Here is a 61,289-nt window from a genome sequence, read left to right as displayed (position 1 = left end):
AACTGATTCCCAAGGATTTTTCTTGCCACTGCATTTCTATTCTACCTTTTTTTTTTTCCCCCTGCCAGAAAATTAATTTAGTTTCTCACTTTTCTGTTTCCTATTCCCAATCTCTCTGTTCCCACCCCCCCCACCCCGCCCCTTTTTCCCTGCAATTTACACAATGCCTGTTAATTTTCCCACCCAATTAAAGGAAATTTTGCATGGAGTTCATCCCAAACTCTGGCCATGCTGCCAGAACCCTCCTGGCTCACAGATCCAGCAGCCTTGCCAGCTTCCCCTCTCCTGTTTCTCCTTCCTCCATCCCTCCTGTTTTCCCAGAGGCCTTTCCCTGGGCTGGAATTGGGCAAAGATTCCCTGTGATCCATCCCAATGTGACAGTGACAATCCAAGGGGAGCCATTCCCTGTAATTACTGCAATTAAAATCACCATTGCTTTTAGGGGGATGAGCAGATTCCCAGCATGTTCTGCCAGCTGGGGTGGGATGAGGGAACAGTGGGAGTGGGAAAGGAATGGTGAGCATGGAACAATGTCACCCAAAGGGCCCTGGTGACAGGAAGCTGCTCCAGGAAGCCCTGGCAGAGCTCTTTCCCTGGAATGATGGAGTTCCCAGCTGATCCTGCTGTGCAGGGACAAATCCCACTGTCCCAGGGAGGTCCAGCCTGGCCTTGGGCACTGCCAGGGATCCAGGGCAGCCCCAGCTGCTCTGGGAATTCCAGCCCAGCCAGGAATTCCCAGTTCCCAATCTCCCATCCATCCCTGCCCTCTGGCAGTGGGAGCCATTCCCTGGCTCCTGTCCCTCCATGCCTTGTCCCCAGTCCCTCTGCAGCTCTCCTGGAGCCCCTTCAGGCCCTGCCAGGGGCTCTGAGCTCTGCCTGGAGCCTTCCCTTCTCCAGGGGAACATTCCCAGCTCTCCCAGCCTGGCTCCATGGCTCCTCTGGGCTCTCCAGCAGCTCCACATCCTCCTGTGGTGACCATCCCACAAACCCCACCTTCCCCTGCTGCCATCCCAGCTGAACGTTCCAGGTGAGGTTTCCCATTCCAGGTCCGAGGTTTGTGTTTAGATCCATCTAAACTCACCTGGGCAGGGGCTCCCCCTGGAGCTCCTTTCCCTGCAATTCCCTGATTTCAGCACCTGGAGGCTTTCCCAGGCTTTAGCTGATGTGGGGACCATGACAAATGAAATGATGAAATTAATTATGTATTCCCTGAATTAGCAGAGACATTCCCAAACCTGTCTCTTCCAGTCCCACTGCCTGGATATGGATTTGAGGGCAGATCCTGCTCTTTTCTCTTGGAAAAACCATTTCCAGTTTGAAATGGGAGTTGGAGCAGGCAGTCATGGCACCAGTACCAGGATATTCCTGACCTCAAAAATATCCTAAGATTCATCCCCTCTGGACAAATCCCTAAATCCCTCAAATAAATCCCAAAAAAAGGGATAAATCAAATTTCCAGGGAAATGAGATGGAGGTTGGTTCCCTCACTGCAATTTTTCAGTCAATCCTAATTATTAACATTTCTGAGAAATTCCAAAAAAAAGGGGAAATACCTCCATGCCTGCATTCATCCCTCCCAAAGGGATTATTGGGTGATTCATTCCCAGGCTCCGCAGCCCATCATTAACAGGAGCAGTTAATTACCTCTGAAGGCTTTAATTACCAGCAGGGGAGGCTGAGCCTCACCAGGGTTTGGTGTCACCTGCAGCTCCAACCCCCCACACACCTGCAGGGACAACCTGGAACAGGGAATTACTGAGAAGAGGGATTTTAGGTGGGGTTTTTCCATGTTTTTTGGACAAGGGAGCAACTCTGGATGTGGGGCATCTCATTAAACGAGTTAATAATTAGTCCTTTTGTGACTTGATTGATTGAAGGGCACTGCAGCAGTGTAGGACGAATTACAGAATTATATATTAATATAGAAATTCTATTTATAAAATCCTCATTTTGTAAATAGCTCCGGCTCTGATGTCAAGGAACCTTGGGATGGGACAGGGCAGCGTTGGGAATGTGGAGCTGTCCCCCTTTGGAGCCAGGGGTGCTCCACAGGGAGGTGACACCGCCCTCTCCCACTGTCCCCAGGACATTCCCCACCTCCTCCTTCCCAACCCAACCCCAATTCCCGGCCACGGGACCCACCCAGGGCTGTGGTGTGAACAAAACCCTCGGGAAGGAGATGAAATAAATAACTGATTCCTCTTTTCCTGCATGGAAATGCCTGTTTCAATTTCATCCTGATGTTTTCCTGCTCTTTTTACGAAGCAGAACAAAACCTCCCCCTTTTCTGCGGGATCTTTTAAACCACATTTTGTATTTTTAGAGTGACTGGAGGATGAGGAGCAGGAATATTTGGGCAGGAGGCTGGAGATGAGCCCCAATCCGAGTTAATCCAGGATATTCCAGCTCCATGCATGCCCAGCAACCCCCTTCCCAGCTGAACTCCCTCCTGCTTCCCATGTAATGCTCTGGATCCAGCAGATATCCTCTGTCATTTACACACCCATAAACCCCGGCATGAATCCAGAACCACCAGAGCAGATACAGAAAATACCAGCATTTTTAATGACCCAGTGCATTTTACAGAGATTGCTGGGAATTGTGAGGGAAATCCTGGGAAATATTTCCCCACTTACCCGTGCTGGGATCCCGCTGCCCTGGGATTTCAGTCTCCTGAATCCTCTGGGCAGTGAGAATTCCCAAAATCCCAGCCCAGAGGGCCACAGCTGCATTAGGGGTGGCTCCCAAAGGAATGTCCCCAGCACGTTCTGGGAATGTCCCCGTCCCCACATCCCAGGGGGAGCAGCTCCCGAGTGCCAGCAGCACTTTGGGAACAGCCACACCCACAAAAGGATCGAGCCCCCGAATTCCTGAAACCAGAAAGGAGCCTCTGGGATTCCAGGGAACACCTGGAGGCAGAGCTGGGAGTGGATCCAGGGACAGAGCTGGGATGCAGGGATTCATGGATGCGTTGGGATGGAGGGATGGAGACCCTCCAAGCTCCAGAGGTCTCAGTTTTGGTCGTTCCAGGTCCGGCCCCAGCCCCATCCCCATGGAAGGAGAGGACAGCTTCCTCCGAGGTCCCATGAGTGTCACTCCTTCCCCTCAGCATTCCCGTGTCTCCTGTGGCCTCATCTGTTGGAATTCGTGCTGAAGTGCAGTCCTGGCCTGGTTTCCCCAACACTGGATCCCGTTTTTTCTCAGCACAACCCAGGAAGCTTTGGTGCTGTCAAATCCCACTGGGCACGAGAGACCACTCCAAGATTCCCCAGGATATTCTCCAGGATCTCCTCCAGGAGAGCCCGGCACATCCCATCAGCTCAGACCACACCTCCCAGGATGGCTCCCAGTGCCAGCTGGTGCCACAGGGCCTTTGGACTGGGCCACCTCTCTGTGGGGACGTGTGACAGCGACGCCTCCATATCCCAACTTCTCCAAGGTCAGCTGGTACCTCTGGAGTGACAACAATGCCTCCATATCCCACCTTTTCCAAGGTCAGCTGGTACCTCTGGAGTGGCAGCAATGCCTCCATATCCCAACTTCTCCAAGGTCAGCTGCTGCCTCGGGAATCTGGAGTGGCAGCAACGCCTCCATATTCCAACTTCTCCAAGGCCAGCTGGCACCTCTGGAGTGACAACAATGCCTCCATATCCCACCTTTTCCAAGGTCAGCTGGCACCTCTGGAGTGACAACAATGCCTCCATATCCCACCTTCTCCAAGGTCAGCTGCTGCCTCTGGAATCTGGAGCCCGCTGGCGTCGGTACCAGCACGTCTTGGATCACCCGGAGGCCCGGAGGAGTCCAAGGGCACCGCGGCACCAGGAACCCCCCCGGCGACTCTGCTGGGCCCGGGAGAGGGCCGGGCACCGCCGGGCGCAGCAGGAGAAGCGGGAACAAGCGGGATGAGAGGCGGGAATCAGGCCCCCAGGGTCATGTTGCGCAGCAGCCACTGCTGGGCGCGGCCGCCGCCGCAGTCGCGCATGGTGGGCACCAGCCGGTCCTCCTCCGACGGCTCCGCCAGGCACTGGTTGCTGTTCAGGTGCCTCAGGGTGAGCTTCTGCAAGGGGAAGGGGACAGAGAATTCCTGCTGAAACGCAGCATTCCGATGGAATTCCAACCGGGGAATGCGATTTGCTGGCCTGGTTTGGTGGAGCAGGCTGCCGGAGCTCCGGGACGTCGCCACCGCGTCCCACCGGAGCCGCCCGCTCCTCCCTCTGCCGAACCAACAAAGGGAAAATAACTCCAAGGAAATCTTGTATCTCCAAGGCACAGCTGTTGGATGGAGGAGTTTGGTCTCCACGGCCATGGACACGTGGAAAGTTTGGGACCGGAGCAGGAATTGATGCTGATGGGGATGTATTTGCTCAGTATTCCATGGAAACGCTCTTGTTCCCAGGGCATCTCTCCTTGGGACACCCCCTCTGATCCCACCACGTTTCTTTGGGATGGGAGAATCAGGAGGACACAAAACAAATTGGAAGGAATAAAACACCACCTGTATCGCACCCTCTGATCCCACCACGTTTCTTTGGGATGGGAGAATCAGGACACAAAACGTATTGAAAGGAATAAAACACCACTTGTTCCACGGGGAGAACAAATTCCCAGAGAAATCCCAGGAAGTTAAACAGGAAATTCTGTCCTTAAGCAACACCAGAGAGGTTCAGTCCCAGCTGAGCCAGGAGCATTCCCACCACCATTCCCTGGGATTGTGCCAGGGCCTGCCCACCCTCCCAGCCAGGAATTCCCAGTTCCCAATCTCCCTCTGGCAGTGGGAGCCATTCCCTGGCTCCTGTCCCTCCATCCTTGTCCCCAGTCCCTCTCCCGCTCTCCTGGAGCCCTTTCAGGCCCTGCCAGGGGCTCTGAGCTCTGCCTGGAGCCTTCCCTTCTCCAGGGGAACATTCCCAGCTCTCCCAAGAACCCTGGGAATGGGGAATTTCAGGGTGGAAATCCCATCTGCAGATCATCCACTGGAGCAGAGCCCAATTTTATGGCAAGGGAACAATCAGGGAAAACCAGGATGGGCAGGAAAATTCTGGAGCCCTCAGGAGAGGGTAGAAAGGAGGAACGAATCCCAGAATTCATCCCAAACAGCCCAGGCTGATGTCAAACCTTGGGATTTCCTCAGGGATAGAGGGGCTGGAATGGTGGGAGCTGCTTGAGGTCTTGGGCTCACCCAGGAAGATAAATATTAATATAAATTAATTAATTAATTAATTATACAAACCAATTAATATAGATAAAAATAAAATATTAAATTATAGATAATATCAAATTAATATATTAAATAATATAATATAGATTACTATATGTGCAATATAAATAAATATAAAAAATAATATAGAATACAAAATGTAAGGGACTAAAAATAGATTAAATAATATAATCTAGAAATATATAAAATAATAAAAAATCATATAGCAAAGAATAATATCAAATATAAATGAAAATAAAAAATATAATAATATCCTTAACTGAAGGAAAATCAGAAATCATTTTTGCAAGAGGCTGATGCTCTCATGGCTCAGAAACACCATTTATCTTCATTATTTATAATATTTCTGTGTAATATTATATTTACTGAAAAATACAGCAGTATGTTTATATATTACTTAATAAACACATAGGTGTTTATTAGTGTAAATTTATATCAATTATATTCCTATATATTTTGTTTTTATATAGAAATAAAAAATATAAAATATATACATATATATATATATAAATTTAAATATATGTATATAAATAAGACTTTTTTCTGGTGTTCCAACTAAACTGGTGGGAAATTCCAACAAGGAATTTGGTTTTCTTACCACCCATCTCCTTATGCTACTCCAATGAATAGGAAAAATTCCATGAAAATGATAGGAAAAAAAATCTATTTAAAAAATCAAATTCTAGGAAAATTCTAGGGAAAATCCTAGGAAAAACGGAACCTTTTTGAGAAAATATTTTGCAATTGGAATTATTTTTCTGTCTTGGAACAGGAACCAAATCTTCAGCTCCTGCAGCTTGGAATAATCATGGTGATAGCAAGAGATCAAGGGAGTTTAATTCATCCAAAATTAATTAAAACTAGCAATAATTAACACCAATAATTACTAGTAACTAATAATTACTAAGAACTAACATTAAACATCTGTTCTATCCTACAGCTATAAAATAATCTTCTGTCTTGTTTTATAGAAAAAAATTGATATGAAAGGTTCTATTAAATTATACGAAAATCCTATTAAAAATCATATTAAATTTTATAAAAATATGTTAAAAATATATTAAAAATCCTATTATAATTCTACAAAAAAAATCTGTGAACATTCTGTGAAAAATCCATGAAAAATTATATACAATAATTGTATGAAAATTATATGAAAAATTGTAATAAAATTCTCTGAAAACTCTACAAAAGATCCATGAAAATTCGATGAAAATTTTATGAATTTTTATGAACAATTTTATGCAAATTGTATGAAAAATGACACGAAACAATGAAAACTGCGTGAAAAAGTGTTTCAAACATTCTTTTAAAATTCCCTGAAGTATTCCATGAAGATCCACCAATTCCACGAAATACGAACATTTCCAAAACCGCCAAAAAAACGTTTCAAAACCACAAAAATTCCGCCCAAAACTAAAACAAGACAGAAACTCCGCCGAGCTCCTCCAGCAGAGCCCAGAGCAGGAAGATTTCCTGGCAATTCCTTACCACATCCTAGATTTCCTCCCAGTCCCGACGCCCCTACAGGAAATAATCCGTGGGGCTGGAGTAAACCTTCCTAAAGACTTCCAGGCGGGAGTAATTCCTGAGGATCCAGCTCTGCAGGGGGCTCCCGTCGCAGGCCTCCACCGTGGGGCCCTGGGAGCCGTCCTCCACCCTGCCCAGCGTCAGGCACGACTGCGTGATGATGTGCAGGAACGTGCGCCTCTGGAAAAGCGGGAACGCTCAGCGGGAACGGCGGGGAGAACCGGGAATTGCTCGTGGAGAACGGGCCGGGAATGAGCCGGGGATCAGCGGGGAGGTCCGGAGGGGAATTCGTGGGATGGGATTGAATGGCACACAAAATCTCCTCCCTGCTCTTGAGAGCGTTCCCATGATCCTGAGTGGATTGTGGCTCCCAATCCTGTGCTCTCCTGCAATTCCCTGCTGGGAAGGTCCAAGCAGAGATGGGGTTTTCCTAGAAATATCCTAAAACTTCCACCTTGCTCTTGAGAGCACTCCCATGATCCAGAGTGGATTGTGGCTCGTTCTCCCTACCTTTGGATTACTGCTATTCCCTGCTGGGAAGATCCAGGCAGAGATGGGGTTTTCCTAGAAATATCCTAAAACTTCCACCTTGCTCTTGAGGGCATTCCCATGATCCAGACTCTGGCTCCCAATCCTGTTCCCCCTGCCCTTGGATTGCTGCAATTCCCTGCTGGGAAGATCCAGGCAGAGATGGGGTTTTCCTAGCAGAAATATCCCAAAACTTCCACCTTGATCTTAAGAGCACTCCCATGATCCAGACTGTGGCTCCCAGTCCCATTCTCCCTACCCTTGGATTGCTGCAATTCCATGCTGGGAAGATCCAAAGATATTTCCTAGAAATATCCCAAAATTTCCCACCTTGATCTTAAGAGCACTCCCATGATCCAGACTGTGGCTCCCAGTCCCATTCTCCCTACCCTTGGATTGCTGCAATTCCCTGATGGAAAGATCCCTGATGGGAAGATCCAGGCAGAGATGGGGTTTTCCTAGAAATATCCCAAAATTTCCTCCCTGCTCTTGAGAGCACTCCCATGATCCAGACTGTGGCTCCCAGTCCCATTCTCCCTACCCTTGGATTGCTGCAATTCCCTGATGGAAAGATCCCTGATGGGAAGATCCAGGCAGAGTTGGGTTTTCCTAGCAGAAATATCCCAAAACTTCCACCTTGTTCTTGAGGGCATTCCCATGACCCAGTGCAGATTGTGGCTCCCAGTCCTGCTCCTCCAACTCCTTGGATTGCTGCAATTCCCCATCGGGAAGATCCAGGCAGAAATGGGTTTTGTTCTGCACAAATATCCCAAAATTTCCTCCCTGCTCTTGAGCCCATTCCCATGATCCATCATTGGGCATGGCTCGAAATACTGCCTCTCCAAGCCCTTGGATGGCTGTGATTCCCCATGGAAAGGTCTGGGCACAGCTGGGGTTTTTCCTGCACAAACCACCCTGAACCCCATTTGGGAATTACCCAGTTAAAACCAGAATTCATTAAACATTTATGAGAGGTTTTGTTTGTTTTGGGGTTTTTTTTTTTTTTGTTTGTTTTGTTTTGTTTTTTTGTTTTTCACAATTCCAGCTTTTCCATTCCGGTGCCAATTCCAGGTGGGGTGAGATGAAGGGGAGCTTCCACTTCCCTAAATTCTTCCCACTGTCGCCCCATCACTCTGGAGCAGCTGGAATGCTTCTCCCACATCCCTCACCGGCTCCTTTTCCATGTTTTTGGCTTAGGAATGGAAAAAGTGATGTGAGGATAAAGGAGCCACTAAAAATACCAGAGCCAAGTGTCCCCAAAATGTCACTTGGAGTCACGGGCAGGGACAGCAGTGCTGGATCCCTCCGGATCAGCACTCCCTGTTCCCTCCTGTCCATCAATCCTTCCAGGAAAAGCAGAGCTCCACCAGTACAGGACTTGGAATTCTCTCTCTGGTGTTCACAGGATATGAAATACCCAAAGGTAGGGGATTCCTCGCACGGGGATAAACACAAATGTGGCAATCTGAGCAGGCTTTTCCTGGTACACGGATTCATGGAATGCTTCGGGGTGGAAAGACCTTAAACCCCATCCAATCCACCCCTGCCATGGCAGGGACACGTCCCAGGCTGCTCCCAGCCCTGTCCAGCCTGGCCTGGGAACACTCCAGGGATCCAGGGGCAGCCCCAGCTGCTCTGGGAATTCCAGCCCAGCCAGGAATTCCCAGTTCCCAATCTCCCATCCATCCCTGCCCTCTGGCAGTGGGAGCCATTCCCTGGCTCCTGTCCCTCCATGCCTTGTCCCCAGTCCCTCTCCAGCTCTCCTGGAGCCCCTTCAGGCCCTGCCAGGGGCTCTGAGCTCTCCCTGGATCCTTCCCTTCTCCAGGGGAACATTCCCAGCTCTCCCAGCCTGGCTCAGGGAGCAGGAAGCTCTGGAATGTTGGAGCAGCAGCTATGGAGAAGCACTGAGTGAGGGCACTGCTACAGGAGCTACTCCAGGGATTGGGATTTGGCACAGGGATTGCACCAGACTTACCTCAAAGCTATACTCCCATTTCCCAAAATACTGGGGGAAGGGAAGACAGAAGGAAAGCGGAGTCAGTGATCCAAGGAACATTTTTTGTGCAACCCCCTCAGCTCTCCCAGGATGGAAATTCCCCAGCTTTGCAGGGACGCAGCGATTGGGGACAAAAAGTGGCAATTATCCAGGAAAAAAATCATGGAATTCTGAGCAGGAAGGGATTCACAGGGATCACTGATCCAACCCCTGGCCCTGCGGGGGGTAAATTCTTCCTGGCAAGGGTGCTCAGGGATTGGAGCTGCCCAGGGAGGTTTGCAGAGCCCATCCCTGGAGGTGTCCCAGGAATTCCTGGAGGTGGCACTTGGGGCTGGGGACAGGGTGGGGATGGGCACAGCTGGGACTCCATGGGCTGGGAGAGCTTCTCCAGCCTCAGGGATCCTGGGATAGTGGCAGAACCGCCCCCCGGGCCCGGGATACCTCAGCATCGTACTCCCAGAGCTGGTTGCCCCTCAGGTGGTGGCACTTGAGCATGAGCACGGGGCCGTTGAGCCGCGACACGTCCAGGCACAGGTCGTCCGTGCGGATCTCCTTGTCCGCCGTGTAGGAAAACACCTGGAACACACAGGGGGCTGCAAAAGGGCTGGGAACCCCAAGCCCAGCCCTGGCAGGGACCCCGGGCTGGAGAGCTGGAGCCCTGCCTCAGAGAAATCCATGGGAATTCAGGGGAAGGGAAAGGTTTTCATTGGAGAAATCCATGAAAAGGAAAAGGTTTTCCCCAAGAGAAATCCATGGGAATTCAGGGCACGGGAAACGTTTTCATTGGAGAAACCCATGGGAATTCAGGGGAAGGGAAAAGTTTTCCACTGGAGAAATCCATGGGAAGGGAAATGTTTTCCACTGGAGAAATCCATGGGAATTCAGGGAAAGGGAAAGGTTTTCCACTGGAGAAATCCATGGGAAGGGAAAGGTTTTCCACTGGAGAAATCCATGGGAATTCATGGGAAGGGAAAGGTTTTCCACTGGAGAAATCCATGGGAATTCAGGGAAGGGAAAGGTTTTCCACTGGAGAAATCCATGGGAATTCATGGGAAGGGAAAGGTTTTCCTCTGGAGAAATCCATGGGAATTCAGGGAAAGGGAAAGGTTTTCCACTGGAGAAATCCATGGGAAGGGAAAGGTTTTCCACTGGAGAAATCCATGGGAATTCATGGGAAGGGAAAGGTTTTCCACTGGAGAAATCCATGGGAATTCAGGGAAGGGAAAGGTTTTCCACTGGAGAAATCCATGGGAAGGGAAAGGTTTTCCCCTGGAGAAATCCACAGGAATTCAGGGGAAGGGAAAGGTTTCCCCCTGGAGAAATCCACAGGAATTCAGGGGAAGGGTTTAAGGTTTTCCCCTGGAGAAATCCATGGGAATTCAGGGGAATGGAAAGGTTTCCCCCTGGAGAAATCCACGGGAATTCAGGGAAAGGGAAAGGTTTTCCTCTGGAGAAATCCATGGGAAGGGAAAGGTTTCACCCTGGAGAAGTCCACAGGAATTCAGGGGAAGGGAAAGGTTCTCCAAGCCAAGAAGCAGGGAAACGAGGCCAAGCTCCAGTGAGGATGGAAGAAGGAACAGGAGGAGATGGCAGGAGCTGGGATGAAGCTCCAGGACAAACCAGGGATGGGAACACGGAGCATCCCAGCCTTTCCCACCAGGAATGTGGCCAGGAGCAGGTGCCTGGAACACCAGAGCTACCGGGGAATTGTGACCGTGCCAGGCTGGCACCACCCCTGGAAAATTCTACACATAAATAATAAATTCTAATTTATTAAAATAGTTAATTTCAAATATGCTTAAAAGTCCCTTAATTATAATTTACATCCCAAACCCCATCTGGAGCAGCCATGCTAATTTGAATATCCACTGGAATATGCAAATTCTGTTCTAATTAACCCAGAGCTGGTCACAAGACCAAGAATTCCATCTACTTTTCTACTCCCTTTCCAGCCCCTCCAAATGAAACACCCCAGGTCCCCACTACTGGAATTGCACTAAAGAACTTCCATGAATATCCTGGATATTTTTTTTTTCCCTACACACATTCAGAACAGATGGATCCAGCTACGTTTATGGATTGTGCCCGTTTCATTTTAATGAAAATAAACTCAAATTCCTGATCAGATTTCCTAAAGTTTGTGTCTGGAATGTTAAATTTATTACTAAATGACAGCAGGATTCTATTCAATATATTCACTGGGATACTTCCCATGGATGTGCACCAATATTCCCCCAAAATCTGGAAAGAATTGAAAAAAAATGGCTGAGCCCTCTTAAAATCCTTCAGCTCAAAATGGAATGTAATTTGGAATTTTCATTGATTTTTTTTGCTAATGCTTTCAAACAAAATCTAAAATGGAATTGAAATAGATACTTAAAATATTCCAAAGGAATTCTTGGGCAAATAAGCCACTTTTCCCTGCTTTTCTTTACCTGGTTCCCTCCCATGCCATGGCAGTTGAAAAATCCCACTTTTTCGTTCTCCTTGCGGCCCATGTTGTCCAAGCACTGGTTGGTTTCAACATTCCTGATCTGGAGAAAGGAAAGAGGTGAAATAGTCCTTAAAAGTATTTCCTGGACCTGCCAGATTTGTGCAGAAAACTGCAATTTGCAAACAGATCACATTCCCAAATAGTCAGGGAACGGCCCCAAAGCTCATCCATGGCCAGGGACACCTCTCACTATTCCATGTCAAGCCATGAATTCAGGATGATTATCCCAAATCTGTTGAAATCTCCCTTCTTTTTCTCCCTGTCTGTCCCAGAAAACAACAAAACATCCACTTGGGAAATGCACTTTGAGGCCTGGTGCTGCTCACCTTTGATTTACACCATTTTTCCTTGGATGTGAGCCCAGGAGGAGCCATCCAGGGCAGGACATGGATCATTTATGGCCTAATCATGCTGCTCCAGCTTGGATGGATCAAATCCTGCCCAAATCTCTTCTGAAAGGCAGGAAGATGTCCAAAAAATGCACTTCCAATGCCTTAAAAATTGCCCATTTCTCTGCTGCTCCCTGAGTTTTGAGGCTGCAATTCCCTTTCCCTGCTCCACTGGAACAGCCAAGCAGGGCTTTAATTCCCAGCTCCTGCCTGAGCTGCTGTTTCCATGGGAACTGAGGCCACTCTGCACAGATCAGGTGTTTTAATCACTTTTTTCTGCCTTTCTCATCCCATTTTCCAGCCTGACAACGTGGCACAATCCCACATTATTTGACATTCCCTAGACAAGTCCTTTCCTTGCTGGAAACCCCCATTTCCCTTTATTTTGGCAGGATTAAATCTGGAATCCTCCAGTGCCTTTTATTCCTGCCTACAATGGCAAATTTCAGTGGGAAATCACTTTCCAGGATGTCAAAAAAAGCCATTTGTTCCTCAGAGTGTTATTTCAGGATTGCTATTCCATCATCAAATCCTTTGATTGTTATTCCATCATCATCAAATCAACCCATTCCAGAGCTTTTAAAAGGCAGCAGAGGAATGACTCAATATAATATTTTTAGCTGTGAATTTGCTGAATTTCAAAGGAATTCCAGCTCCTGGTGGTCCCAGAACCTTGTGATCACCAGGAATGTCCTTGACCCTCAGCCCCAGGCTGGGAAACACTCAGTCAACAAACATTTCTTTAAAAAAATCCCAAAAATGCCATTTCTAAGCCATTAACGATGATGGAAGGTTCCCCTCAAGAGCTGCACATTCATTGTGTCAAAATATTAATCCCAAACTTCACTTTTCCAATCTCCTGCTCCACTTGGGAGACAGATTTGCCTGGTGAACATTTGGAATAGACACTTGATTTAAAGAGAGATTTTTAAAGAGAGGGAATATGTTTGGAACAGCAACTTCTCCTCAAAAAGGACTTGAAAATAAAGAGAAAAAAGAAATCAAGAGGAATAAGAGAAAAGAAAGGAACTTCAGCACCTGAGTCTTGGCTCCAAAGCCACCTCATCCCCTTGGGAGTGGATCCATTGGCTCTGGACACCTCCAGGTTCCCTGTACTTACTGGTTTCTTTCCTTACTGGTTTGTTGTACTTGCTGGTTTTTGGTACCTACTGGTTTTCCTTATTAACAGGTTTCCAGTTCTTACTGGTTTCCAGTACTACTGGTTTGCTGTAGTTACTGGTTTCCTTTCCTTGCTGCTTTCCTGTCCTACTGCCTCCCTTTATTTACTGGTTTCCTGCCTTGCTGGTTTATCTTACTGGTTTCCATCAGTTAGTGGTTTCCTGTACTTACTGGTTTGCTGCACTTCTTGGTGTCCTGGATTTATTTGTTTGCTTTACGTTGTAATTACTGTTTACCCTCAAGGCTGCTTTCCTTTCCTTACTGGTTTCCACTTCTTACTGGATTATTTCTTGGTTTTCCTGCTTTCCTTGCTGTAGTTACCAGTTTCCTTCCCTTACTGGTTTCCATTCTTGCTTTCCTTACTGGTTTGTACTACTGGTTTCCTGCCCGGATTGATTTCCTTTAATTCCTGCTTTCCTCTACTCCTGCTTTCCTGCGATTCCTGGTTTCTTTTCTTTACTGCTTTCCTTTTTTTCCTGCACTCCTGGATCGCTGCCCTTCCCGTTGTCCCGCCATTCCCGGCTCATCCCTCCAGGCCAGCCCGTACCTCTCCCAGGGAGTAGTAGCGCCGCGGGATCTGCGAGTCAGGGTAGACGTTCTCCAGGTACCAGGAGAAGGGTTTGCACCCGAGCCTCTCCCGCAGGGCTTTCCTTACGGAAACATCTCCGTAATCCACCTTCACCACCCCTGGAATGGTGACACAAGAGCCCATCAGACATTTGGGGAAAATCCCAGAGCTGCCCAAACTCCCCTGCAGGGCTTTCCTGATGGAAACATCTCCATAATCCACCTTCACCACCCCTGGAATGGTGACACAAGAGCCCATCAGACATTTGGGGAAAATCTCTGTAATCCACCTTCACTACCCCTGGAATGGTGAGAGAAGAGCCCATCAAACATTTGGGGAAAATCCCAGAGCTGCCCCAGCTCCCCTGCAGGGTTTTCCTGATGGAAATGTCTCTGTAATCGACCTTCACCACCCCTGGAATGGCGAGAGAAGAGCCCATCAGACATTTGGGGAAAATCCCAGAGCTGCCCCAGCTCCTCTTGATTCCAATCCATGTGCTGGGATTGGGAGCAGCAGGCTGTGAGGGCTGAGTGGCTGCCTCTCCGTGGAGGTGTGCAAGGGGTAATTATAATTAATTCACTCATTAATGGAGCCAAGTGAAATGCTTGGCAAGTGATCCTTTTTCCTTCCTTTGTCAATCTGGAAAGGCAGGACTGCAGAATTCCCTGATTTCTTCATATTCCAAAATAACAAAGGAATCCGGTCACATTTTCACAAACCGTGTTTCCCTGAACTCTCCTGACAGGAATAACTCAGACCAGGTGGGGAGGGCCTGGCAAGGATTCCCAGAGAAGCTGTGGCTGCCCCTGGATCCCTGGAAGTGTCCAAGGCCAGCACCTGAGCTGGATTTCCTTGGAGCATCCCATGGCTCTTCCCACTCTTTGTGCCCATCTCCTGCCACCACAACAGGTCCCAAAGGAGCAGACATGGAGCCAGACCTGGCTGCACATCAGCAGGACCTGGACACAGGTTTTCATGGAATCATGGAGGCTGGAAAAGCATTCCAAGGTCATGGAGTCCCAGCTAAGGAAGGAAGGAAGGAAGGAAGGAAGGAAGGAAGGAAGGAACTGTTGGAAACCAGTGGCTGTGGAGGGAATATTTTGGGCACAGTTTGTGTTTCAGGAGAGGATCCCAATCCCACTTTTTGCCCTCCCACACAGACAGGGAAGAACCTTTTTTGCAGCCAGACAATTGCCAAGATTTGCTGTGATTTAGGAGGAAAATCCCTCTCAGCTTCCTCTCCCAGGATTTTTTGAACCTCATCTGACCCAAGCTGGGACAGTCCCACACGTGGCAGCTCCTGGATTCCAGATTTATCCATTCCCTTTCTTTCCTAAGAAATCCCATTTGAAGCATGTCCAGGATTTCTGAAGCTCTCCTGATTTATTTGGCTCATGAGCTGCAGGCCTTGAGCCAGGCTCCTCCCAAGGAAAACTCCAATTCCTTGGCAATGCAGGGTTACACCAAACCCAAAAGGGGAGTTTTCCTCACTGCTTTGGGATTTTTTTCCTGGTTTTCTTAAATCCAGCTTGGATTTATTAAAAACTCTGGCTCCTGACTCATCTCAGCACAAATAAAGATTTTCCTGTTATCCACACAAAAACAGGAGAAGGCACCAATTAAAAATATGCTCAAGATCCCAAAAATTAGAGCTGAGCTCTCCTCCAGCAGAATTCTGTTTTCCCAGGGAACCAGCTCTCTCCAGACTTTTAATTTAGGATGTAATTATGAGGTGTGCCCCTAATTATGCTGAGAAGTCTACTTCCCACTGGGAGCTGCCCCTGGCTCCTCTCTCCCGGGATCTTGACTCAGGAATGGGATGAATCAGCTCCCAGAGGAGCTGGGGATGAGGCTGTGCCAGACAACAGAGCCCTCATTACCAACAGGCAAATTCCTTTGTTCTCCCAGAGAATTATCCAGAGATCTCCATTTTCCTCATTAATAGGAAGGGAAAATGATCAAAAAGCAGATTAAAAATACTTAGGAATACTTTTTATATTTAGGAACGCCCTATTTTAAAAAGATCTATTATTTCCTACTTATTTTTATGGAGAATTTCCATGAAAATCTTCATTTTATTTCCCTTTCTCCTCCACTTGCTTCTCAATGCTGAGGAACAACCTCATTATATTTTATCTATTAATTAATACAGGTATTAATAAATAACATGGGAGGAGATCAGGGAATACAAAGACCACCTATTCCCAAATTCTTCCACATGGCTGAAATTTTGGATTACAAACCCTTGCCACTGGTAGTGACCTAATTCCACCCTTTCCCTGAAATCCAATTTTCACCAAGGGTTCTCTGCTGGCATTTTGTATCAAATCCTGGGAAGAGGAGAGGGCACTTCTAGGAGCACTGAAATCCAGCTGATCTGGGCTCGTTCCAGAAGGGAAAAACAAGGAATAACCTCACAATAAATATAAAAAGCAGGTTGGCATGTCATCTTAATTTTTCTGTTTTAAAGGAACAGTTTCCTTAAAAATTGATGGGATAAAAGCCACAAGGAAGAGATCCATATATATACATATATATATTTACACCATTGTTAGGTGCTTAAAATGAGCAAAGACTTTTTTTAAATTTAAATTTCCCAGCTTTTTAAGGGATTTCCAGGACGGATTGGGAATATTCTGTGAGCATCCACAGGAGAAATGGGATTCCACAAGCAGAATCCCAGAGATTCTTTCCAGCTGGGATTAAGTGCTGATTCCTGATATCTTGAACCCCTGGAAAAACCAAATTCCTGGAGCAGCCCATGGAAAACAGCAGGAATTCAGCTGGAACAGGTGAGGGATAACAGCAGGAAATGGTGCAGGAGAAGAAGCACAAAACTCACAGGGATATTACTGACTTGCCAGGGAAAATTGAAACTGACTCTGCTGCCACAGAATTTCAGTGGGAAGGAAGGTGGAAGGTGGGAAAATGGGAAAATGATCCCACAATAAAATAGCAGTGACACTTCCCTGGTCCATGGGTGCTCCCTGCTACACATGGGGGAGAAAATCCCAGTGCCGAGCTCCAAAGGGTTCCAACTCTCCATGCTGGGACCTCTGCTGCCCTTCCCACAGACCCCTGAGGATTCTAGGGACCACCTGGGCCCCTCCTGACAAGGGAGACCCTCCCCATCCCTGCAGGGATTCCAGGGCCCTGTGGATGTGGCACTGGGGACATGGCACTGCTGGCAATGTTGGACTCCAAGATCTCCACGAACTTCTCCAACCCAAACAGCTCCATGCCACCTCCCACTCCCAGCTCCCTTTTTCAGGACGCGCTCCGGACCCCGCGCGGATCCCAAGGGCGGCCGTACCCGGGGAGATGATGTAGAAGAAATCCTTGAACTCGTCCATCCAGACCTCGGCCAGCCTGCGGTTGTTCTTGTTGATGACGTGGCCGGTGCCCCCCGGGAAGGTGTAGGGGGTGGCCTTGCGGAACACGTGTCCCACGTGGGAGCAGGTGACAATCTCCAGGGAGCCTCCACACTGCCAGATCTGCAACGGGAACGTGCAGGGACCGGGCCCCAAACGTGTAACTGTGTGCTGCTGTGGGATCAACAGGTGAGCTGGGATTGGGACAGGTTGGTTGTTTCTAATTAATGCCCAACCACAGATGCAGCTGGCTCGGACTCTCTGGGAGTCAGGAGTCTTTGTTATGCATCCCATTCCTGTCCTTTCCAGCCTTCGGATGAATCCTTTTCTCTCTGTTCTTTTAGGATAGTTTTAATGCAGTATTTTAATATAATATGTATCATAAGATAATAAACCAAGCCTTCTGAAACATGGAGTTGAGACTCTCGTCTCTCCACTCGTCCTTGGAGCCCCCCACACGGCATCCACAGCACCATGGAGTTGAGACTCTCGTCTCTCCACTCGTCCCGGGAGCACCTCACACGGCATCCACAGCATCCCAAACACGGCAGGGCAGGATTCCTGTCTGTGCCCCCCGCCACCCCTCCCAGCAGGGCTTTCAAGGCAAAATTCAGGGATCTGGTCCTGGCTGGCAACAAATGTCAGGGGAAACTGGGTGGGATTTGGGCCTCCTGAGCGAGCAGCAGCTCAAATCCAACCGGGAATGCTCGGGAGGAGTTGAATGGGGGAAAAAACCCGGCTTTTTAAAGGACACTGTGGAATTTGCAGCACATTTCACCACACAGGAATTCCGTGGGAAACAAATAGGAGCTATGAAAAGAGAATTTTGATTGGATTTCCCTGCTTTTCCCCAAAATCCATGGAGTAAAGACAATTTTACCTGGATTTCCCTGCTCTTCCCCAAAATCCACGGAGCTTGGACCCAGCCACACTCCAGGGTTGCTCCCATTCCCATGGATTATTTCAGGGGAATTGTCAGGGTCAATTGGGTGGGATTTGGGCCTCCTGGGCAAGCAGCAGCTCAAATCCAACCGGGAATGGATTTGGGAGGAGTTTTATGGAAAGAAAAAAGACTTTTTAAAGGACACTGTGGAATTTGTTGCCACCTCACACATTGCACCACACAGGAATTCTATGGAAAACAACTCGAAAAGGAGAATTTTAACTGGATTTCCCTGCTCTTCCCCAAAATCCATGGAGCTCAGGCCCAGCCCCACTCCAAGGAGCAATAAAGACAATTTTGATTGGATTTTTCCTGCTCTTCCCCAGAGCTCCCAGTGCTGGGAATGGCTCACTTGGATTGATGTCCCTGGAGCACAAACAGGGTTCCATCCTGCTGGGAAAGGTGCCATTCCCTAATGGATTCATGGAGGGAATGCATCTTCCAGGATCCCATACGATCCAAAGGAACAGAGCAGAACTTCTACCCACACACTCAAATATGCACATATAATTTTTCATATAAACATAGAATATATATATTTCTATTTTTTATATATTTACATTTTATATATATGTATATAAATTTTTCCAAGCAGAATCCCATCCATGGCCATCCCGAGGAAAGCCCCAGCATTCCCAGGATATTGCCACACCCAGGGACACAAGGCAGCACATGCCAGACCCTCAGAGGTGAAACCCAGGAATTCAGGGTGTGTTCTCCACCTCATGTGCTGGTGAAATCCCAAAAATTCCATACTAAATGAAGAAGCCAATGTGGGGAACTTTTCCCAGATGGAAATTTTCCCTTTCCAGTGCTGGAGCCAAAATCTGTGCTCGGGATAATCTAAAACATGATGGAATGCTGGAATTGAGAACTTTGGGGTTAAATAACAAATTTTGCTGCTGGATCACTATGGAGTGAGAAAGGCTGGGAATCCTGGAATTATTTAGTTTGGAAAAAACTTCCAAGATCATTGAGTCCAACGTTAACCTCGTTCACCACTGATCCATGTCCTCATTCCACAGCTTTTAAATCCTTGGGGATGGGACTCAACCTCTGGTCAGGGCTTTAGTCCCTACTAAGGAGCCAGAAGGATCCAAATTATTTAATTCTTTATTTTAATTAAATATTTTATTTATCTTAATTATTTCAATTATTTTAGTTCCAGTTTTTATTTCAATTCTTTATTTCAATTCTTTATTTCAAATATTTCTTTCCATTATTTCTTTCCATTTTTTAAATTTCAATTATTTATTTCAATTGTTTTAATTATTGCAACTTTTCATTTCAATTATTTTATTACAATTCTTTTACCTCCAGGCTCCTCCTGGTGTTAAATCCATGAGTTTTTGAGGAGTTTTAAGCAGGAGCTCTGGTGGAATCTTGGAATTAAAGCTCCTTGACACAGACCTGAGTTCCCATGGCAACCAAGGCAGATTTAGTTAATTAGGGCTCCCTCCATTCCCAGAATTCCATGAGAATGAGGAGGGATGGGTTCTGTGGGATCAGCAGTGACACATCCCTGTGTTAACTGCTCAGGGACTCGGGGGAACTCCGGGATCAGGGGTGCCAAGGAATTCCAGAGGGAACACGGAAAAATCCCAAATATACACCAGGGATGTGCCCATGGAGCAACCTGGGAGCATGGAATAACCCCAAAAACTGCATGGAATAATCCCAAAAAACTGCATGGAATAACCCCAAAAAAATGCATGGAGTAACCCCAAAAAACTCTATGGAATAAACCCCAAATAACTGCATGGAGTAACCCCAACTAACTCCATGGAATAGCCCCAAATATCCACCATGGAATAACCCCAATTAACTCCATGGAATAACCCCAAATAACTGCATGGAGTAACCCCAACTAACTCCATGGAATAGCCCCAAATATCCACCATGGAATAACCCCAAATAACTCCATGGAGTAACCCCAAATATGCACCAGGGAATAAATCCCAAATATTCACCTAGGATATGCTCATGGAGCAACCTGGGAGCATGGAATAACGTCACATAAACTCCAGGGATGTGCTCATGGAAAAACCCCCAATAATTCCATGGAATAACCATAAATAATTACATGGAATAACCCCAAATAATTCCACGGAATAACCCCAAATACTCCAGGGATGTATTCCCAGAACAAACAGGGAGTGTGGAATAAATCCCAAATATACACCAAGGATGTGTTCATGGAGAAATCTGGGAATAACCCCAAACATACACCAGGGAGTAAATCCCAAATATTCACCATGGATGTGCTCCTGGAGCAGTCTGGAATAACTGGACACGCCAGGAAGGAGGACACACATTTTGAGGCACCCTCCATCCCAAATCCCAGCATTCCCCTGCTGGTTTCCCATCCCAGCTGGCAGGGAATTCCTCCCACACCACCATTTCTAAAAACCTCTGCTCCTGGACACTTTTCCAGCCCATTTTTGGCTCTCCTTGGAGCAATCTGCTCCCTGTGCCAGCTGGGATGGGATGTGGGGGAACTTGCACCCTCTTCTTAGCAAAAGGAAGTTTTCGATATTTGTTTAAAATCCCAACGAATCAACCTTCTGGGACACTCCCTGGGAATGTGACTGCTTCCCAAAAGTTCCCGTCCTGGCTGAGAATTGTGGGGTCCCAGGGATCTGCTCCCCTCACAGACTGTGGAATGCATTCATCCCTCGCTGTTGGGATGCCAGGGAGTCAGGGAATTCTGGAATGCTTTGGGTTGGAAGGGCATTAAATCCCATCCCAATCCATACTGGGACACCTCCCACCATCCCAGTTGTCCAGCCTGGCCTGGGACATTCCAGGGATCCAGGGCAGCCCCAGCTGCTCTGGGAATTCCAGCCCAGCCAGGAATTCCCAGTTCCCAATCTCCCACCCATCCCTGCCCTCTGGCACTGGGAGCCATTCCCTGGCTCCTGTCCCTCCATGCCTTGTCCCCAGTCCCTCTCCAGCTCTCCTGGAGCCTTCCCTTCTCCAGGGGAACATTCCCAGCTCTCCCAGCCCGGCTCCAGAGCCAGGATTCTGACTGGCTTCTAAAGGAATTAACCCTTCCTGCTCCTCACCCTTTCCTGTCACAATTCCCACAACAGCCAAGCAGGAATTCCAGAGATCAGAACAACTCCACTGCCACATCCCTGAAGAAATCCCCTTTTCCCTGTCCTTTCTGCACTTCCAGCAGATCCAGAAATCCCAAATAAACCCCGTCCTACCCTGCTCAGAGCTCACATTCCCAGTCCCAGCCCTGCCTGGGTTATCCTAAGGAATAATCTCATAGGATTTTTTTTTTTTTCTGATAGACAGATAATTTTAAATTCCCTTTCCAAAGCCATAGGAAATCCTTTCAGAGCATCAAGTTTTCAGGGCATTCTCCAAGTGGGATAAAACCACTCGGAGGATTTAACACAAAGCTAAAAATTTCAGTAATTTCATAAATAAAAATAAAGTTTATGAATACATCAGGTTTTCCTTGACTGAAGCAAACCCTTGGAGCTGTAATAATTCCTGCCAGGAGTTATCATTATTTTTCCCTAATTGAAAGACATTCCTAAAAGGAGTCATTAAAGACCCACCAGCAACAAGAAGCAGCTAAAAGAAAAAACATGGATTTTCCCAAAATAATCAAATGATGCCCCATGGATGCTCCTCCTGGAAATGCCCTTGAGAGCAAAAAAGCTGGAAATCCTTTTAATTATTCTTTGGGATAATGTTGGAGCTGGATGTAGATGAGACAGAGATGATCCAGGGAAAGCAAAGGCACTGGATAACATTTCTGAGGATTCAGGAATTCACAAAATATGCGGAGAAGGGCTGGGTTCGTTTTATTTTTTGGGATTGATTACTCTGAACCAGTCCCAAATCTCCTCCCTCCCTTTGGTGATCCAGTCCTGGGTGTAAGAACAGCTCCAGGAAGACCCCTGTGCCTCACTCCAATCCCACAGCAGGAATTTCTCCCAGAGTTTTCCTGACAGGAGATATTCCCAAATCCCACTGGATAGGGCAGCTTTGGAGCAGGAGGAACCTCCCTGATCCTCCAGCTCTCCTGGCCCTCATTTTCCCATGGATTTGTTCCCTCAGCTGGGGTTTGAACCCTTTGATGTCCCTGATAAAGTCACAGAAAATATCCCTGGATTTTCAGTTGTTTTCCTTCCAGAGGCTCTAATCAATCCCAATAAACAGCACCAGGTGATTCCCTGGCCTTCCCATGGAAATATCTCCATTTATTCCTATCCCTGACCCCATCAGTTCACTGGTTTAGGGTAGGAAAGGCACATTTGGAATGCTTTAACAGTGCCTGGCACTCCCTGTTCCAGGGATCTCCTGTACAACATGGAAAAACATGGAAAATAATTCCTGCACAGGGGGCTTGGCACACCCCGGGAGGAATTTTAGGGGTTAACACAACAAAAAACATGGGAATCTCCCCACTGGAAGCACCCAGGCTCAGGAGGGGAACTGAACCTTTTGATTTTCCTGCAAAGGGAACAATTAAAGTTCAGAGGAAGGGCCTGGGAAAGCTTTCAAATTCCCAGCTGCTCTTCCTTGGAAAATCTGTTCCCTAAAAAACTTCAGAGGGGTCCCTGGCAAGGAAAACAGTCCTGGCTGAATGGAAAAGACAGGAAAAGGGGGAAAGGGCATTGCCAGGATGCACTGTGGGAATCCTGGGGGTTATTCCCATCACTAAATCCAGAAAGTGGGACACATCAGGGGAGTCCAAAGCCATTCCCAACATCCCTTCCAACCATTCCCCAGCCAAGCCTCAATTTCCCACTTTTCCATCCGAAGGGCAGTGACTGGATGCATTTCCCTGAGGTGTGGCTCACCCCTACCCCAGCAGGAACATCAGCATTTTCTGCAGGATAGGAATTTCCCTGGCACAGACCCAGAATTCCAGCCGGAACTTGCAAGTCCATGATGTCACCATTCCCAAAACGTCTTAAAACGTATTTATAATTTTATTTTTTAACATAAATTCATAGCAAATTTCCACTGGGCACCTCGTTTTTTCCATGAAGGAATGCCTAAAATATATAGAATTTTAGAGGGATAAAACCCTCGATACTAAAACATTCCATGCAGCAAAAAAATCCCCAAAACACCCCACGAGGTTTCCCCAAATTTTAAAAATTCCATTTAACTCATGACTTGCAGGCCAGCTAAAGCAGGAGCTCCCTGAAGGAATGACAGCACAAATGGGGGGATATTTTTTGTGGGGGGAAAAGAAAAGGAAGGAAAACAGGAATTACCCTAAAGGACATTTCAAGATTCTCGCCACCCCAGATATCCATTCCTGCATCGTAAGTTCCTATCTCTTCAAAGTAGTTCCTGTCAATAGAAAACAGGCCACCAGCCATAGTTGGGGTCCTGGGTGGGAAACAAACAGGGAAAAAAACAAAACAAAACAAAAAAAAAACAAAAACAAAGGAAAACAGAAAAGAAAAAAACAGGGGAGAAAGGAAAGAGAAAAGAAAAAAGAAAAAAGACCTTTTAAAGGACACTCTGGAATTCACAGCACATTTCACCACACAGGAATTCTATGGAAAACAAGTAGAAAAGGAGAATTTTAACTGGATTTTCCCTGCTCTTCCCCAAAATCTATGGATCTCAGGCCCAGCCTCACCCCAAGGAGCAATAAAGACAATTTTATCTGGATGTCCCTGCTCTTCCCCAAAATCCACGGAGCTTGGACCCAGCCACACTCCAGGGTTGCTCCCATTCCCATGGATTATTTCAGGGGAATTGTCAGGGTCAATTGGGTGGGATTTGGGCCTCCTGGGCAAGCAGCAGCTCAAATCCAACCGGGAATGGATTGGGAGGAGTTTCATGGCTGGGCTTTGCCCCCGAGGGAGCCCAAAACGGCATCAAAGGAGCAGGAAAATCTCAGCTAAGAGGATGAGAACTCCTCCCAACAGGCAGCCCAGGGCTTTGTGTAGGGATGGCTGGTTTCCCTGGAAATGGAAATGCCACAGGGATGCCCAGCCCAGCTGCTGGGAGCACAGGGATCGATTTGGGAGGGAACAGCTCCATCCCAAATCCCAGCTCTCCTCCGAGATGTCCCAGCACAGCCAAAACTGGGAATGCTTGGGAGGAGTTTCATGGCTGGGCTTTGCCCCCGAGGGAGCCCAAATTTGGGAAGGAACAACTCCATCCCAAATCCCAGCTCTCCTCTGAGATGTCCCAGCACAGCCAAAGCTGTGGGATTTGGGGGAGTGAGCCTTGGGATGAGACTCTGGAGCTGCTGCAGGGCTGGAGCCCCTCTGGAGCCAGGCTGGGAGAGCTGGGAATGTTCCCCTGGAGAAGGGAAGGCTCCAGGCAGAGCTCAGAGCCCCTGGCAGGGCCTGAAGGGGCTCCAGGAGAGCTGGAGAGGGACTGGGGACAAGGATGGAGGGACAGGAGCCAGGGAATGGCTCCCACTGCCAGAGGGCAGGGATGGATGGGAGATTGGGAACTGGGAATTCCTGGCTGGGCTGGAATTCCCAGAGCAGCTGGGGCTGCCCTGGATCCCTGGAATGTTCAAGGCCAGGCTGGAGGGGCTTGGAGCAGCCAGGGACAGTGGGAGTGTCCCGGGGTGAAATGGGATGGGATTTAAGGTCTTTCCCAATCCAAACATTCTCATTCCTCCTTCTTCCTCCCCCCTGAGTGGAGACACTCTTTGCTTGATACAAAATTCCCCATTTTTTCCACGACAGAGCCTTAAGCAAGTTGTGAAGGATGAAACTGAACTGGACACACAGAGCTGGATTCTTGCTAAGCACCCCAAGTGTCCTTTGCCTTCTGAAACCAAACACTTCCCAAATCCCTGCCTGACCAACCTGGGAGTGCTGAGTTCCACCCTGGAAAATTCAGTACCTCATGTCCCAATCCCCAACCCAGCCCCTGGGATAAGGGGAGTGCAGCAGGCAGGACTGCTCCCTGGGATGAGAATTTAATGGGACACAACCAGAGCTGCAGGGCTGTCCTTGGAAAACCCCCTCCACCAAAATATTGGGAAGATCAAAGGACTTGAAGTGAATTTTAAACTGTAAAAATTAATTTTTTTCCTCAGTTCTGCATCTTTTCCCTGTGGAATCACCTGACAGCTCCTGGGAATTTCTGGGATTGATTCTCATCATCACCTGATCCTGTTTTATTTGGGAAGCAACACCTGCTTCCCATCCCTGCAGCTCTCATAGCAGCAGGACTCCCATTCCTGCACGGAAAACATGGGAGCAATCCCAGGTTTGCTGCATCCCAGCAAAGCCACAACCCAGCCCAGGATTTCATGATGGGAGAGGAAGAGGGCTGGCAAAGGGATTCCAGCCCTGGAGCTGCCCCATGGCATCACCTCATCCTGCTTTTCCCAGGGAATGCTATCCTGGGCAGGGCTCCAGCAGCACACAATCCCACTAAACCTGACCACTGTGGGAAAAAAGACTGGCACCAGGATCAACATCAATCCCTGCTGCACACAATCCCACTAAACCTGACCACTGTGGGAATAAAGACTGGCACCAGGATCAACACCAATCCCAGCTGCACACAATCCCACTAAACCTGACCACTGTGGGAGTATCTGGGAATAAAGATTGGCCCCAGGATCAACATCAATCCCTGCTGCACACAATCCCACTAAACCTGACCACTGTGGGAATAAAGACTGGCACCAGGATCAACACCAATCCCAGCAGCACAAAATCCCACTAAACCTGACCACTGTGGGAGTATCTGGGAATAAAGATTGGCACCAGGATCAACATCAATCCCTGCTGCTCATCACCCAGGCAGGGTTAATTAACTGCAATCAACTCTAAGGTTAATTACTCATAATCAAGATATTAATATAATATCAAGATAATAAGTAATATATTAATAATAGTCAGAGTTCCAGGAGCATTTGGAAAATGTTCCCAGGCACAGGGGGGGATTTTTGGGATGGATTGATGGTCCCTGTGGGTCCCTTCCAGCTCAGCAAACTCCATGATCCTAACACACTCCTGATATTTAATCTTGTCTTTTTTTTCTATTTTTTGATCTTGCCTTTTCCCTGGGATTTGATCCTCTATTTTCCCTCTCAATCCCTAATTTATACAAAACATTTCCTGGGCCACAATCCATATTTTTAGTATTTCAAATCCCAGCCTGGAGTGCCTTCAGCTCCAAAAACTGAGGGAAAAGCATGGAAATATCCACAAAAATGGGCTGTGCCGAGCCTGGAAATGCCCAAGATTTTGGGATTCTCTGTCACCAAAGACTGAAATTCCTGGACTAAAACCTGAGATTTTGGACTTGATCCAGCCTAAAGCACAACCCTTCACTCTCAGCTCTTTGTGACAGCCGTGGCACAGGTGACATTTGTCCCTCTGCCCCCCTTGCTTCCCAACTCCCATTTTATCCAGAGAATCCCCCAAAATTCCAGCCAAAAACTGATGGGAAAAATACAGGAATTCAACAACTTTTTTTTTTTTTTCTTGCTTCATCAATTTTAAGAGTCCATTCAGTGTGTGAGCTGGGATTAGTTTTGAGCCCTGCTCCATTTCAGGGTAAGGAAATAAGGATGGATGGATGGCTGGAGCTCAGCAAGGCCCTGCAGCTCGTTAGGATAATTCATTTTCCCAATTTCCATGCACACCTGAGCTTTAATCAAGAGCTGCTGGCCCAGAGAGGAGATTTTGGATCAGGAGGAAAACAATTCCCTTGGCTCTGACAGCTTGCTTTTCCTGGAAATAAACCCCAAATCCTGGGAATAAACCCCAAATCCTGGGAATAAACCCCAAATCTGTCCTTCCCCGATTCCAGCCTTGCCAGGACAATCAGGGACAGACGTGGGAATTTTAAAAGCAATTTTGGAAGGTTTTTCCTGCCCTTCCATCCCTTCCTTGCCTGCACTATCCCTGAACTGCCTCTCCCTCCACCTGCAGGCTTGGAATCCTTCACCCTTCCCAGATTTAAATCCATTCCATCCACTCGGGAACCCTTTTTTTGGTCTCTTTTGGAATTTTGCAGGAAGCCCCAGCAGCCAGTGCAGCTGAGCAAACATCCCATGGCCAGGAATTTATTCCATTTGTTCCCTTTTCAGCTCCATTTGCAATTTTGGAAGAGGTTTTGTTCCACTCTGTGACTCCAGCAATTAAATGGAAGAGGTCAGGACATGCTCTTGGATCATTTTTCCCTCAGGGTGCTCCATTATCAATCCCATTTTCCAAGCAATAAGCCAGGAATTTAAGTGCAAATCACTGGGGTTCAAAGCTCAAAAATGCTCAGAAACCCTTTGGAATATCTGCCTTAAATTCTGAAAAAATGAGACTAAAAATCCATTTCCAACGAATTAACAGAGGGAGCTGAACAGGCAGGAATCTTTGGAAATTCTGAACATTGGGAAGAGGACAGGATTGGGTTAAGCGCAAATCACTGGGGTTCAAAGCTCAAAAATGTTCAGAAATCCTTTGGAATATTTGCCTTAAATCCCAAAAAAAACCCAGGAATAAAAATCCATTAACAGGAAATTAACAGAGGGAGATCAACAGGCAAAAATCTTTGGAATTCCTGAACATTTGGGAGAGGATGGGATAGGGTTAAGTGCAAATCAAAGCTCAAAAATGCTCAGAAAATCCTCTGGAATATCTGCCTTAAATCCTGAAAAACCAGGAATAAAAATCTCTTTGCAGCGAATTAACAGAGGGAGCTGAACAGGCAGAAACCTTTGGAATTCCTGAACATCTGGAAGAGGATGGGATGGGGTTAAGTGCAAATCACTGAGGTTCAAAGCTCAGAAGTGCTCAGCAATCCTTTGGAATATCTACCTTAAATTAAAAAAAAAAAAAAAAGGGAATAAAAATCTGCTTGCAGCAAATTAACATAGGGAGATCAACAGGCAGAAATCCGGAATTCCTGAACACTGGAGCTGAAGAAGCAGAAATCTTTGGAGTTCCTGAACATTTGGAAGAGGACGGGATGGGGTTGAGGGCAAATCAGTGAGGTTCAAAAATGCTCAGAAATCCTCTGGAATATCTGCCTTAAATCCCAAAAAAATGTGACTAAAATCTGTTTGCAGTAAATTAACAGAGGGAGCTGAACAGGCAGAAACCTTTGGAATTCCTGAACATTTGGAAGAGGATGGGATGGGGTTGAGGGCAAATCAGTGAGGTTCAAAAATGCTCAGAAATCCTCTGGAATATCTGCCTTAAATTCCCAAAAAAAAGGGACTAAAATCTGTTTGCAGCAAATTAACAGAGGGAGCCAAACAGGCAGAAACCTTTGGAATTCCTGAACATTTGGAAGAGGACGGGATGGGGTTGAGGGCAAATCACTGAGGTTCAAAAATGCTCAGAAATCCTCTGGAATATCTGCCTTAAATTCCCAAAAAAATGGGACTAAAATCTGTTTGCAGCGAATTAACAGAGGGAGCCAAACAGGCAGAAACCTTTGGAATTCCTGAACATTTGGAAGAGGACGGGATGGGGTTGAGTGCAAATCACTGAGATTCAAAAGTGCTCAGAAATCCTCTGGAATATCTGCCTTAAATTCCCAAAAAAAAGGGACTAAAATCTGTTTGCAGCAAATTAACAGAGGGAGCCAAACAGGCAGAAACCTTTGGAATTCCGGAACATTTGGAATCCCTTTGGAATTCACTGGGAGGAGGATGGTGTTGGCCCAAGGTTGCAGCAGCCAGGACGTGCCAGGATTTGGGCTTTCCCCGCGATTCCGCCTCCGACCCTGCAGCGGAATGTTGGGATCTGGGGGGGATTTTTGGGAGAAGAGGGGCGCTGACCTGACGGGCAGGGTCCTGTCCCCTTTCCTGCGGTCCATCTCCCGCTGGGGCACGGGATACCAGCGGAAATTCAGCTTCCAGTTGAAGCCCCCGTAGGTCATGTCCGAGCCCGCCATGTACTCGAAGGTGTCGTCGCTGATCACGTCGATGATGGGACACACCACGGTTTTCCTGGGGGAAAAACGGGAATTTGGGGGGTTGTGGGGGGGTTTGGGGACAGTGGGAGACACAGGGGAGGGAGGGAAGGGGGAGAGGGGAAATAAAATGAGGGAGAAGGGGGAAAGCAGGAGGGAAGAGGGGGAAGAAAGAGAGGAAAAAGGGAAAAGGTGGGGAAGGGTGAGGAATGGAGGAAAAGAGGGGGGAAAAGGGAAGAAAAGGGGGGAAAGGAGGAGAAGAGGGGGAATAAAATGAGGGAGGAGGAAAGGGGAAGAAAAGAAGGAAAAGAGGGGGGAAAGGAGGAGAATAGAGGGAATAAAATGAGGGAGGAGGAAAGGGGAAGAAAAGAAGGAAAAGAGGAGGGAAGGAGGAGAATGGGGGGAATAAAATGAGGGAGAAGGGGGAAAGCAGGAGGGAAGAGGGGGAAGAAAGAGAGGAAAAAGGGAAAAGGTGGGGAAGGGTGAGGAATGGAGGAAAAGAGGGGGGAAAAGGGAAGAAAAGGGGGGAAAGGAGGAGAAGAGGGGGAATAAAATGAGGGAGGAGGAAAGGGGAAGAAAAGAAGGAAAAGAGGAGGGAAAGGAGGAGAATGGGGGGAATAAAATGAGGGAGAAAGAGAAAAGAGGGAAGGAAGGGGGAAAATAGTTGGGGAAAAAGAAAAGGAAAAAGGTGGGAAAGGGTGAGGAATGCAAGGAAAAGAGGAGGGAAAAGTGGGGAGAAAAAGGGGGGAATAAAATGAGGGAGAAGGGGAAAAGAGGGAAAAAAGGGGGGAAAATAGGAGGGGGAAAAGAGAAGGAAAAAGGCAAGGAATGGGAGTAAAAGAGTGGGGAAAAGGGGAAGAAAAAGAAAAGGGGGACAAAAAGGGGGAATAAACTGAGGAAGAAGGGGAAAAGAGGGGGAAGGGTGGAAAGGAAGAGAAGGAGGGAGAAGAAAGAGGGAAAATAGGAGGGAAAAAAAGAAAAGGGAAAGAAAAGGGAAAACAGAGTAAAGGAGAGAAAAAAGGGGGGAAAGGGAGGAAAAGGAAGAAAAAGGGAGAAGGGGGAAAGGCAGCGAAGGGGAGGAAGAAGGAAAAGAAGGGAAAGGGAGGAAGGGGAAAAAGGAAAAGTAGAATAATGGAGAAAATCACGGGGAAGAGGGAAATGGAGGGAAAGAAGGAAGGGGAAAAAGGGAAGGGAAGCAGGGGAAGAAGGAAAAAAGGAGGGAAAAGGGGAGGAAAAGAGGGAAAAAAAAAGATGGGAAAAAGAGTGAAAAAAGGGAAAACAAGAAAGGAGAAGGAATAAAAAGGGTGCAAATCTCCATGAGTTCAGGGGGTCAGGGAGAGAAGTTGTTCCTGGTAAAAAACAGGGAGAAACCTTCCTTTGAATGGGAGAGATCATTTTCCTTGGGAAAGCTGCTCCCACATTTATTCAGGAATGAGATTTTGACACAAACAGCAGCGAACTCAAAACACATTCAATGTTCTCTTCATTGCAGCTCGGCGAATCCTTTTCATTCCCATTTTTCAGCAGCCAGGGAAGGGCCTGGGGCAGATCCCTGCCTCTGGAGGCAGGAATTCCTCACCTGTCCTCCTTGATCCTGGCCAGCAGCGGCTCCAGCCAGCCCAGGGTGCACTCGCAGTGGGCATCCAGGAACGTGATCACCTGGCCCTTGGCGGCTGCCGCCCCTCGGAGCCGGGCCCGGATCAGCCCCGACCGCTGCTCCATCCGCAGGATCCGGACGGGCACCTCCAGCTTCTTCACGTAGTTCTCCAGGGAGGCCTTCAAAAACTCTGCCAGAATTGGGGGGGGGAACAGAAGGGAAATGGGATTTTTTAGGGAGGTTTTATTGCAGGGTAGTCACAGAACCTCCCTGCTTGGAGCATCTCATGGCGGTGGGCTTTAAGGTCCCTTCCAAGCCAAACCATTCCCTGATTCCAGGATAATATCTCAGGAATTTTAAATAAAGCACAAGCAGCTCCTTGGAATGAACCAGCAAGCACAAGACAAAGTCACTTTGGGCAATTTGCTGCTGTTCAATTAAAAAAAAAAAGGGTTTTTTTGATGGATTTCCCCATTGGAGCTTTTTGCATGCTCTTAGGAAAAATGGGAATTACTTGGCTCAAATCCTCCTCCACCTTCTGGCATAGGGAATCATTAAGCCACTTAATGAGCAGGGAAATCCAGGGAGTAATTAGGGTTCAATTAATGCTCCATGAGGCAGAACTGAAGGATGGAGTGGCTGCAGGGTTGAGTTTGCCATTGGGCTTCTCCAGGATTCTTTTTCATTCCATTGATTCCATTTAAGGAACTGGATGGGATTCCTTTTCCAGGGAGTCCCAGTTCCACAGGCAGAGATTGCTTTTTAAAGTTGGGGGTCAAAACAGAAAATAAAAGAGTGAAGACTGCAGGAAACGAAGCACAAAGAGGAGCAACAAAGGCAGAGTTGGAATGAGATGGTCCCTTCCAACCCAAAGCACTCTGGGATTCCAAGGAATTGACTTAGTGGGGATATTCAGGAAAATCTGAAACATGGAATGAGGAGGGTGGAGAGATGGGAAGGAAAGGATTTACCTTTCCAAGAATATCAAATTAACTGAGCTGGATCTGATCCAGGGCCTGAAGGGGCTCCAGGAGAGCTGCAGAGGGACCGGGGACAAGGCATGGAGGGACAGGAGCCAGGGAATGGCTCCCAGTGCCAGAGGGCAGGGATGGATGGGAGATTGGGAATTCCTGGCTGGGCTGGAATTCCCAGAGCAGCTGGGGCTGCCCCTGGATCCCTGGCAGTGCCCAAGGCCAGCCTGGATAACTGGGATGGTGGGAGGTGTCCCTGCCATGGTGAGGGGCTGCATTAGGTGCCCTTTGAAGGTCCCCTCCAAGCCAAACCATCCTGGCACTCCATTAATCTTTTCCAACCCCTCTCCCCACTCCCTCTGGATCCCACCACTGCTGGGATGAGCTTGGTGTGAACGACACTGCCAGCCCTCCCTGTGTAGTTATGGTATTTTCTGAAAAATCCTTTTGCTAGGATTTTCCCCTCCTGAGGAGCTGAGGGCTTCAGGAAAGAAATGTAAACAATGTTATTGTTTACATTTCTTTCCTGAAGCCCTCAGCTCCTGTGGGCTGCTGTGGAATCAACAGGTGCATCTGGGATTGGTACATGTTGCTTGTTTCTAATTAATGGCCAATCACAGAAGCAGCTGCATTGGACTCTGAGAGTCACAAGATTTTGTCATGCATGTCATTTTATTTTTGTTTTTTCAAGCTTTCTGATGACTTCTTTTGTCTTTTTAGTATGGTTTTTATGTAGCATTTTAATATAATATATATCATAAAATAATAAATCAGCTTCCTGAGAAACACAGAGTCAGTCAAGCCTCGCGTCTCCACACATCCTGAACACTCCCTGAGCTGCAGGACCCCCACCCCGGGGAGGAGGGGATGGGCTCTGGGATGGGAGCAGCCGGGCCAGCCCCACCTCTCTCGCTGGCATCATCCACCAGGACGATCTCGGCCAGCAGGCGCGGCGGGGAGCGCTCCAGCACGCTGTGGATGGTCCTGAGCAGCGTGCTCCAGGCCTCGTTGTGGAACACGATCACCACGCTGGTGTTGGGCAGCTCCTCCGGGTACACCTTGCTCTTGCACCTGCCCGAAAAACGGGGAAAGGGGGCTCAGGGCAAGGGAGGGACAGCCCCGAGGCGATCCGCGGCCTCCCGCCGTGGAAAAGGGGCTTGGAAGGCATCCAGGGGTGGGGATGAATTAAGGGGCAAATTGGAGAGCCAGAGACTGAAATTCCAGTGGCTCTGAATGGAAAAGGATGGGAAAGGGGTCTGGAAGCAGCCGTGGCTCTGCTCCAAGGGGGAGGTTCCACATCCAGGTAGCCCAGGATGGTGGGGATGAATTAAGGAGGCAAAGTGGAGAGCCAGAGACTGGAATTCCAAATGCTCTGGGGCTCAGGGAGGATGGAAAAGAGCCCTGGAAGCAGCCATGGCACCTCTTCAAGGAGCAGGTTCCACAACCAGGTGGTTCAAAATTATAGGAGTTAATTAAAGAGGCAAAGAGGAGACCCTAGAGACTGGAATTCCAATGGCTCTGAGGCTGAGCCAAAATGGAAAAGGGACCTGGAAGCAGCCATGGCACCTCTTCAAGGGGCAGGTCCCACAACCAGGTGGTTCAAAATGAGAGGAATAAATTAAGGAGGCAAAGTGGAGGTCCAGAGACTGGAATTCCAGTGGCTCTGAATGGAAAAGCGTGAATGGAAAAGGATGGGAAAGGGGTCTGGAAGCAGCCGTGGCTCTGCTCCAAGGGGGAGGTTCCACATCCAGGTAGCCCAGGATGGTGGGGATGAATTAAGGAGGCAAAGTGGAGAGCCAGAGACTGGAATTCCAAATGCTCTGGGGCTCAGGGAGGATGGAAAAGAGCCCTGGAAGCAGCCATGGCACCTCTTCAAGGAGCAGGTTCCACAACCAGGTGGTTCAAAATTATAGGAATTAATTAAAGGGGCAAAGAGCAGACCCCAGAGACTGGAATTCCAGTGGCTCTGAATGGAAAAGCGTGAATGGAAAAGGATGGGAAAGGGGCCTGGAAGCAGCCGTGGCTCTGCTCCAAGGGGGAGGTTCTACATCCAGACAGCCCAGGATGGTGGGGATGAATTAATGGGGCAAAGTGGAGACCCCAGAGACTGGAATTCCAATGGCTCTGAGGCTGAGCCAAAATGGAAAAGAGCCCTGGAAGCAGCCATGGCACCTCTTCAAGGGGCAGGTCCCACAACCAGGTGGTTCAAAATGATAGGAATAAATTAAGGAGGCAAAGTGGAGGTCCACTGGAATTCCAATGGCTCTGAGGCAGGATGGAAAACGGGCCTGGAAGCAGCCATGGCACTGCTCCAAGGGGAACTTGCCACATTTCAAGCTGATGGGATGAATTAAGGAATGAACTGGAGACCAGAACTGGAATTCCAGCTGCTCTGAGGATGACACAGGCTGGAGAAGGGGCTCATCTCACTCTGCCATTCCTGACATTCCCAGCAAGAACCCAGCTCAGCCCCGGGGATCAGACTCCAGCCCTGAGCTGTTTAATCAGGAATTCCAGGTGCAGCCATTCCCAGGCTGTCCCTGGCTCCAGGGAGGTCTGGAGCACACTGGGAATGGCCTGGGATGAGCTGCCAAGGAAAGGCAGAGCTCACCCAGCACTGATCCACCAGGAATGTTTAAATCCCTGCCTGCTTTCCCAAAGTTCCCACTCAAGGACCAAACCCTGCCAGCTGAACCAAGCACCATTCCAATATTTAGGGTATTTCTGGGAAAGCCAGGAATGTGGGACACCTGCACATCCTTTAAAAATGGGAAACAGCCGTGGATTTTTCAAAGTTAATCCATGCACACCAAAGCCTTCAAATCCCCCTCCCAAATCCCATTTCCAGAGGTCTGTGGGAAAGCAGGATCCCAGAATTCCTGCAGATTCTCTGGGGGAAGATACCATGGGAAGGAGCTGAGGGCCCTTCCAAGGCAGCCTGAAAATTCACCCTTGGGAAGGAAAATCCCTGCAAAATAACCCTGAGTTTATCTGGGCTTTTATCCAAACTGCTCCTGCATTTCCTGCAATTCCAAGCCCCTTGAAACCAGGAATAAAGGAAATACAAAACCCCCTTTGGAACAATTTTCCTTCAATAAAATCTGTTTTCTGCTCCATCCGGGGATGTCTTGGGGGCCCCTCCGAGGCTGCCAGGGAGGAAAATCTGTTTTCCATGATTTCCACACTAATTAAGGAGCTGACAGCTCCTCTTTTCCAATTATATCTCCAAAGGCAGCTGCAGCCCACGTGGAAAACATGGGAGAACAAGCACCCTGCTTCTGGAAGGGAAATTTTCACATGTTCTCGGAATAAAGGAGAACTTGCAACAATCCCAGGCTGCCCGTGCCCACGAGAAACATTCCAGTACTTATGGATATTCCAGGGAGTGACAGAATTTCACTGTCCAGGATGGGCTGGGATGGAAAGGACCTGAAATCCCATCAATCCCACCCTGCCTGGCAGGGACCCCTCCCACTGTCCCAGCTGCTCCAGCTGGCCTCGGGCACTGCCAGGGATCCAGGGCAGCCTCAGCTCTCCTGGAAAGCTGGGCCAGCACCTCCCCACCCTCCAAGGAAGGAATTTTTTATCCACCACGACTCAGAGCTGGGAAAAACCCCAAATCCAACAGGTCCTGGTGCAAAACAAATGCATCAGGTGTAGCTATCCCAAAACAAACCAGTTTTCCCTCCCCTGAGGGCTGAATTTCAGGAATAACAATTTTGGTCTCACCTCAAAATCCAATCAAGAATTCCTGCCCTGAAACACGGATCTGAGGGATGGATTTTCCCAATTAAAGGGAGTTTTCCCACACATCCAGTGCCACTGCTCCTTCCCAAGCCCTTTCCCCCACCCAGGATCACATCTCAATGTTTTTTTCTTTGGAGAATCCCCACAAAACTCCAGCTCCATGATTAACCCTGGCTGCTGTTCCAGAAATCCCAATGTTTCTGCTCAGCCCTGGATGTTCCCAAGCACTGGAACACACCCAGGAGCCAATTCCAGCTGCAATCTCCAGGAGAAAATCCAATTAGGATGCTCCAGCAATCCATGGAATGGCACTTGCAGCCTCACTCATCCAGAAAAGATTGAGGATGGATTTCTTCCCTTGCTGGAGAAAATCCTTGGGAGTGAAATGAGGCATTTCCCTGGTGAGTTAAGCTGGGTTTAAGGTCTATCAATAGCTCCTAATTAGAGATGGCTCTGATTAAAACCTCCAGCTTGGTCATTTCCAACAGAACCCTGAAAATCCTGGGACACTCCCTGACTGAAAATCCAGGATGGAACGGGAAGGAAATGAAACTCTGTGTGAGATCCCACGGATCAGCTGGAATGAAACCATCAGTCCCAGGTCAGGGATGCAATGGGAGCCAGTCCTGCTGGGATACAGCAACGGGATGGGGAATTGCTGGGGTCCTGGGGAGAGATCCCATCCCACAGAATCCCACTGACCCTGGAGCCAGGCTGGGATAGCTGGGGATGTTCCCCTGGAGAAGGGAAGGCTCCAGGCAGAGCTCAGAGCCCCTGGCAGGGCCTGAAGGGGCTCCAGGAGAGCTGCAGAGGGACTGGGGACAAGGGATGGAGGGACAGGAGCCAGGGAATGGCTCCCACTGCCAGAGGGCAGGGATGGGTGGGAGATTGGGAACTGGGAATTCCTGGCTGGGCTGGAATTGCCAGAGCAGCTGGGGCTGCCCCTGGATCCCTGGAGTGCCCAAGACCAGGCTGGAGCACTCTGGGATGGTGGGAGGGGTCCCTGCCCACAGCAGGGCTGGGATGGATGGGATTTCAGCCCCCAGCTCTCCTCAGCCCCCATTCCCAGGATGGCATTTCAGCCCCCAGCCCATTCCCAGGATGGAATTTCAGCCCCCACCCCAGGATTTCAGCCCCCATCCCATCCCAGGACGGATCCAGCCCCGTTCCCAGCCCAGGATAGATCCAGCCCCGTTCCCATCCCAGGATGGATCCAGCCCGCTCCCATCCCATCCCATCCCAGCCCAGGATGGATCCAGCCCATTCCCATCCCAGGATGGATCCAGCCCATTCCCATCCCAGGATGGATCCAGCCCATTCCCATCCCATCCCAGGATGGATCCATCCCCATTCCCATCCCATCGCAGGATGGATCCAGCCCATTCCCATCCCAGGATGGATCCAGCCCGTTCCCAGCCCAGGACGGATCCAGCCCGTTCCCAGCCCAGGACGGATCCAGCCCGTTCCCAGCCCAGGACGGATCCAGCCCGTTCCCAGCCCAGGACGGATCCAGCCCGTTCCCAGCCCAGGACGGATCCAGCCCGTTCCCAGCCCAGGACGGATCCAGCCCGTTCCCAGCCCAGGACGGATCCAGCCCGTTCCCAGCCCAGGACGGATCCAGCCCGTTCCCAGCCCAGGACGGATCCAGCCCGTTCCCAGCCCAGGACGGATCCAGCCCGTTCCCAGCCCAGGACGGATCCAGCCCGTTCCCAGCCCAGGACGGATCCAGCCCGTTCCCAGCCCAGGACGGATCCAGCCCGTTCCCAGCCCAGGACGGATCCAGCCCGTTCCCAGCCCAGGACGGATCCAGCCCGTTCCCAGCCCAGGACGGATCCAGCCCGTTCCCAGCCCAGGACGGATCCAGCCCGTTCCCAGCCCAGGACGGATCCAGCCCGTTCCCAGCCCAGGACGGATCCAGCCCGTTCCCAGCCCAGGACGGATCCAGCCCGTTCCCAGCCCAGGACGGATCCAGCCCGTTCCCAGCCCAGGACGGATCCAGCCCGTTCCCAGCCCAGGACGGATCCAGCCCGTTCCCAGCCCAGGACGGATCCAGCCCGTTCCCAGCCCAGGACGGATCCAGCCCGTTCCCAGCCCAGGACGGATCCAGCCCGTTCCCAGCCCAGGACGGATCCAGCCCGTTCCCAGCCCAGGACGGATCCAGCCCGTTCCCAGCCCAGGACGGATCCAGCCCGTTCCCAGCCCAGGACGGATCCAGCCCGTTCCCAGCCCAGGACGGATCCAGCCCGTTCCCAGCCCAGGACGGATCCAGCCCGTTCCCAGCCCAGGACGGATCCAGCCCGTTCCCAGCCCAGGACGGATCCAGCCCGTTCCCAGCCCAGGACGGATCCAGCCCGTTCCCAGCCCAGGACGGATCCAGCCCGTTCCCAGCCCAGGACGGATCCAGCCCGTTCCCAGCCCAGGACGGATCCAGCCCGTTCCCAGCCCAGGACGGATCCAGCCCGTTCCCAGCCCAGGACGGATCCAGCCCGTTCCCAGCCCAGGACGGATCCAGCCCGTTCCCAGCCCAGGACGGATCCAGCCCGTTCCCAGCCCAGGACGGATCCAGCCCGTTCCCAGCCCAGGACGGATCCAGCCCGTTCCCAGCCCAGGACGGATCCAGCCCGTTCCCAGCCCAGGACGGATCCAGCCCGTTCCCAGCCCAGGACGGATCCAGCCCGTTCCCAGCCCAGGACGGATCCAGCCCGCTCCCAGGCTGGCTCTCACCCGTCCAGCCGCACGTCGGGCAGGCTGCGGTTCAGCGCAATGCGGTCGCTGGCCAGCAGGTTGAACTGGTTGATCTTGAACAGCTCCTTCATCTTCTCCTGCTCCTCCTTGGGGATGAGCACGGCCCTGCCCATCTCCCCCGGGCCCTCCTGGTTCCGGGAAATAACGGCTGGAAAACCCAACGGCAAAAGGTGCTTTGAGCACTTGGGAATTGGATTTGTCCTTAGGGAAGCCGCTGGTTTTCCACAGGGAATGCTGGAAATCCAACCCCCATTCTCCTTGCTCCACTGGGAGCTTTCATCCCTCTCTGGATCCAAGAACATCCAGTTTTATTCCAAGGTTATTGAAGCCCCTGGGTTTGTTCCCTTCCACTATCCCAGACAACTCCAAGCCCCATCCAAGCTGGCCTTGGATACTTCCACAGATCCAGGGGTATCCACAGCCTCTCTGGGCACCCTCACAGAGAAGCTGTGGCTGTCCCTGGATCCCTGGAATGTCCCAGGCCAGGCTGGATGGAGCTTGGAGCAGCCTGGGCTAGTGGGAGGTTTCTCTCCTGCTGGAATGGGATTTAAGGTCCATTTTAACCCCAAAAATCCCACAAAACACAAACACAAACTGAGACAACACCAAAGCAGCGCTAAACCCTGTAGATCCTGGGACTTCCTCTGCTGGGAAAAGCCATTTTGAGGCAGCAGCACGAGGCCAAACACCGGCAAACCATGAGTGGATCAGCCGGGAGGGGCTGGAGCGGCGCTGGGAACTCCCCACGTGTGGAGAGACGAGGCTTGGCTCCATTTTCAGAATGCTGGTTTATTATCTCATGATACGTATTATATTAATATACTACATAAAAACTATACTAAAAGAACAGAGAGAAGAGATCATGAGAAGGCTTGAAAGAACCAGGATAAAATAGAATGCATAACAAAATCCTGTGACTGCTCCCAGGTGGCTGTGGTTGGCCACCAACTGAAAACAATCCACATGGAGCAATGGAAGATGCACCCGTTGCATCCCACAGCAGCGCACAGTTATTGTCCACATTTCTTTCCTGAGGCCCTCAGCTCCTTCAGGAGGGAAAAAAAATCCTAGCAGGGGATTTTTCACAAAACCTCAGGGTTACAGAGCGGCACTCACCGCGCAGGGCGGGCAGCAGGGAGCGCTCCTTGCTGTCCTCACACTTGTTGCACTCGCTGAAGTAGAGCAGCAGGAACACGTCCAGCAGCACCCAGAGCAGCGAGGTGGCCAGCACCACCCGGCAGTAGCCAAACCTCCTCATGGCTCCTGGCGCCCGCTCCGGAGCTCGGCGACGGCGGGAGCACGGCGGGGTCACAGCGCCGCGGCACGGAGCCACCGGGAGGGCGGGCAGGAGCAGCGCGCTGCAGGCAGGGGAAAAGCAGCAGCAGAGCCTCGTGGATTCATGGATAGTCATCCCTCAGCTGAATGCTGACACTGAAATATTCAGGGTCATATTTGCCTCAAATGATGGTTTTAGATTTATCAACCATGAGGTTTTTATCCTGCCAGAATATCTCGGACTGCGCCTCGCGAGCGCCAAAGATTCCTTGGAAAAGGCACCAGAGTCACTGATCCAGGGTTTGGGCTCCTGCCTGAATTTGGAAAACAAAGCTAAAGGTGAGGCCTCCATACCCAGTTCTCCAAAGGGTGGAGCCGGGCTGGCAGAGCTGGGAATGTTCCCCTGGAGAAGGGAAGGCTCCAGGCAGAGCTCAGAGCCCCTGGCAGGGCCTGAAGGGGCTCCAGGAGAGCTGGAGAGGGACTGGGGACAAGGATGGAGGGACAGGACCCAGGGAATGGCTCCCACTGCCAGAGGGCAGGGATGGATGGGAGATTGGGAACTGGGAATTCCTGGCTGGGCTGGAATTCCCAGAGCATCTGTGACTGACCTGGATCCCTGGCAGTGCCCAAGGCCAGGCTGGAACACCCTGGGACAATGGGAGGTGTCCCTAGGTGGATTGGGATGGGATTTCAGGTCCCTTCCCATCCAAACCATTCCAGAATCCCTTGCTCACCCCTGTGGCTGCCATCAGTAATTAGAGCTCTGTAATTAATGACCCCCGCTCACCATCACTGCCTGCATTCTGTGCCCAGGCTCCGTGTCCTGCTCCAGCCATGCTCCCACAGAATTCCCTCAGCACTGAACCACTGGATAATCCTCCAAGTGCCTGGAATAGAAAAAGAGAAGAAAATCCCATCACTTTTCCGTATTTCCTAAAACATAAAGAAATTTCTTATAACTAAAAATCCCTCCTCAGTTTTATGCACATTTTAACTTCCTTATCCTCCCCACCTCAGCTCCTCATTCCCAAGTGGGATCTTCCCATTTTCCATCCCATTTTAATTCATTTTCATCTGAGCCAAAGGGATGGAAGAGCTGGAATGATTTAAATAAATTAAATAAATGATTTAATTATTCTTGCAGCATTTCTGCATGGACTCCTCATTAATAACAATTTCCATCTGTCCTAAATATCAACCAATAGCTCTGCCTGCTGAGGGATTCCCAGGATGCTGCTTTAAAATTCCAGGAATTGCTGTTCCAGGGTAACACAATCCATTTCCACAGCAGTCACGGGGAACAGTTTCATTAGAGGGAAATAATGAGGATGAAAAAACCAAATTTCCCACCAAAACTGTGGATGCTCCATCCCAGGAATGTCCAAGGCTGGAAGGGCCTGGAGCAATCAGGGATAGGGGAAGGAATCCCTGCCCATGGAATGGGATGAGCTTTAAGGTCACTTCTACCCCAAAACATCCCAGGATTCTGTGATTCCATAAAACCCCCTCCTCCAAACCTCCAAAAGCAAGAATGTTCCCCAAAAAATAAGATTTACTTTAACTGAAATTCAGCCTAAGAAGGCTTGCAGGAAGAGGAGGAAGGGAAAAATCCTGAGGTTCTGAGCTGACAATTCCTGGAATAAACCAAATTTTAACCCATTATCCTGCAGCAAGGCAGAGGGAAATTCCTGTCCCAAAGCCTGCAGGGCTGGGAGCAGGAAAAGCAGGATTTGGGGTAGGAAACAGGAGGCAAACTGAGGAACTGCCAGCATTTCCTGGGACTGACCCCACACAGTGCTGGGGGGGAATTATGGAGGCTGCAAATCCAAGTGAATGAAATTCCAGACTCCAGTCCTTCATTTGCCTTTTCCCTGGATTAAAAATCCCAATTTTCTGTGGATATAAACCAATTGTTCAGGATTTTTTCCCCCACAGCCAGGCCATGCCTAGAATGACCTGAATTTTTTGAGGCTCAGAGACACAGAATCCATCACTGCTCCCTGAAAACCTCCTCATTCCCTTTCCCAATATCCCTGCAAGGTAAACATGGATATGGCAAAAGTCCCTATTCTTGAGCTGTATTTTCCCACCGGAGCTGGGAATTTAATTCTTTAGTGAAACTTGGGGAAATTTCTGACTCTTTCACGGGCTGAAAATGTGGAAATTGCAACAGGGTGTAGGAAATGAAAGTGTGTTCAGAAGAAACTCAGCAGAATTTTGCAGAATCACAGAATTCCAGACTGGTTTGGGGGGGAAGGGACATTAAGGATTATCCCATTCTAGCCCCACGGACACCTCCCACCATCCCGGGATGTTCCAGCCTGGCCTTGGACACTCCAGGGATCCAGGGGCAGCCCCAGCTGCTCTGGCAATTCCAGCCCAGCCAGGAATTCCCAGTTCCCAATCTCCCACCCATCCCTGCCCTCTGGCAGTGGGAGCCATTCCCTGGCTCCTGTCCCTCCATGCCTTGTCCCCAGTCCCTCTGCAGCTCTCCTGGAGCCCCTCCAGGCCCTGCCAGGGGCTCTGAGCTCTGCCTGGAGCCTTCCCTTCTCCAGGGGAACATTCCCAGCTCTCCCAGCCCTTCTGGCCTCGTTCCAGGAGGTCAAAGCCCTTCATTCCCAAATGGGCACTTGCTGTAAATCCGGCTCAGCGGAGTCCTGAGCTGCTCCTTAATCCTCTGGCACTCCTCAGGCTCATCACGGATGAAGTGTCCTAATCCTCAGCAGGACAGGAATAACCTGGGCATGGAAATTCCCAAAGAAAAGCAGAGGAGCTGTCCAGTTTCTCACGCAGCTCTTTGACTGATTCAGCAGAGTTGGAATTCCAGAGTCCAGCTGCATCCTGGCTATGTGATTAAATCTTCCTAATTAACACCAGAACTCCTCTGACCCCCATGTGACCTCACAAACCTGCAGGACTCCAACTTTCCTTGGCCACCTGCATTCCCAGGAATACCGAACCTGACTGCCCACATCCCTGTGGCTTGGCTAAGGAAGGACACAAAATCCAAATTATTACCAGGAAAGCAATATTCCCAACCTAAACCTTCCCATTTTCATGGAATGAAAATCAGAGCTGAACATTTTACCAGTCAAAACTGCTTTTAATGCCACCCTAAACCCTAAGGAGGGATTCCATGGGCTGGGCCTGGTAAAGCTCAGCTTATCCCGAGGTGTGGGACAGGAGCAGGCTCGGGATGGGACAGGGATTTCTCCCTGCTCCCCTGCCAGATGTGGCCACATCTGCAGCAGCCCCAGCCAGCTGCACATCCAGCAGTTGCCTGGCAACAGAGGGGATGCTGCCCCGGGTACCGGGGTCTGCCCAAGCCCCCAGTGCCCCCCAGTTTGTCCAGCAGATCCAGCACAGGCAGCTGGGGAGCCCAGCCTGGCTTCCCGGGCTGCAGGAGCTCTGGGATCACTCCCAGGGATTTGGCTTCCCTGCTCCAAGGGGCTCCCAGCTCCTCCAGGAGCCCCTTCCCACAGGAGAATGACAAGGACACCTCCTGTCCCCTGCTCACAGCAAAAGGACGGAGGAAGAGAAGTGAAATCATCCCAAAACCCAGCCTGGCTTTCCCAGGGGATGAGAGCTCAGCAGGGCTCTGTCTGCAGCTCAGCCATGGAAACGGAATCCAAAACATCCCTGGGAATCTGTCCCTGTTTGTGCTGCTGCTCTGGTTAAACGGAGACTCAAACCTCACCTGCAGGCACACCGGGATTATCCCCAATTCCCCTGGAGAGCAGAACTCCTGCTCCTCTCTCCCTGACATCCCTCTGCAAGCGTGGAGGAGGAAATTACCCAAGGAGGGGGTGGGAAAGTGCCTGGGCTGAGTTTTATTTTCCTTGTGAGCCTTCAGGGCACAGGCACATCCCAGAGACGGGGAGTGGATGGAACCACCTCCTGCTCTCACTCCAGAGGTGGATTCCTACCCTTCCACTGCCAGCTTTCCAGGGAATCTCCTGTTTGCCATGAGGGTTAGGAGCAGCTCACCCAGGTTTCAACCCTGCTGCCACAGATCCCAGAGAGCAGAATTCCAGAGGGTTAGGAGCAGCTCACCTAGGTTTCAATCCCTAATGCACGGATCCCAGAGAGCAGAATTCCAGAGGGTTAGGAGCACTGCACCCAGGTTTCAATCCCTGATGCCACGGATCCCAGAGAGCAGAATTCCAGAGGGTTAGGAGCACTGCACCCAGGTTTCAATCCCTGCTGCCACGGATCCCAGAGAGCAGAATTCCAGAGGTTTAGGAGCACTGCATCCAGGTTTCAACCCCTGCTGCCACGGATCCCAGAGAGCAGAATTCCAGAGGTTTAGGAGCACTGCACCCAGGTTTCAACCCCTGCTGCCACGGATCCCAGAGAGCAGAATTCCAGAGGGTTAGGAGCACTGCATCCAGGTTTCAATCCCTGCTGCTCAGGGATGCTCCTGCTCACGAGCACTCAGCCCATGGCTGCAGAATTGGAAATTTTCTTGAAATTTTTAGGAAATTTGGGGGGGAAACCTCTCCAAAACCCCACAGCAAGAAGGATTTGAGGTTTCCAGGATTCCCCTGGTCAGGCAGAGCCACATGGGGCTCAGGAAGTTCGCTGGGAAAAATTCCCAAGCAGCAATTAAATCATTCACAAATACATTTTTCCACCTAAGAAAGGCAGAATCCTGATGCAGAATTCCCAGCTTCCCCCTCTGATAAATTAAAGGATTATTTCTCACAGCTGTCCTGGGATTCACCACAAAAAAAAATAATAAAATTTGGCCAGGAAGGTTTGAAACTCTTCCCATCCAATTTAAAATTGGATTTTAGGGCTACACTGATCTAAGCAAATCTGAATATAAAACACACCCTCCAAAAATCATCACTTAATTCCATGAGCAGCTCATTAATTCATAGATAAGGAAGAACTTTTAATGCCAGAACTGTCAAACTCCAAGATCAATCCAGGAAAGCTCTTGCACATTTAACAAGGAATAAAAACAGGGGGGAGGGGAAAGGAAAAAAAAAAAAAAAGAAAGAATCAGGTACCTTTAGTTAGAGCCACGCAGTGTTTTGTGTTTTAAGAATTCCATTTTTTCTGCCTCTCTCCTCTCCCGAAATTTATTAATAGCCCCATTCTTCCCTTGGGAATTCATTCCCATGACTCAGGAACTGAAGTGGAAAAGCCTCATTAATTCCTCTCACCCCAGACCTCGGGAGGAAAACCTGCTCTGGCTTTGGGGGGCTTTGTTCAGGCACAGCCACACAATTCCAGGCTCCCCCAGTTCCACCCTCCCAGCAGCTCCAGAGCCACTCAGCCTGGAAAAGGTGGGAAATTTGGGAAGAACTGACCTGGGTTGATTCCCTCCTTTACAGTCCTGGGGCTGTGCTGGTGCAAAGCACCAAAAAGCTGCAGGTAATTAAAATAAAGATTAAAAAACCCCTAAATCTTAATGGAATAGCACAGAACCATGGAATGGTTTGGATGGGAAGGGATATTAGTCCATGGGCAGGGACAGCTTCCTCTATCCCAGGGTGCTCCAAGCCCCATCCAACCCAGCCCTGGACACTCCCAGGGATGGAGCAGCCACAGATTCTCTGGAGCAACCAAAACTTTGGGAATTAACTCCCATCTACTGGAGGACAACCCCTTTTCCTACATGTTAAAAGCTCACAATCCTGCTCCCACTGCTTTTTCCGGATTTTTCCCTCAAACACAGCCCACCTAGAAAAGCAAATTGCAGCACTTTGCTCACCAACTCCCCAGATTCCTCATTCCCAGGCAGTCCTGGCATCTCCCACTCCCAAACCTCCACCTTTCCCAGGATTTCTCCCCTTGCAGGAGCCTCCTCAAGGCTGATCAGCTGCCTCTGTTCCCATTGCGGAGCTGGGAGATCTCCCACATTCCAGGGAAATGCAAAGCACTGAGTGGCACTGACAGCTCGGCACATCCACCCTGGAGGAGTTTTCCAGCTCCTCCAACACAAGGAAATGCTGCAGAAAGCCCAAACGGCCCAAGGAGCAGGGAAATCAGGGAATGGCAGCCTGGGAGCTGCAGGAATGTCAGGGCCAGGGTGGGACTGTGGGGGTGGATCAGTGATCCTGGGGGATCCTGACATTCCAGCCCTCTGGGACCTGAGGGAGCCACGGAGCACAGCATGGCCCCACGGAGCTGTGCCCAAGCAGAATTCCCTCCCTTCTTCCCATCCAATGGATCAGGAGAGAACCCAAAACTCTGAGCACCAAAAGCCCCCGTGACAACAAAGAAATTCCCACTGGCTTCAATCCCACTGGCTCCCACTGCAAGCTCATCCTCACAAAAGGACTGGAATCTCCTCTGCCCAGCCCTGCTTTATTCCTGCCTCATCTCCTGCTCTTTAGGGAAGCAGATTTGTTGGGATTGGTCAGCTCTCACACTGTGGGATTTCAAAATAAAACAAAAAAAACCCCCAAACTTATTTTCCCGTGTCCACAAAGGCACAGCCACGTGGAGCTCAATTCTCCCACATTCCCAGGCAAAGTTTTCCTTGCATTCACCTGACAGACAAAACCCTCTGGAATTTTCTAACATAAAAAAAAATAAAGGAGAGATTCCCAATTCCTTCTCTCCAGGCAATTCCTCTTTTCCTCCATGAGCCACGATTTTCCTGCCAGCCACCAGTGGGGTTTGATCCCTGCATCCCCAAAATCCCATTAAACACGAGGAGGCAGTAACTCCATCCCATTCCACACATTCCCACATTCTCAGCTGCCCAAATTTCCCTACGGAATGGGATTCTGGGGGTGCAGATGGCAGGGAGAGTTCTGGCACCTCTCACTCCCAAAAACCAGGAGCTGTTTCTGGAGCAGGTGGGAAGAAGGTGGGAACAGCCAGAAAACCCCAGAACCGTGTGGGATCGTGCCCCTCCCCTCCCGGCTTGAACAGGAAAAAAAAAAAAAAAAGCAGATTTTTTCCTTCAGAAAAGCAGCTTTTTACATAAGAAAAGCAGATTTTGACCCAAAAAAAACCCCCAGATTTTTAAACAATAATTTCACCTTTTTTGCACAAGTAAAGCAGATTTTTAGACAGGAAAACCACTTTTTTTTCCACAAGAAAAGCAGTTTTTTACACAATTAAAGGAGGGGTTTAGTCAAAAACAAAAAGGTTTTTACACAAGAAAAACAGAATTTTATCCAAAAAGGAGGGTTTTACTCAAGAAAAATGAGGTTTTTACACAAGAAAAACAGATTTTTACAGAAAGACAGATTTTTATAGTGGTATTTTCCTGAAGTGTTGCTTCATTGATAATACAAAACACCAAATGTACAGCACAAGAGGAAAATTTTAAAAATACAAAAACCCCCAAAAAAACAAAAAAACACCTAAATATAACCTTAAATTCCTAAAAATACCTTTAAAACTCAAGTTTTAAGGTCTCATCTCCCCTTCAAAGCCCAGCAGCCACCAAGAGTTAAAATAATCTTTGCCTCCATCATTCCCAGCGTGCCTTAATCTCCCATTAATCTTTCCTCCCCCTATTCCCAGCATCCAAGTAAATTCCAGCCCTTATTTCCTGAAAAAAAAACCCAAACAAACCAGCTTTTACCAGTTATTTTTCTTTATCCATTCAGACTGATCCAATTTCTAATGAAAAAACGGAAAATAAACTTGATTTTCTGTCAGCTCGGAAGGGGCTTTCCCCCAACTCCTGGGAAAGCAGCTGCCATCCCAACTTCAGGATTTTCTGGGAAAATCCCAGCTTTCAACAGCCGAGCCAAATCCCATTCCCAGCCGTGTGGGCTGTTCCGATCCTTATTACCACGCGGGAGGAATTTAAGTGGAATTTAAATGGAATTTAAGTGGAGTTTAAGTGGAATCATCCCTGTGCATCTCGCTCTGTGCGAGCACTGGGAGAAACCACCGGGAAAACCGGGAAGCAGCCAGGCTGAGGCGCTTCCAGGGAGAGCTGCAGCTGCAAGAGCCCCAGCCGCGATTCCAGGGAATCCTGGCAGCCCAAAACATCATTCCAGGGAAACCTGACAGACCCAAATGCGATTCCAGGGAAACCTGACAGTCCAAAACATCATTCTAGGGAAACCTGACAGCCCAAAACATAATTCCAGGGAATCCTGACAGTGCAAAACATCATTCCAGGGAATCCTGACAGCCCCAAATGCGATTCCAGGGAATCCTGGCAGCTCAAGGCACTTTTCCAGGTAAACCTATGGTTGAAATCCAGAACCCAAAACATTATTCCAGGGAATCCTGACAGTCCAAAACGCTATTCCAGGGAAATTTACAGCTGAAATCTACAACCCTAAGTGCTATTCCAGGGAAACCTGACAGTCCAAAACATCATTCCAGGGAAATTTACAGCTGAAATCTACAGCCCTAAGTGCTATTCCAGGGAATCCTGACAGCCCAAAGCGCTATTCCAGGGAAACCTGACAGTGCAAAACATCATTCCAGGGAAACTTACAGCTGAAATCCACAGCCCTAAGTGCTATTCCAGGGAATCCTGGCAGCCCAAAGCAGAATTGCAGGGAACCCTAGGGGTGAAATCCAGAACCCAAAGCGTTATTCCAGGGAATGCTGACATCCCTAAGCGCTATTCCAGGAGAACGCAGGGATGCGATGGATAACACGCCGCTCCATACCAGAAGCAGCCTCCGCGCGGTTTTCCAGGGATATTTGGATCCTGCCCGGCGGCGCTTCCTCGGGGACCTGCGGAGCGGAGCCCGGGGCCGGGCTGCTCACACACCGCCGGCCCGGCCCGGCTGAGCCCGGATTAACCACAGCTCCCGGGACAGGCGGGATCAGCGGGGGCAGAGGAGCCGGGGGGACCCCTCGGGATAACGGAGCCGGGAGAACCCTCGGGATAACGGAGCCGGGGCTGAAGGAGCGAGGGGAGCCCGGCACGGACCCCGCCGGCCTCACCTGCGGCGGAGCTCCGAGCTCAGAACCGGCCCGGGGGGCTCAGCAGCGTCCGGGGTGGGCTCAGCCCCGTCAGTCCGGGGGTCAGCAGGGTCCTGGGGGGGCTCAGCAGTGTCCAGGAGCTCAGCAGGATCCTGAGGGAGCTCAGCAGGATCCTGGGGGGCTCAGCAGGATCCTGGGGGGGCTCAGCAGTGTCCAGGGACTCAGCAGTGTCCTGAGGGTCCTGAGGGACCTCAGTAGGGTCCTGAGGGAGCTCAGCCCCGTCAGTCCGGGGGGGTCTCAGCAGTGTCCCGGGCGATCCAGCACCTCCACTCGCGGGGTTCAGCAGCGTCCGTGAGGGGTTCAGCACCACCCGGGGATTCAACCCCGTCAGTCCGGGCGTTCAGCTGCGTCCGGGGGCTCAGCCGTGTCCGGGGACGTTCAGCAGCTCCAGCCCGGGGGTTCAGCAGGGTCCGGGGGGGCTCAGACCCGTCAGTCCGGGGGTTCAGCAGGGTCCTGGAGGGCTCAGACCCGTCAGTCCGGGGGTTCAGCACGGTCCTAGGTTCAGCAGGGTCCTGGAGGGCTCAGACCCGTCAGTCCGGGGGTTCAGCACGGTCCTGGAGGGCTCAGCACCACCCGGGGCTCAGCCCCGCCAGCCCGGGGGCTCAGCCCCGCCAGTCCTGGGGGGCTCAGCAGCGTCCAGGGGCTCAGCTCGGCCCGCAGGGGGCTCAGCGCGGAGCCGCCGCCCTCCTCCTCCTCCTCATGGCCGGGGCAGAGCGGCAGCGGCCCCGCCTCGGCCGCAATGGCCGCGGCTCCCGCGATGCTGCGGCTGGGCCCGGGGGCAGCGGGGAGCGATGGGAGAGGGTGGAGAGGGAGGGATGAGGAGGGAGGGATGGGGAGGAAGGGCCGGGCAGGTGCCGGGGGCGGCTCCGGCCTCACGAACCGCGCGGGGAGGGAAGGGGCGGAGGCGGCGCGGGAGGAGAGGCGGCGACGGGGAGGGAGCGGGGGCAGCGGGGATGGAGAGGGGATCGGGGGCCGGGATGGAGGCCGAGAGGAGCGGAGGAAGGCTGGGATGGAGAGGGGATCGGGGGGCTGGGGGGATCGGAGGAAGGCGGGGATGCTGAGGGGAGTGGGAGAATGTGGGAAGCGGTGAGGAGGAGAGCAGAGGGATGCGGGAGGGAGAGGCGAGAGCAGGGGACGGGAGGATGTGGGATGGGGTGCTGAGGGAGCAGGGCAAGGCTGGGATGGTGAGGGGATTGGGGATGTGGGGTTTGGGGTGCTGAGGGAGCAGGGGAAGCTGGAGGGGCCGAGGGGACCCAGGAAATGCCAAGGGGAGCAGGGGAAGCAGGCACGGGCACTGGAGCACAGCTGTTGATTCCAGACCCGCTCCAGAGCAGGTTTCCCATCCCAAGGCTGTTCCCGGCCCTCCAGGCCCATTCCGGATTCACACCCCTCAGTGCCAGGGCTCCAGCTCTCCTGCCGTCATTTGCGTGGAATTTCCTGACTTTTTGGAAATACTGTTTGGAAAGAAAACCAAACAAAAGCTGCTCATCCCTCTGTGCAGGAGGAGCAGGGCAAAGACTGCCCAGACTGGAGCGTTTCTGACAGGGATTCATGGAGAAATCCCAGAATCCCGGAATGGGCTGGGTTGGAAGGGACCTTAGAGCCCATCCCATCCCACCCTGCCGTGGCAGGGACACTTCCATGACTCCAAGCCCTGCCCAGCCTGGCCTGGGACACTCCAGGGATCCAGGGGCAGTCACAGATGTTCTGGGAATTCCAGCCCAGCCAGGAATTCCCAGTTCCCAATCTACCATCCATCCCTGCCCTCTGGCAGTGGGAGCCATTCCCTGGCTCCTGTCCCTCCATCCTTGTCCCCAGTCCCTCTCCAGCTCTCCTGGAGCCTTCCCTTCTCCAGGGGAACATTCCCAGCTCTCCCAGCCTGGTTCCAGAAAGGTTTTGCAGGGATCCCTGCCCTCCTCTCCCTCTCCTGTCTGTCCAGCAGTGCCAGAAACTCCAGATTATCCATGTTTGGTTGCTGGGAATTAAATAATAACATAACAACAATAATAATAATAATAATAACAATAATAATAATATTATTATTATAAAATTATTGTGACATTGATTTATTTTTAATCAACACCAAACGCACAAATGGAAACGCTTTGACACAAGAAACCTCCTGGCACTTTGGATTTTCTTCCTCATCCAAAACCAGAAGCAATAAAAACAATTTTCTCCTTAAAAAAATAATTAATTAAAATGTTTCCTCCATGAAAAATAAGCAATAAAAACATTTTCCTCTTAAAGATTAAGTAGTAAAACCCTTTTCTTCCTTATAAAATAAGCAATAAAAGCATTTTTTGTGTATAAAATAAGAAATAAAAACATTTTTCCGTAAAAAATTACTAATAAAAGGATTTTTCTCCTTATAAAACAAGTCATAAAACGATTTTTTCCTTATAAAATAAGTGATAAAAGGATTTTTTTCCTTTATAAAGTCATGCAATAAATGCACTTTTCCCTTTATAAAATAGGGAATAAAGGCATTTTTCCCTTAATAAAATAAAGAATAAATCCCTTTTTTTTCTTCATAAAGTAACTCATAAAAGGATTTTTCCCTTTGTAAAATAAGCAATAAAAACATTTTCCCTTATAAAACAAGCAATAAAAGCCTTTTTCCCCATATAAAATAAGCAATAAAGGATTTTTTTTCACTAACTAAAATATTTAATAAATTATTTAGGGGACTCTTTCTCTTCCCAACACATCCTGAAAAATTTCCAGCAAGGAAAAAGAAAAGTTTTAGTTGGGAAAAGAAATTCCCTCCTAAAAAAGCCTTGGATGAGTGGAGAGGGGGAATGGATTTTGTACAGAAACCAAAAAATCCAAGTTTCGCTGGAATTAAAAACTTCCAGGAAGCGGCAAAAAAATTGAATATTCCCCAAAAAAAAATCCCTTTTAATTGTGTGCAACAAAATTCCATGGAGCCTTTGGAAGCAGCAAGGAAAGAACAATAAACTCTAAAATTAGTTGGGAAATGCTAATTGAAAATGCTAATTAAAAATGCTAAATTTTAAGCCGGGCAGCCCCAGAACTTTTTCTCTAATTCCAGATTCCCACGTGCCAGTCTCCAACATAATCCCAGGATTTAGGATTCATTCATTTGTCAGATCTCAGTGAATCCGTGGCCAATCCACAACAAAGGAAACCTGGAGAAAATCAGGAGAGGGGAGGAGATGTCCAAGCCCTGGAAAAGTTCCTCCCCTTTCCCCTCATATTCCCTTGGAATTTTGTCCTTTTCTCTCCCAAAGAGAACTTCCCATCCCAGCTGGAGAGCTGAAAAACTTGAAAAAAGAAATACCCCTGGAAAAGTTCCTCCCCTTTCCCCTCATATTCCCTTGGAATATTTTCCTCCTCTCTCCCAAAGAGGAGAGCTGGAGAGCTGAAAAAAAATTTAAAAAGAAATACAGAAAAAAAGAAAAATTAAAATTAAAAAAAATAGGGAAAATAAATAATACAGGAAAAAGTCCTTTGCACATTCTAACTTTCATTTAAATGCTCCAAATGAGTGGAAAACAGTTGGAAAAGAGCCAGGTTTGCACTCAAGGAGGTTCCTGCATTCCCTGATCTTCCTCTGGAGTCATCACTATCCCATTCTTCCAAGTTTCCAAAAAAAGGAAGAAGCTCTGGGAATAAAGGAAATGGGGAAATCCACAGCTGGACCAGAGGATTTGTGGAATTCCCTGCTCAAAGAGCTGACAATCCAACTGTTCCCAAAAAACCGGGAGGTTTTGCTGGATTTGGGAAGCAGCAGCAGCTCCTTGGGCTCATCCCAGTTCCCTCCTGGAGAAGAGCCTGGATCAGGCCCTGGGAGCCTTTCCCACCCCATTCCACCATTAATTCATTTCAAATCCATGGATCCCACCTTTCCTTTCCCGTTGCACTCCCAGGAGGAGGAATTCAGCCCCAGCAAAGCCAGGCCTAAGTCAGAGCTCTGTTTTATCTAAGCCAGGCTCAACCCCCCCAGCCTCGTTTTCCCCTTTTCCCAAGGCTCTTCCCAACCCAGGACACCTGGATCTGATCCCAGGGGGTGGGAAGGGCTGATGCCTGCACCTGGATTTGGGATTTCATTCCCAAATCCCAAAGAAAGAGACCACTCCATCCTCTTCAAATATTCCAATAAAGCCACTCCCCTGTTCCTTATCCATGGCAAATGTGGGTGAGCAACATTCCCTGGGAAAACTGTTCCATTCCCTGGGAAAACTGTCCCATTTCCTGGGAAAAGGATGGGATGGCAGCGGCAGATTCATTTAATTGTTGTTTAATTGGAATTGTAGCTGTTCTTTATGTAAAACTCTGTCACTGCTGCTCTGGAATGTGACCGGAGTTTCCCACATTATCCCACGATCCCAAACTTATGGGAAGTTTAAAAAAATCCATATGGATTGGAAGGCTGATAATAATGGGAATTTGTTGGTAGCAAACTGATAACGGTGACTTCAGACCAGGATTGCACTCCCAAGGATCCTTCCTGGAGCTGCAAAGGGCACGGAGCTGCTCTGGGAATTCCAGCCCAGCCAGGAATTCCCAATTCCCAATCTCCCATCCATCCCTGCCCTCTGGCAGTGGGAGCCATTCCCTGGCTCCTGTCCCTCCATGCCTTGTCCCCAGTCCCTCTGCAGCTCTCCTGGAGCCCCTTCAGGCCCTGCCAGGGGCTCTGAGCTCTGCCTGGAGCCTTCCCTTCTCCAGGGGAACATTCCCAGCTCTCCCAGCCTTGGAACATCTCCACGGCCTCTGGGGTCACTCAGCAGCTCCACATCCCACCCATCCATGGGATTGTTTTCCACCCTTTCATTCCTGCTTATCCCACTTGTATGACTGGAGCAGAAGCAAACAGGGAATTTTTACATCCCAAAAAGGAGGATCGTGGAGTGGGATGTTGGCCTTGCTGGCAGTGTGGATTCCCAGCTGGATCCCAGGATGAAAGGGATCCTGGCACAATCCTTTCCCGAATTCAAATTTCCCAAATTTTGTGTGCATTGCCCTGCTCAAAACAGAACAAATTCCAACCACAACCAAAGTGAAAATGTAGGGAAAAAATATAGGGAAAAATCAAAGCTGCCAGGGTTCTAAAATTTCCCTGTGGAGATTCCCAGGTTTTTATCAGGCACTGGGATTCCTGAGATTATTCCCACGGGGAGATGTGGTGGCTGCAGGAAGTCCCTGCCAGTCTGGGATGGTGGCAGGTATCCCTGGGATGGGATCCAACCCCAAACCCTTCCATGGTCTGTGATTCCAGCCATGGAATTCCCGGGAATCTGAAGCTCAAGGAAGGCAGCGGAGCTCTGCAGTGACAGCGAGCCAGGCCGGTGCTGCTGGGATTTCAGGAACGGGATTTGTGCCCTTGGAAAAGGGGAGCGGTGGGGAAGGGGCTGCCCGGAGCCCGCGGCTCTGCCCGGCCGTTCCCGGGCTCGTTCCAGTGTCCCGGTGTCCCGGTATCCCGAATGTCACTAGGTGTCACTGCTCTCCCGGCAATCCCGGCCCCGCTCCGCATTCCGGGATACGGGGCTGAGTGGGACACCGGGAGCCAGGAAACAGGGCCGGGATGTGTGGGACGGGGAGCAGGGAATGGGACTGGGATGTGGGGGATAGGGGTGGGGGAATAGGATAGGAATGTGTGGGATAGGGAGCAGGGAATGGGACTGGGATGTGTGGGGCAGGGATGGTGCAATAGGATAGGAATGTGTGGGATAGGGAGCAGGGAATGGGACAGGGATATATGGGACAGGGAGGAGGGAATGGGACCGGGATGTGTGGGACAGGGATGGGGGAATGGGATAGGAATGTGAGGGACAGGGAGCAGGGAATGGGACTGGGATATATGGGACAGGGAGGAGGGAATGGGACCGGGATGTGTGGGATAGGTAGGGAACAGAGGGGTGGGGGAATGGGGTGGGGGAATGGGACAGGAATGTGTGGGACAGGGATGGGGGAATGGGATAGGAATGTGAGGGATGGGGAGCAGGGAATGGGACTGGGATATATGCAACAGGGAGGAGGAAATGGGACCAGGATGTGTGGGATAGGTAGGGAACAGGAGCTTCCTGCCTCCAATTATTCCTCTTATAATTCAGGGATGGGACTTTTCCCGTCCAAATTGAGGGATGGGACTGTTCCTACCATAATTTAGGGATGGGATTGTTCCTGCCATAACTTCAGGATGGGAAGCATTTTCCCACGGAGTTGCCAAGAGCCGGAGGTGAAGAGCTCAAGGACAGAGCTTGAGCCACGTGCCTGCTGAGAAGGGAGAGAGCCACGCTCCAAACGGGAATGGCGTGGAGCTCCAAGAGCCCTTCCAGCTTTTCCCCTGGCTGCAGGAGCTGCCAGCCCTCCCTTGGCTGCTTAGAATCAATCCCATCTTCTCCTTCCAGCAGGAAAACAGAATGTTCCCAAAGGATGAGGGAGCGAGGCAGGGCCAGCACGGCCCCGCTGCTGGAGGCTCTCGGCAGTGAGGGGACCCCACGGGGGACTGTCACCCCTAAAGGTGCAGGGGACAGGACAGGGGCACAGGTGACATCCACCATCCAGTTCATGGTGGAATCATGGAATGGCTTCCTTGGGAAAGCCCCCCCCCCAGGTCATCGAGTCCAAAATTCCCCCAGCACTGAGTCCTGAGTGCCGCCCCCAGCCACCACAGCAGGACAAATCGGCTGGAAGGGGTTTGGAAAACATCCTTTCTCCAGGCCTTGGCCTCTCCACCGGGTCATTCCCATGAGGAGCATCCCAGGAAATCCCCAGGTGCCCCAGGGCCACCACACCCACTTGGGCAGGGAGTGTCCCAGCCCCACTGATCCCACACAGGAGGGAATGGGACCGGGATGGCTTCCTTGGGAAAGCCCAACCCCACACACGGATCCCTGGGGTTGTTTGGGATGATCCCATCCCCACACACGGAACCCTGGGGATGTTTGGGATGATCCCACATGGATCCCTGGGGCTGTTTGGGATGATCCCAACCCCACACACGGATCCCTGGGGTTGTTTGGGATGATCCCATCCCCATACACAGATCTCAGGTGCTGTTTGGGATGATCCCAGCCCCACACACGGATCCCAGGGGATGTTTGGGATGATCCCACATGGATCCGATCCCCGCACACGGATCCCAGGCGCTGTTTGGGATGATCCCAGCCCCACTCGGGGAGGACAGCACAGGGTTAAGCTCGGCCGCCGCTCCCAGCTCCGCATCCACGCTCTGCTCCAGGAAATCTCCAAGTCATGGCTGGGCCGGAGCTCGGAGCTCGGCCTGGCCGTGCTGCCCATCCCTGGGAATGCCAGGGAGCTGCAGCGCCGGGCACACCCAGCCTGTCGGGAGCTGCTGCCACCTCCAGCTGTTCCCAAACCTCCAAAACCACCCGAGGGGAACTGGCCCGGAGCAGCCCCAGGCTGGGCTGAGCCGAGGAGGACAAGAATTCCTAAAAATTCCCAACAGTTCCCAGGCGCTTGGGAGGAGTTTGGATCCCTGGGGTGCTCGGGCGGCTCGGCAGGGATGGGCAGTGGGATGCAGGGGTCCCCGGTGTCACACCCGGCTGGCACCGCTCCCCTGGCACCGCCCCGCACACACGGGAAGGATCCAAAACCCTCGGAGCCGCATCTTCCCTGAAAACAGAGCTGGGGGAACTTTGGGAATGGGGGTTCCACCACCCGAGCCCACGGAGCCTCAAAGGGCTGCTCCGCAGTTCCCGGGGCTGGCCCTGCACTCCTCAGCACAGAAACCTCCTCTAAAATGTGTTTTCCCAAAAAAACCCCACTTCCCTGGGAGTGCACAGCCCGGAGCTCGCTCCCACTAAAACCCACGTGGGAAATCCCACTCCCACTAAATCTGATCTCTGCGAGTTTTCCCAAAACCCATTCATTCCCTCAGAGCCACTCCCCAAAGGCCCCTCCTTTAGGAAAGTCCATCCCTGAAATCCGTTTGCCAAACCCAGCAAAAATCCTGCTCCCCCATTGCCCCAAATCCCCCTCCTCATCCCGCTCCGAACTTCTCCCACCAAAACCCATTCCCTAAACGCCCCTCACATCCCTCCCTTGCCCCATTCCAGCTCTGCAAGCCCCCAGTCCCATTCTCCTGATGCCCAAATCCTCCCCTCGCCACACCCCGCCGGGAAATATTGATTGTCCATGTCCTATTCCCAAAAGCGCCGCCCTCCCCCTTTTCCTGATTCCCCCCCCCGTCCCGATTCCCAAAGATCGCCCTCAAAGCCGCTCCCCTTCCCACGCCGACCCCTCCTCTGTCCCCCCAAAACCCCTCCCTCCTTCCCGTTCCCCTCTCTCCCCTCCCTCCATCCCTCCGACGTCTCTCCCCTCCCTTTTCCCCCTCCCGTCCCAAACGCCAAACCCTTTCCCCTTCTTCCATCCTCAAACCTTCTTCCCTCCCTTTTCCTCTTCCCTCCCCATCCAAACCCTCCTTTCCTCCTCTCTCTCCCCCCCTCCTTCTTCACCTCCTTCCCTATCCCCACCCTTCCTATCTCCACCTCATCCCCTCTCCCCACCCTCTCTATCTCCATCCCAATCCCCCTCTCCTCCCTCCCAGCCCCTCCCGGTCCCTCCCCGGCTGCCCCGCGGGGCGGAGCGGAGCGCAGCGGGCGGTGCCGGCCAGGCTGGGCTCGCCTGGGCTCGGCACGGCTCCGCCCGGCCCGGCGGGGATGAACGGCTCGCTGGGAATGCCGGCGGGGATGAACGGCTCGCTGGGAATGCCGAACGGCTCCTCGGCGGGGCTGCTGGCGGGGGCCGGGGCCGCGGCGCTGGAGCTGGAGCGGGCGCTGCGCTGCTGCACCGCCGCCTCCGTGGTGACCGACGGCAGCGGCGCGGCGGCGGACGAGCGCAGCCTGTACATCATGCGCGTGGTGCAGATCGCCGTCATGTGCGTGCTGGCCCTCACCGTGGTGTTCGGCATCTTCTTCCTCGGCTGCAACCTGCTCATCAAGTCCGAGGGCATGATCAACTTTCTGGTCAAGGAGCGCCGCCCGTCCAAGGAGGTGGAGGCGGTGGTGGTGGGGCCGTACTGACCGCAGCCTGACCGCCCGCAGGCTCCCCGGGACGCGCGGGGTCGGCTCGGAGCTTTTCCTCCTGAAAAACATCCGGCGGATGGATCCCGGGATGCCGGAGGTCGGGAGATGCTCGGGGTGACCGGAGCCGCCCGTCCCGGCCCATCCCGGCCCGTCCCGGCCCGTCCCGGTCCGGTCCCGCCGCCCGCGGCTGCCGAAGTAAAGCGTGCTCTGATGGCAACAGGTCTGGGCTCCTCATTCCGTCCGCCTCCATCCCTTCTCCTTCCCTTTCCCCTTCCCATTCCCTTCCCTCCCGCCCGCGAGTCCCGGGATGCGGCGGAGGGGAGCGGGCAGCGGCCGGGATGAAGCTTTCCCTGTCCCCCGCGGCCCGTCGGGGAGGGATTTCCCGTCCAGCCGGGCTCAATCTTCCCTTTTCCAGCGCTTTTCCAGCGCTTTTCCAGCGCTTTTCCGGCCCCCGCGGCTGGCCGAGCGCGGGACCCGCATCCCTGCGCGCCGGGAGATGCGGGAATTGCGTTCCTGCCCCTGGATCGCGGCTGTGGCCAGGGAAAGCGGCCAGCCCAGCCCGCCGGGATCCCGCTGCCCGGGAATACAGCGGGAATTCTGGCTCCGGGAAAGCACAAACCCCAGGTTTTCTTATCCCAGCTACGAGCCGGACCAACAGGTGCCTTGGCGCGGGCGCATTCCCGGGAGGGAGAAGCCGCTGCTCCCACGGGATTTGGATTTCTCCGTCCATTCCCTCCGTAGGGATCTTCCCGTGCGAGCTCCCCGGGCTGTTTCTCCCGTTCCCGGGGGCTCCTGGATAAATCCGTGCATCCACACCGGCCCCGGGAGGAGCGGGAGCGCTTCCCGGAATCCCGGCAGCGGGATGGGGACGCAGAGGCTCCAACAACCTGCGGGAAAATCGCTCTCCTGACACCCAAATTCCCGCCGGGAAATATTGATTGTCCATGTTTTTAGTGCTGGAAGCTTTTTGGAGCTTCGTGGTTTATCCCGGGGGTGGAGATGGCCGAGCTCCCGAAATTTAATGGACACCCCTAGGAGAGGTTATCAGGAGTTTAAACTGGGATGGAGAAGGTGAAATCCATTTACAGCTGGGTTGGAAGGGGTGGAAAAAGCTGGAGCTGCCAGAGGCACTTGTGGGAGAGGCTGAGGCAGAGCAGAGCATCCCCATGGAATCAATTCCCTGCGCCCGGCAGGAATCTCGGCAGCGATCCCTCATTTCCAGCCGCATTCAGGGAAGGACAAAGAACAGATCTGCCTGTTCTCCCGGGAACAAACACACCCTGGATCGGGAATCACAGAACAGAAACGATCCCGAGGCATCCCGGCTGAACCGGCTGGAGAAATGCTTCCAAAATTCCCCTTTTCCACCATTCAGTGCCAGAGGAACGCTAGGAAATGAGGAATTTTAGGAAAACACGGTAAGAGGGAGAAATAATAGAGAGGTCTCAGTCATTGCAAAGCATTTGCAGCTGTTGAACTGGAATACTTTGCGGTGGTGTTGTGGAGAACATGAGCATTCCTGAATCCTGGAATGCCAGGGCACTTTTGGGGAGTTAATTCATCAGGAATCCTTTATTAATTACAGGGAATGCTTAGAGCAGAACATTTCAATTAATCTTAATTCCCAACACTGGTATTCCAAGCCAAACTCTCCTGGTTGGGACCTAAAATTGTGGGATTTTCAGCCTCAATCCAGGATCCCGCCTTGTCTGGTGCCCCCACTCTAATCCAGTGTTTGTGGCTCTAATCCCTAAAAATATCCCTCGTTTTAGGCAGGGAAATGTTGGGGAAAGGGTTTTTCCTGCTGGGTGATGCAGAGATGTTGGGACACATCCAGTGCATCCGTGGGATTTGGGAACTGGCCTGGAGAAGAGATGGGATATTTATAACCTGTGCATGGGCTGCAGGAGGGAGGGGGAGGAGGAACCTCTCAGACTCTGGGATCACCTCAATCCCACATTTTTGGGGTGATGGAAGAGCAGCAACCTCGTGGGGAACAGAGATTTTCCAGCTGCTCCCACCATTTTTAGGAAAACACCTGGAAAGCTGCAGGAAGAACCTGTGGGACCGACAAAGTTTAGGATGCTTTAGGGCTTTTTTGGGGTGAACAACGCCCAAAAATTCCCTGCAGCCCCAAGCAGAGCAGGCCCCTGATGGGATACTTGGAATTCTCCTGGAGTACAGCAAGGCAAGGCTCCAGGGTGACTTTGCTGGAGTCAGGGTTGGAATGCTCTCACCTCAGGCTCCCTGAATTCCTAATTCCTGTCTCCACAGTCATGACATCATTCCTATGGATTAAATCCCAGTGCCAGCAGCTCCAGGGCACAGCCCGAGGCCGCACACCCCTCAGTGCTCAGCTCCCAGCTGGAAAATCCCAGGAAAAAACCCTCTGCTGGGAATAACCCCCCCAAATCCCCCCTGGACCCCAGGACCCGCTGCCCCTGCTCCCCCAGGGATGCAGGCTGGGGAGAGCAGGGATGGATTTCCCCTTCCAGCTCCAAGGTGCTGCGGATCCTTCCCGAGGCAGCCCCGGAGGCGCCCCGGGTGCTCCAGAGCGATCTCTCAGCCGGGAGAAATTCATGAAAATCGCTCCTGGAGCTTCCAGCGCCTCTGGATAACCCCGCAGCGCCCCGGGCAATGGCTCTGGGTTATCCATTGCCTGCCTCCCACCTCTTTTCGGGAATTCTCGTCCTGCCCCGGCTGAGGGAGGAGGGGAAGGAGCGCTCAGCCACACCGGGAGTAGGGGGGTTAATTCCATCCCCATGTTCAGGCCAAATTTCCAACGATTTTTAAAGCAGCTCGGCTCCAACGAGGAAAATCCGCACCCGAAGTTCATTTGGAGCTAAAAAGTGAAAGCTTTGTAGGGATAGAGCAGCTCCAGCTTCCTGGTTTACCTTAGTATTTATTATTCCAAGTGGAATCTGTTCCTGGATCCTGCAGTGCTGGGGCTGGCAACTCTTAATGAAAAGATGTTCTCCAAAAATCCCAATATTCAGCTGGGAATCCCTCCAAATATCACAATATTCACCTGCAAAATATTCACCACTATAAAATTCCTGATATTTAGCTGGGATCCCCCTCTAAAATTCCTGGTATTCAGCTGGGAACCCATTCTAAAAATCCCAATATTCAGCTGGGCACCCACTGTACAAATCCCAATATTCAGCTGGGCACCCACTGTACAAATCCCAATATTCAGCTGGGCACCCACTGTACAAATCCCAATATTCAGCTGGGCACCCACTGTACAAATCCCAATATTCAGCTGGGCACCCACTGTACAAATCCCAATATTCAGCTGGGCACCCACTGTACAAATCCCAATATTCAGCTGGGCACCCACTGTACAAATCCCAATATTCAGCTGGGAACCCATTGTAAAAATCTCAATATTCAGATGGGAACCCACTGTACAAATCCCAATATTCAGCTGGAAACCCATTGTAAAAATCCCAATATTCAGCTGAGCCCCCTCATTACCAGGAGCCCATTAATGATCATTAACGAGAGCTCATTAGGGGGCTGCTCCTCCTCCCAGGCCTGTTTGTGTCCATGAGTGGATGGATCCCATTGATCCCAGCAGGAATAACGCTGCAGCCTGGGGAGCCCCAGGGGACAGCGACCCTTCAATCCCTCTGGAACAGAACCAGCAGCGCCAGCTCCACAATTAAGGTCTGGAGCTGCTGTTCCAAAACCAGATTTTTGGAGCTGCTGCTGGCAGCTGAATTTCTCCAGGCAGTTCGCAGCCCGTGAGCCTGGAAGTGAAATTCCCAAACTCTGGAGTAAAAGAGCTGGTGCACAAATTATTTTGAAGTGTTCAGGGAATGTTGGAATTAAGGGCTGGTTTCTCTCATCCCAAAATTCTGTGAATCCTCCAAGGTGAAATTCTAACTACAGCATCTTGTCCCTTCGCTGAACTCCAGA

General features: G+C 50.7%; 2 protein-coding genes across 4 annotated transcripts; one reads left to right on the top strand and one right to left on the bottom strand.

Annotated features, from left to right (window-relative positions):
• Positions 1–3,916: 3,916 nt before the first annotated feature.
• Positions 3,917–39,412, bottom strand: GALNT13 (polypeptide N-acetylgalactosaminyltransferase 13). 3 transcript variants are annotated; one of them, XM_041407230.1, is made up of 11 exons: positions 39,271–39,412; positions 38,134–38,302; positions 32,567–32,733; positions 30,674–30,881; positions 28,961–29,131; positions 23,460–23,577; positions 17,213–17,393; positions 13,879–14,018; positions 11,705–11,803; positions 9,711–9,845; positions 3,917–4,057 (listed from the first exon to the last, which is right to left on the bottom strand). In XM_041407230.1, exons 1-11 carry the CDS (start codon positions 39,410–39,412, stop codon positions 3,917–3,919), a joined length of 1,671 nt encoding a protein of 556 aa, XP_041263164.1. The 3 variants fall into 3 exon arrangements, with proteins under 3 accessions (XP_041263164.1, XP_041263154.1, XP_041263174.1); XM_041407220.1 differs by lacking the exon at positions 3,917–4,057 and adding an exon at positions 6,740–6,925; XM_041407240.1 differs by lacking the exon at positions 3,917–4,057 and adding an exon at positions 6,740–6,895.
• Positions 39,413–56,995: 17,583 nt separating this feature from the next.
• On the top strand, positions 56,996–57,582 carry RPRM (reprimo, TP53 dependent G2 arrest mediator homolog). Its single transcript, XM_041407674.1, has one exon. It carries the CDS (start codon positions 57,000–57,002, stop codon positions 57,360–57,362), a length of 363 nt encoding a protein of 120 aa, XP_041263608.1. The 5' UTR covers positions 56,996–56,999; the 3' UTR covers positions 57,363–57,582.
• Positions 57,583–61,289: the final 3,707 nt, after the last annotated feature.

Source organism: Onychostruthus taczanowskii, unplaced genomic scaffold (assembly GCF_017590055.1).
Source record: "Onychostruthus taczanowskii isolate IOZ18803 unplaced genomic scaffold, ASM1759005v1 scaffold10, whole genome shotgun sequence".
Lineage (NCBI taxonomy): Eukaryota > Metazoa > Chordata > Aves > Passeriformes > Passeridae > Onychostruthus > Onychostruthus taczanowskii.
Note: the sequence above shows the minus strand (reverse complement) of the source record. Positions and strands in the feature narration are given on the sequence as shown.

Coding starts and splice junctions, on each gene's coding strand:
- GALNT13 (XM_041407220.1), bottom strand. CDS start 39,412: ATGAGGAGGTTTGGCTACTGCCGGGTGGTGCTGGCCACCTCGCTGCTC. Junction 38,303..39,270: donor CCTGCTGCCCGCCCTGCGCG/GTGAGTGCCGCT, acceptor TGGGTTTTCCAG/CCGTTATTTCCCGGAACCAG. Junction 29,132..30,673: donor GCCAGGATCAAGGAGGACAG/GTGAGGAATTCC, acceptor TTTTTCCCCCAG/GAAAACCGTGGTGTGTCCCA.
- RPRM (XM_041407674.1), top strand. CDS start 57,000: ATGAACGGCTCGCTGGGAATGCCGGCGGGGATGAACGGCTCGCTGGGA.